At 48.2% G+C, this 71,313-nt stretch overlaps 1 protein-coding gene across 2 annotated transcripts; it reads left to right on the plus strand.

The window, feature by feature from the left end:
- The first annotated feature begins 1,316 nt into the window (after window positions 1-1,316).
- Window positions 1,317-37,467, plus strand: NT5M (5',3'-nucleotidase, mitochondrial). Of its 2 annotated transcripts, none has more exons than XM_032320723.1 (5): window positions 1,317-1,760; window positions 4,910-5,010; window positions 16,824-16,884; window positions 34,920-35,052; window positions 36,640-37,467. In XM_032320723.1, the coding sequence occupies exons 1-5, from the start codon at window positions 1,491-1,493 to the stop codon at window positions 36,780-36,782; spliced, it is 708 nt and encodes a 235-aa protein (XP_032176614.1). In that variant the 5' UTR covers window positions 1,317-1,490; the 3' UTR covers window positions 36,783-37,467. The 2 variants fall into 2 exon arrangements, with proteins under 2 accessions (XP_032176614.1, XP_032176615.1); XM_032320724.1 differs by having other exon boundaries at window positions 1,318-1,760; window positions 34,920-35,034.
- Window positions 37,468-71,313: the final 33,846 nt, after the last annotated feature.

The following is a 71,313-nucleotide window of genomic DNA, read 5'->3' on the forward strand; positions in this document are numbered from 1 at the left end:
AATCACACTTGGTCTCTTCCCTTGAATCCAGTTGGTTCCATGAGAGTAACCATTGTGTGAGGGTGCTGAGGACCTACTGTGTGCTTCAGCTGGAGCATGGGTCCGTGGGACACCACAGCTTAAATACTTTTCTTAAAAAAAAAAAAGATTTTATTTATTTATTTGACAGACAGAGATCACAAGTAGGCAGAGGCAGGCAGAGAGAGGAGGAAGCAGGCCCCCTGCTGAGCAGAGAGCCCGATGTGGGGCTGGATCCCAGGACCCTGGAATCATGACCTGAGCTGAAGGCAGAGGCTTAACCCACTGAGCCACCCAGGCATCCCCAAATACTTCTCAAACTGTGCTGCGCTGCTTCTTGTGGCCTTCATTATCTCTCTGGCCTGAGAGTGCACCTCCCTACCCTTCCTTCACCATAGTTTCAGACAGATCCAAAACTATCCCTCCGTGAGGGTGGGGACTTTGTTCACCGCTTGATATCCACCACGGAGCACATAGGAGATGTTCAGCAAGTCTGCGCCAAAGAAATATAAGAATGAAAATTGTGGTTTCATTGGCCTCTCCACTCTCTGAGGCCTTGGGGCTTGCTGCTCAAGCTGTCTGGACCCCTAGGTCTCTCTGGTTCTTGCATCCTCTTTTCTCACCATTTCCGTCTTCGCTCCAGCATCCTCTCCTGCAAGAGGCCTTCCCTGAGCGTCCTGCCTGTCTCCCCACCTCTCCAACGTCATGTCATCCTGCTTTTTGTTTTTTTTTTCTTTTCTGTTAAAAAAAGAAGAAGAAGAAGGCACTCAAAGCAATCAATACCAGGGTACCAAACAATATGTTTATAGATTTATTTGAAAATCACCAGTTTTATTGAGGCTTCATGATGTTTGCAAGGTATTTATTTGTCCTACTAGTATCAGTCTCTCCCCAGATGTTCACTATAAAGCAGGGAGGCTCTCCGAGTGAACCTCGTCCTTGTTTTCGTTCCTTCATACTACTGTCATCTTTTTTGCCTGTTTTGTACGCTTGGTTGCTTCCCGCCTGTCTCTTCTTCTAAGAGGGACGTTCCAGGATGGCAGGAACTTGTCCGTTTTGTCCGCAGCCCCATACGGTAAGTGCTCAGCGACACAGCCTTGCTCCATCAGCGGGCACAGCTCCCGCAGCCTCGCTGCTGCAGTGGGAGGAGGGAGCCCAGGTCCACGGTCCAGGCAGAAGATGCTAGTGGAGAGTCTGGGACTGTGGACAGTCCCCAAAGCCACGCCCCCGAGCCCCGCCTCCGCCCGGGCGCGTGCCGCAGCCTCGATCTGGTGCCAGAGCCTGCGCGCTCGCGCTCCGAGCGCCCCGCGCCCCGCGCCCCGCGCCCCCCCGCGCTCCTCGCGTTCCCCGCGCGCCCCGGCCGGCGGGGGTTTCTTCCCTTCCTACCCCACCGCTGTCATGTCTCCGGGCCCGCCGCGGCGGGGTGGCGCGGCCCAGGCCCCGGCGCCCGCGTCGAGCGACCGCCTGGGGCCATGATCCGGCTCGGCGGCTGGTGTGCGCGGCGGCCCCGCAGCGCGGCGTGCCCGGCGGGGCAGCGCTGGGGGTCAGGCGGACCGGCGGGCCTGGCGGGCGGCCGCGCCCTGCGGGTGCTGGTGGACATGGACGGCGTCCTGGCCGACTTCGAGGGCGGCTTCCTCAGGAAGTTCCGCGCGCGCTTCCCCGACCAGCCTTTCATCGCGCTGGAGGACCGGCGCGGCTTCTGGTTGTCCGAGCAGTACGGCCGCCTGCAGCCCGGCCTGAGCGTGAGCATCCCCCGCCCTGGCCCCGCTCGTCGCCCGCCGCGGGGCCGCCGTTCTCGCTCCGGGGCCCCGAGCCCAGCCGAGCCCGGCGGGACTGCGGCCCTCCTTCCCGGTCCTGGACCGGGAGCCCGCGTGACCTTGGGTGGGTCACCTCCCCGAGCCTCGGGAGTGGTCCTCTCGTAAGACAGGGGGGCCTGGGGAGGGGTCCGGGGAGGACCCAGGGCGCCGCGCCCCGCGCAGCCCCACGCGCGGGAACTGTTGGCTGTCATCGAGGGCTTCTCAAAAGTCAGGAGAATGCGAAGCGTAAAATACGAACTCTGTCTTTAGCTGACTTTTTAATTTTTGGCCGCAAGTCCTGAAATTCTTTAAATGAAATAAACGTTACAAGTAAAGTCCTCTTTGACCCCGGCCACAGTCACTAGCCCGTTTCTTCATCCTCACGAATTTGATGAGTGTCTTTGCTGTTCTTTTTTGTCCTTTTTCCGTGAATGCATAGCTCCCAGTGGTATTTGAGGCCCAGAGACGTTGAATGACTTTCTGGACATCACACAATGAGTCAGTAGTCAGGATGGGGAGGGTTCAACTCCTTGGTTTACCCCCTTGCTTGGGTGGCCCTGCTGAACCTGAGCCCATCACATCCCCCTGACTCCAGCTGTGCTTTGCTCTCCAAGTCCAGGATGGATGGAGGGGAAATATCCAGGCTTGTTTCTAGACAGATGGCTTAGTTTTTTAGTTGAAACTATTTCGGGAAAGGAACGGAATTTTGCCTTGCACAAACTTAAAGAGGCGGGGTGTTTTCCGGCATCTTTTGCTTGCCTACCCAGGGTCACCACCAGAAATTTGATGATGATGATATTCGAGCCTAATTTGTACCACAGGTTGACTGCATTGTCTCCCATGTGAGGCAGACATTGTTATCTTCATTATGCAGATGAGGAAACTAGTCCCAAGCCCCGTAGCTAGGATTCCAACCCATCTGCCTGCCTGCCCAAGCACATTTAGCCTTCCCCACCCGCAAAGTCCTCTTCTCTGTCCTGCTCTAACAAGTGGCATTTCTTTTGACTTAAAAAAGGTAACTTAACCATAATTGGCAGGTGTGAAACAGAAAATCAAGTGCCACAGCTCTTCCTCACCACCAGGTACTTGAGGAAGGTGACTTTCCCAGAGCTCTGCATGCTTGCTTCTCCCAACTCTAACACCCAATTACCAACTTCAAGCTGGAGAGAATACCCTCGTGGTTTCTGTAGCCTCAGTAACAGACTCCCCTGCTCCGTGTGGGTGTTGGTATATAGACAGTACACAGTGCCGACAGTCTGGGCACCTCATTCCCTCCCAGGAGTATACTGAGGTGAGGACATAAAGCCCACCCCAACTCTGAAAAGGACAGAAGTCTTTGTAGTCCTTTGTACAGACATGCAGGCTCCACATCTAAGGAGATCAGTTCACTATTTTCTAAGGGCGAGGCAAAGGAAAGGGGCTCCTGGGACACGAAGGAGGCAGTTCTGCTCCTGCAAGATTTTCATAGATGAACACATCCCCTTGGTTCCCAGCAAAGCTCCCAGCAGATGTCCCTGGGTCTCCCCTTGGCTGAGCTGGCCCAGCACTTAGAGTTAAAAACAGCTGATGCGCCAACCCACCTTAATTATGAAGGCATTTCTGCTTTACAAAATACCACTCTATTGGTATCCCCTTTGATCTTCTCAGGGCTCGGAAAGGTAAAGAGAGCGGAGATGGAAGGCAAAGCTTATTTTAACCGACTTAGAATCCCGCAGTGTTAAGACAGTTGAGGAATTCAGCCCAGAGGGAGGAAGTGCCTTAAGCAGGGTTTCAGAGCCAAGTTAGTGATAGAGGGAGTGAGGGGATGCTGGGACACCGATTACTGAGGAAAGGCGGTGAGGCCAAGGTCATGCAGCTGGGGCCATGCAGTACCCGACTTAATCCTGCATCATGTACGCTTTCCCCTGAGTCCCACTGCCTCCCTGTGAGTCAGAAGCCCTGAGTCAAGTTCTGATAGTATCACTGGTAAGCGGCCTTGTAAACAATCCTCTGTAAGCCTCTTTCCTTATCAGTAAACTGGGATAGTGATTCTTGCCCCTTGCGGGAGGTGACGGCCTAACAAGAGAGACCGTCTATTAGCAATCACTGCTCATTTGCTTCAGCCCACATAGTTCGCAGGCATAATGCCAGTGTGATCTCAGGGCACTCCGCCTCTAAGGGGGACATGGTGGTGGTGCTTGTTCCAGAGTGTGCAGTTTCTGGCCTGGCAGAGACACCCCCAGCTGCCCACATGGGATTTAGGTCCCGTTCCTCGGAGTCTGGAGGGTCTGTCTTCCCTCCCCTTGTCCTGGGCCTGGAAAAGTGTAACATTCTGCAAACTCAATTTTAGCCCAGTGACATAAGGCAGAACCTTGTAGCTTCGTAGCTGGGAGATGGTGTTCAGCTCTAAGCAACGTTTTGCCGTGTGGCCTTGAGTAAATCCCTTCCCCATTCAGAGCCTTGATTTTCTCATACGAACAATGAGGGCCTGGGTTTTTGGCTTTCAGACTTTAAAAGCAGTAGAATGCTTTTTAAACAAAGTACTTAATGATATACCAATGCGGAAGACAGATATAAGAGCTGTTCCAGTTGATGTGGGGGAGGAGCCTAGAGTTCTGCTCATCTGGCCTGCCACTCGGCCCCGGGCCACCCTTACTCCACACGGCACAACGGGGCTCTTAAGAATCTCTGAGTTTCTCCAGCTCTTGAACTTAAGGACTCTAGAGCCATGGCAAGACCTGGTCTACCTCAGAGGCCCTGAGTGAGATGCCTCTAGCCGTTAGAATCAAGCAAGCACACAATTCACGATGACTTGCCTTTGGTCCCAGACAGCTCTAGCCATGCCTAAAGGAGAGCAGGCTTTGGAATCCATAGCTCCTGATCCCTTACCTGGTCTCTGCTGGATCCTTGCAGAAGTCAGACCCCCTGGAGAGGGGCTGGAACACACAGGTGCTCCCCCCAGGATACGACCTTGGGTGTGTGTGTGTTTGCAGGGGGGGAATGTGGAAGGCTCACACTCTTCTTGTCAACAGCTCTTCCCAGCTGTGACATCGTCTCTGTGGTGAGGCAATGTGCGGAATCCCCTGAGGTCACCCACTTCTCTCTCGTCTTCTTAGGAGAAGGCCATTAGCATATGGGAATCAGAAAATTTTTTTCTTGACCTGGAGCCTCTCCCAGGGGCTGTGGAAGCTGTGAAGCAGATGGCCAACCTAGAAAAGTAAGTTTGTCTTCCTGCCTGTGCATTTGTGCCTTCCTCTTGTCAGCGCCTACCCTAGTCTTCTGCTTCTTGCCCCCCCCCCCATCCACCGCATCTCTTGCTCCTCTCTCTTCACCCCTGCACAGGTCCATGCTTGTTCCTTTGGTGCTCAACCTGGTAAAACCCTGAGTGAAACGGACTCAGCTGGTAAGCAAGTGAGGCGTTTTGATCTGGTAACAGGAGAAAATATTGAGTCTAACTGGACCTGGTTGACTGGGTGCCATACATGCATTTATTCATCAAATAACTGAGAACCGACTGTTAGATGCTATAGGACATAAGTGATTCAGAGATTACCAAAGTGGTCCTGCCCTCATGGAGCTCACAGAGCAGATATTAAACAAAGAATCTCACAAGCAAAGATAAGCACGGATTGTGATAAGTGCTGAAAAGGAACAGAGGAAGGAGTACAATGAGGTCTAACAGAAGACCTAACAACACATGGTGAGGATGCAGCTGAAGGAGCAGTGTGTGAGGTATTTCTGTTTCGTTCTAGTGAAGTCGCTGCTTCTGGGAGCTGAAGCCCCAGTTCCATAACTGTTCACTAAAACCCATTAGCAGTTACAGATGATGTGCTTCCCGGAGGACGACATAAAAAACAACAGCCATATTGAGATATAATTCATATACCCTCCACCCATTTAAAGTGTACAATTCAGTGATTTTTAAGTCTGTGCCCAGAGTTGTAGTCGATTTCCAAAAACTTTCAACAGCCCCAAAAGAAACCCTGTACCCATGAGCAGTCACTACCTCTTCCCCCTCCTTCCCCTGCTGCCATAGGCAGCTGCTGTCTTCTTTAGAGCTCTGTAGATTTGCCTGCGCTGAACATATTGTGTATATTTCACGTACATTTCACATAGTACTCTATGTGGTCTTTTGTGATTGACTTCTTTTTTGCAACATTGTGTTTTCTGGGTCATCTCTTTTATAGCACAAATCTGTACTTCATTCCCTTTCATGGCTGAGTAATATTCTGCTGTATGGCCATGACACATTTTTGTCTATCTGTTCATCAGTTGGTAGACACTGTGTTTATTTCTGCTTCTTAGGTATTAAGAATAATACTGCTGTAAGCACTCATGTATGAGTCTTTTTTATGAATGTCTGTTGTCATGTATAGGTTGTATAAACCTAGGAGAAGGATCACTGGGTCATGTGGTAAATTCCTGTTTAACATTTTGGGGACTGCCAAGCTGTTTTCCAAAGTGACAGTACCATCTGACATTCTAATTAGCAATGTGTGAGGTTCCAACTTCACACCCTTGCCAACACTTGTGGTCTTTTTTATTCTAGCCATCCTAGTGGGTGTGAAGGGGTATCTCATCATGGTTTTGATCTGCATTTCTCTGATGGGTAATGATGTGAGCATCTTCTGTGTTTTTGGCCATTGTTTTTGTTTTTTGGAGAATTATCTTTTTTTTTGCTATTTTTTTCAATTGGTTTATTTATCTTTTTATTGCTAATTTTTAAGAGCTCTTTATATATTTTATTTTTTTAAGAAGGTTTGTTTATTTGAGAGAGAGAGAATGAGTAGGGGGAGGGGCAGAGGGAGAGGGCAGACTCTTTGGGAAGCAGGGAGCCTGATGAAGTACTTGATCCCAGGACCCCCAGGTCATGACCTGAACTGAAGGCAGACACCTAACTGACTGAGCCACCCATGCACACGAAGAATTCTTTACATATTTTAGATGATAAGTCCCTTATCAGATATATGACTTGCAAATATATTCTCTCATTCTGTGGATTGTTGTTTTAATCTCTTTGTGGTATCCTTTGAAACCCAAAGTTTTCATGTGGATGTTAAATTTACATGATTTTTTTTCTTTTTTAAAGATTTTATTTATTACATAGAGAGAAAAAACATGGGGGGGTAGTGTTAGAGGGAGAAGCAGACTCCCTGCTGAGCAGGGAGCCCGATGTGGGACTCAATCCCAGGACCCTGGGGTCATGACCTGAGCAGAAAGCAGATGCTTACCAACTGAGCCACGCAGGCATTCTCTTCTTTCTTTCTTTCTTTTCTTTCTTTCTTTTTTTTTTTTTTTTGAAGATTTTATTTATTTATTTGAGAAAGAGAGCATGAGCAATGAGCAGGGGCAGAGGCAGAGGGAGAGGGAGAAACAGACTCCCCACTGAGCAAGGAGCCTGCCACGGGGCATGATTCTAGGACCTTGGGATCATGACCTGAGCCAAAGGCAGACTCTGAACTGACTGAGCCACCCAGGGGCCCCTGTGTTTGTTTTTTTTTCCTTGGGTCATTTGTATTATTGGTTTCATATCTAAGGATTGTTTGCCTAATCCAAAGTCACAAAGACTTGCTCCTATGTTTTCTTGTACGAGTTTTATGGTTTTAGCTCTTACATTCAGGTCTTTGAACCGTTTTGAGTTAATTTTTCAATATGGTGTGAGGAAGGCATCCTACCTCATTCTTTTGCATGTAGAGACCCACTTTTTGGTACCATTTCTTGAAAAGACTCTTCCCCACCCCCACCCCACCCACTGAATTGTTTTGGTTTCCTTGGCAAACATGGACTGCCCATCAATGTTAGAATTTATTTTTAGGTCTGTATATACTTTTATTGGTCACAGTTTTGCTTGAATTTACCAATCTGAAACACCAATGAAATATAAGGTATGGCTTGGTCTTTATTGTGTCATATAAATGCCTCCAAAAATCATCAGCGTTCAAAGTTCTGACCTGATAAATTGGCATCAGTGGGACACAAAATGCTTAGAGTTTGAGTTGAATTGTGGACTTGTTCAGCAATTTATTTTTTAGACTTGAGTCAGGCCGTGTGGAGTAGTCTGTTTCATTCTGGTTTAGGATTCGAACTTGATTTATAGTGGAGTATTTTTGTATAACATTTTGCAGCTGCAGGAAGAGCCCAGAGAGGCAAATCAGTGTATTTGCACTGCAGTTTTTCAAAACCCTATTTGTGTCTGGATTAGCATTTCCTGGACCACATTCAGCCAACTGTATCCTGAGGCGCTAGATGGCATAGTGGTAGAGGTTATGTCCTAACTGGAGTGAGACTGCCCAGGCTCGAGCCTGGGATTTTCTAGAACCTAATCCTCAGACGTTGGGCACATTATTAAGTTTTCTGGGCCTCAGTTTCTTCAACTGTGAAATGAGGGGAACAAAAAAAGCCTCACTATAGCGCCTGGCACATAGTAGGTGCTCAGTAAACATTAGCTGCAGTTGTTAGTATTCTGCAAGATTTAATAGGTCTGCAACAAAAAAGCGTTCTTTAAGTATAACAGTGTGAGGGACATTGGATTAGAAGGTTTCTTTACCACAGGACTTCGAAGGGCTTCAGGTTTGCTAGTATGCATTGTGATTCTTCACAAGCAGAGGATGAAGCTTTTCTTCACATGTTTTAGTTCTAGTTCTAGTCCAGAACTCTCTTTCCCATAGCTTCCCTGTGAACCCTTTTGTGAAAATGCAAGTCTAGACCATACCAGCGGTCTGTTACCTCCATTTTGGCTCTTAACGGGGTGGCTTCCCAAGGTCAGTTCACGCCCAAAGTGTGGACAGAGACAGAGGTCTAGTCTGTAACTAAGTGGATAGCTTTGTGTCTGGTGCTGATGTAGTCAGAAACCAAGATTTAAAATGTTACTGAAGGCATATTTGTAAGGCAGCTGCTATGGGCAGGACCCTCTACCAGATGCCGCAGATACAGAAGTAGGTAAGACGCAGTTCTGGCCTTCGAGGAGTTCGCTAGGAAACCAAGGAATAGAACATAGATACAAAAGCGATGTGGTAGATGTATGCGGATGGAGACAGGCAGGGCAGCTCCCCAAGGCGGGGGGAAGGCAGGGACCTTGGAGCCCTTGGAGATCTGCCAGGTGGAGAAGGCAAAGGGGTTCCCGGTAGGAGGGGAACAGTGAGCAAACACCTTATCTGCCCGCTGTCCTAGAACCGCCTCCCTGGAAGGCTGTGGACCGGCTCGTGGAGCACTCAGTGCAAGGCTGCGTCTCCCTGGGCCTCATCTAATGTCCAAGAGCTTCCTTGGAACATCTTCAGGGGCGACTACCCTTTATTCAGTATATACGAGTGTATTCATATGAAACACTCCAACAGTAGGAACATACGTGAAAAAATGTGAGTTGCCCATTTTGTCCCTCTCTCCCCATGCACATCTCCCCCCATCCTGCTCTTCCTGTCCTGGTGAGCAATGCAGGGCACGTGCTTCTAGACCTTCTCAAATGCATTTACATAGGTATTTGTATGTAGGTTTGTAAACTTATCCATTCTATCCGGCAGCCAGAGCGGTATTTCTAAACGGAATTCTGCTGATGTGTGTCCCCTCTTAAAACTCTCTCTTGGCTTCTTTTTTACACTCCAATAAAACCCGAACTCAGCCAGGCTTGCAAGGTGGTCTGCGACCTGGCCGTGCTACCCTCTGACCTCTCTGCACCTGTTCCAACCACGCTGGCTGAGTTTCTGCCTGTGGATGCGCCAGGCTCGTTTCTGATCTCACAACCTTTGCTCCTGACACACCCTCCTGGAATGTTTCTCCCCGAGTACTTGGCACGTTGCCACATTGTTTTTAATCCTTCCGCTCTGAACACCTTGTGTGTCACCATCTCAGAGAGGCCATCCTGCCGTAGCTAAAGGCGCTGCTGTCCCCAGCTAGTCATTCTGCCGCACTCCCCGTAACCAACCAACACCCCCCGCCCCCGGCTAAGCCAAAGTTGTGTGTGTGTGTGTGTTTGTCCCTTCCTCTGTCAAATGTCAGCTCCCTGAGGGATCATCTTGGTCCCTAGAGTGCTGCCTGGCATGTGGCACACACTCAGGCATCTGCTGAAGAGACATTCACATCACAGCATCATAGTTGTTGCTTATAAAATAGGATTGCTCTCGTCTATAGGACGACACTGCTTTCTCTCTTTTAGTTAACAATATGTGTTCGCTATCCTTCCATAACAGCACTATCGAATTATTTCATTCTTTGTAACTACTGCGTAGCATCTTATTGTATACCGTGTACTGTGTAAGGTAATGATTTCCGCAGAGACACTGAAGTTAGTTCTTCCTCCTTCCTGTGCATCAGAGCTGCAGGGAGCGTGGACGTATGTGTGCAAGTGTTTCTGTGCAACACTGGGCTGGCTGAATCAAAGGCCTATGCATTTAAAAATAATTTTTGTCTAGGTATAATTAACACATGAGTTCTCTTAGTTTCAGGTGGGCCATATAGTCCACAATTGTATACGTTACTCAGGCTCATTCCCATAAGTGTAGTCTTTTATTTTAAATATTTATTTATTTGAGAGTGAGCGAGCACGTGCACACGAGTGGGGGAAGGGACCAAGGGAGAGACTCCCCAAGCAGACTCCCGGCTGATCAGAGCCTGATGAGGGCATTGATCTCATGACCCTGAGGTCATGACTCTGAAATCATGACACCGGAAAGCGAGAGGTGGACGCTTAACTGACTGAGCCCCCTGGGTGCCCTGAGCAAGTACTTTGGCGCTGGGGACTCCATACAGTTTACTAGTTTCATTCAGGGTAACACTGACGGGGAATCAGGTGGCTGAGGATCCTGGGTTGTGCTGTTGTTCTCTGCAAAGTCCTGATCTTAAGCCACAGATTTTATAGAGCAAGGGGATGTACAGAGCGGATCGTGGAGTCAAACATTTGACAGATCTCATGGTGCCATCTGTGTGCTGAAAGAGGGTGGGGAAGAAACTATGTTACCTCTTCTAGTTATCTAAACAACTTTAGGGAGATCAGAAAAAGCCTTCCCGCGTTCCGGTCAGGGCACATGTTAACCTCCCAGAGGCCTGGAACACGTACCCCTAAGGGAGGTCATTATGTGGACAGGAACAAGATGGAGTCAGTGTTGTCAGCCCGCCTACAGGAGCCTGGTGTAGCAGGCGATGTATTCATTCACCCTGTTTTGTGTCACTTACTATGTCCCTGCCACTGTGCTAGTCCTGGGGATCTATTTGTAAATAAGAGACCCAACCTAAGGTCTCAGGTCTTGAGGAGTTTTCACTGAAGTGGGGGGGGGGGCTGGCAAGTAAGAAGAAAGATAATTTTAGTTTGCAGCAAGCTTCATGAAAGAAATAGGCGATGTGTTTGAAACTAAATGGGGGAAAGGGCTACTTTGGGCGGGGTGGAAAGGTGTCTCTGAGGATGTGACAGGGGACTTCAGAACTTAATGTTAAGATGAACTAGTTATTAAGAAGCCAGGGTGCAGAGGTCCTTACATGGGCAAGGATTTTGCTTACTTGAGTAATATTTTGGAGGAGACCAGTATGGCTAGAGTTCAGTGAGCTTGACAGGGATGGGACGGACAGAGACAATGATGTGATTTAACTTAGTTCTTTTTTTTTTTTTTAAGATTTTATTTATTAATTTGACATAGAGAGACACAGTGAGAGAGGGAACACAAGCAGGGAATGTGGGAGAGGGAGAAGCAGGCTTCTCACTGAGCAGGAGCCGGATGTGGGTCTCAATCCCAGGAGCTTGAGATCATGACCTGAGCCGAAGGCAGACGCTTAACGACTGAGCCACCCAGGCGCCCCTTAACTTAGGTTTTAAAAACAATATGGGCTTGGGGTGATAAGTTTGGACAGGTATTTCTCCAAAAAAGATAACCAATGGCCAATGAATGCATGAAAATTGGCCCGAATATCATTAGTCTGTTGTGAAATGCAAATCAAAACCACAATGAGATACCACTTCACACCCACTAGAATGACAATAATGAAAAAAAAAAAAAAGAGGGGGCACCTGGGTGGCTCAGTCAATTAGGCATCTGCTTTTGGCTCAGGTCATGATCCTGGGGTCCTAGGATCCAGTCCCACATCGGGCTCCCTGCTCACGACCCTCCCCCCTCTCATACTTTCTCTTTGTCTCTAATAAATAAATAAGATCTTTAAGGTGGGGGGGTAGGCACTTGGGTGGCTCAGTCATTAACAGCCTGCCTTTGGCTCAGGTCATGATCCCGGGGTCCTGGGATCAAGCCCCACATCGGGCTCCCAGCTCCACGGGAAGCCTGCTTCTCCCTCTCCCACTCCCCCTGCCTGTGTTCCCTCTCTCGCTGTCTCTCTCTCCCTGTCAAATAAATAAAATCTTAAAAAAAAAAAAAAAAGACAATCGTGTTACCAAGGATGGAGAACATTTGGACTCCTTATCATCACTGATGGGATTGGAAAAATGGTGCGGCTGCTCTGGCAAACACTTGGGAAAACATTTCCTCCAAATGGTAAATACGGAGTTACCATATGAGCCCGCAGTCGCACTCCTGGGCGTATGCTTGAGAGAAATGAAAACATGCGTCCACACAAAAACTTGTGCATGAATGTTGCTAGCAGCATTGTTCGTAATAGCCAAAATGTAAAAACAACCCACATGCCCATCAGCTGATACATGTGTGAACAAATGAGGTCCATCCGTCCCCACGCACTGGGATATTACTCAGCAGTTAAAAGGCGTGAAGCCCGGGTACGTTCTACAGTGTGGGTCACCCTTGGAAACCTTTTCCTGAATGAAGGAGGCCAGCAGCAAAGATCGTGCACTATCGGATTCCATGTATGTGAAATATCCGGAATAGAGATAGGAAGTAGGTTGGTGTTCTCCTAAGGCCAAGGGCAGAACGCAGAGTAACTGCTAGTGGACGCAAGGTTCCTTTTGGGGCCGTGGAAATGTTCTGGTGATTGTTGTCAAAGTCTGCAAATGTAGTAATATCCATTGGATTACAAACTGAAAATGGGCGGCTGTTAAGATTTAGGAATTAAATCTCCATGAAGTTGTTTTTTCTTACTTTTTTTCCAACTTTAAAAAAAAAATATTTTTATTTATTTATTTGATAGAGAGAGAGTACAAGTAGGCAGAGAGGCAGGCAGAGAGAGAGGGGGAAGCAGGCTCCCCGCTGAGCAGAGAGTCTGATGTGGGTTTGGATCCCAGGACCCTGAGATCACGACCCGAACCAAAGGCAGAGGCTTAACCCACTGAGCCACCCATGTGCCCCTGTTTTTTACTTTTTATTTATCTTTTAAAGATTTTATTTATTTATTTGACACAGAGAAAAAACAAGAGAGAGAGACAGAGACAGAGAGCGAGCACAAGCAGGGAGAGCTGCAGGCAAGGGAGAAGCAGGCTCCCCACTGAGCAAGGAGCCTGACTCGGGGCTCGATCCCAGGATCCTGGGACCACGACCCGAGCTGAAGGCAGCCACTTAACTGATTGAGCCACCCAGGTGCCCCTATGAAGCTGGTTTTTTTTTTTTTTTAACAAGTCTCCCCAAAAATGAAAGAAAACAAAAACAACCAATTTTGGATGAATTTAATAACATGAGTGAGTCCCAGAAATACCTTTACACTCCGGAAGAAGCCAGACAAAAAGAGCATATACTCTGTGTTTCCGTTTATATAAGATTCTAGAACATACAGTCTGATCTGTGGTGACAGAGAGCGGTTCAGTGGTTCCCTGGGGCCTGGGGCCGGGGTAGGGACAAGGAGGAGCAGGTGGAGAGAATACAGGAGGGGGCCCGGAAAATTTAGGGGACTATTTATTATCTCGATTGTGGAGATCTGTGTTTCCCATGCAACTTACCACATTCTACCTGTGTAGTTTACTGCATGTTAATCACACCTCAGAGAAGCTGTTTAAAAATAATCCGTCCAGGGGCCCCGGGTGGCTCAGTCAGTTGAGCGTCTGACTCTTGGTTTTGGCTCAGGGCATGGTCTCAGGGTTGTGAGATCAAGCCCTGCTTTGGACTCTGCTCTGCACTGAGTCTGCTTCAGATTCTCTCTCTTTCTGCCTCCCCCTCTGCCTCCCTCCATCTCCGCTCACACAGTCGCTCTCTCTCTCTCTCGAATAAATAAAAAGAAAATCTCAAAAAAAAAAAATCATCAGTCTGGATGCTGGGTGGAGAAAGGCTTGGCGGGGGCAGAATTGGAAGGAGAGGAACCATGAGAGGGGGCAGTCCTTAAGACTGGGGTGGTGACCACGGAAGGAAGTGGATGGAATGAAACACACGTTGAGGAAGAACCCATAGATCTGGCGATGGATACTGAGAGTTGGGGGAAGGGTAAGAAAAGCGGTGATCTTTGGGTTTTTCCTTGAGCAGCTGGCTCTATGTAATAGTGCCATCAACGGGGGAAGGAGCAGGTTTGGGGAGTAAGGGAGAACGTCGTGTGCCATTTTGGAAAAAACAAGTGTTGGTGAGGTGCCCAAGCAGAGATATTCGGCAGGATATTAAGGACATAAGGCTGGCCCTTGGGTACAGGGCTGAATGGTGAAGGTAAAGTTGAGGGGGGGCGCCTTGTGTAAAGCCTTGGATGACATCACGGAGCAGGGAGTGTAGATGAAGAACCCCTGAGTGGTTCTTCAGAATCACCAGGGAGGCCAGGAGATCATGCTGAGGTGGCTAACGACGGGCAGGCAGGTGTGCCGGGATAGGAGCTCCCACAGAGGAGGGCAGGGCGACTTGAGTGCTGGTGGGCCAGAGAAGGATAGGGCAGTGTGCGTTGGCTACAGTAACGTGAGGGTCCTTGGTGACAACAGGCACTTTTTGGGGAGTGGAGGGGATGGACCCCAGGTTGTGGTGGATCGAAGCACACACAGGAGGTGAGGAAGTGGGGTCAGCAGGTGCAGGGCGCTTGGTAGATGTCTTGGGAGCAGAGAGATGGGAGGTCAAGGGAGCGGGTATGAGGTCAAGGTCGTGTGTGTGTGTGTGTGTGTGTATGTTTTGAGATGCAAGAGAGCAGCACATGTTTGAATGAGTTGTGGGGAAGAGCAGTCCCGGAAAAAGGAATATGGATGGGTAGCTCCTCCTTGTGAAGAGGGGGGGATGGAATCCAGCGCACAAATGAAGGGCTTGCCTTGACAGCCGGGAGGGATGGCTGTTCCTCCGTGCAGCGGAAAGGTAGAAGGAAGATCAGACATGGACGTGGTTCTAGATTCCACCATGAGAAGCCAGGGAGTCTCAGAACCGAGAAGGTGGCGGTCACGGGTGTGGTGCGTGGCGGCTGTGCTGGAGACGAGTAAGGCGATCACATGCCAGGGCCCTGGGGACAGGCTGCCTGGCGATGGCACCCTTGCCTTGGGGTTGTGGTTATGAATTTAAGGTGAAAATGCCCAAACCTGATGATGTGATCGTTTTGTTTTGTTTTGGTTTTGGTTTTTACCCCCCAGCATCATGTGGTTGCTTGGGTGCAGGTCGAAGAAGCTGGAAAGTCAGGTTCTTTCCGTTCCCAGTGGAGGAAGAGGAAAAGCAGCAGGGGGATGACAGTGGGGCTCCAGGGGCCCCAGGGAGGATGGAGGCACGCTGAGCCTTAGCGGAGGACGGCAGGTGGCAGGGTGGTGACAGCAGGGGGAATGGCCACACGCAGAGGGGGAGGGAGGAGGAGCCCCCTCCTCTCGGCCAGGCTCAGCCCACGTAGTCACGGGGCACGGGCTTCACCGAGTCAGGGATTTTGAAGGACTTGCTGGATGGACTGGGGGGCCGGGGTGACCCGACCAAACAATGTCGCTGGACGCTCTTGGTCTCCTCTGGAGAAAGGCTTCATAGACTATGGTTATGTAGCATGATGAAGGAATGATGCTTTGTCAGCCGTCTGGAGCCTGTCTGGTTGGATCCGATCTCTCGTGGTTTTGTTTTGGAGTACTGCCCGGACAGGCCTCTGACTTTCCTCCTAGTTGACCATGTCGTCTTCTCGGCCGGCCTCCAGGCATCCCATTAAGTCCTAACTGACCACCCACTCTAACGGGAGGAATGGTCTGGAAGTGACAAGGGAGGGCGAGGGAGACCCTCCACACCTTGTGTGTCTCTAGCAGGTGGGGCATGGGGGGAAACACAGCTTCGTCTCCAATGCGCACAGGGGAGGCGGCTTCCTCGTGTGGGGCCAGCTTTCAGCATGGGCAGGAGGCAAGAGAACAGGGAGGAGAGGCCGAGGACCTAGGGGACCGGCCACGGGAGGGGACAGTGAGGTTGGCAGAGGCCGAGAGAACCGAGTCTCGGGGTAACTAGGAGGCCCGTGCTCTCCGCCGAGGGACCTGGCAGTCTGATGTAGGCAGGACTCTCAGGGGACTAATTTGCCAAAGAGCAAAGGAGCTTGGAAAATCTAGCCTTCCACAGGCTGAGTGTGCGGAGCCGTCCGTGGCGGCTTTCTGTGGGTGTTGGGGACCAGAGGGCTCTGTTGGTGAGGTTCTGGGGCCTGGGGCCCTCGCAGTCAGCAACCCCTCTGTCACCAGACTGTGGGAGGGGGTGGTCCTCAGCAGACCCCTTGCCCATTGCGAGGGAGCTGAGCCTGGCCGAGAGGAGGGGGCTCCTCCTCCCTCCCCCTCTGCCAGCGGGCTTAGCGGGCACACTTGACCAGAAGACTGTCCCTCACGGGGTTCTTTGCTTTGCAATGCACGAGGCCCACAAGTGACTTGCTGTGCACCCCTTTCATGCCTCTCTTACGGCAGATGCTCCTTTCTCTCCATATTTCTCTGTTCAGATTCCAGAGAGCACGGGTGCTTCGCCCAGTTAAGCTCGGGCTCCGGCCATGCAGAATTGCCGTGCATGGACGCCCATGCCCGAGCTGCTTGCTGGGCCAGAGGAGAGGTCACACGCGGCTGCTCAGGGCTGGGGGACAGGATGTGTCTGGCTGGGAGAGCAGTGTGGGGCAGTGGGTTTTCCTGTTCCAGTAATGGGCGCACACCCGGAGGGCCTGACGCCCGCAGAGCAGGGGGGCAGGGGGGCAGGGGAGCAGGGGAGCAGGGGTGGCGAAGGCTGAGCAGACGTGGGGGCTCAGTCTGACTCTCCTTCCTCTCTCTCACAGCACCGATGTCTTCATCTGTACGAGCCCCATGAGGACATACAAGTATTGTCCCTATGAAAAGGTAAGATGTGCAGCCTCCTCTCACCTTGACCCCATGGATTGCGGGTAAAGGGTGCTGACACTCAGCACGCCCTGGGGGGAGAGGTGCAGACCCTCACAGCACCGCCTGCAGCAGCTGGGGTGGCTTCATTGCTGCCTCTTTTCCCGTCTGTCCCTTCTGTCTGTGCCCGGCTCTCTTCTCCCAAAGACCTTCGCTAGCACCAGTCTGACATTCCAGCATGTTCTCTGCAGGGAGCCTGGCGAGGATGCCAGGTTCTCTGGAAGGTGTCCACGCCCACGGTAGTGAGGGATCATCTGCGAAGGGCGAGGCAAGGAGAGAAAATGTGTGGCGGGAGGCGCTGGAAGCCACCCAAAGCCAAACCCAGACATTATGCATGAATTTATTTATGCAAAAGTCTTAACAAAGGTGAAATGGTTATGTTGCATTTTGCTCCACACTCATGCCCTCATCTTCATTGAAAAGAAATAGAATTACGTAAAACTGAGGCTTTTATGGAAATTGGGAATCAATTCCATAAATTCCTTGGTTGCCAAGCCCACAGGAAAGGTGTGTTGTCCAGGAGATGGGCATTTGCACCAGAGGTGGGTTCAAGGGAAGTGGGAGCAGCCTTCCCAGTCCAGGAAGGCAGGACTGGGGGCCCCACAACCCCTCTGCTCTGGAGAGGGTCTCAGGGTCCCAGTCTCTCGAGGCTGGGAGACTGGGGCAGAGCTCTCTCAGCACAGACCTCTAGGCATGAGTTTTCTCAAGTGCGTTCATATGATCTCTCTCTCTCCAACTCCACAAAATGCACACAGTCCGCCAATGTTTAATGCCTTTGGTTTGCGTTGACTGGAATGGGGACTCCCCCTCACTCAGTAGTTAAAAGCGGAGAGTTTGGAGAGGTGCTTGGCGGCCACTGAGTCATCTCATGCTCCCATGCCCATTTCCTGTGTCTTGTCACAGGAGTTAGCTAAACTCAGGGGAGTTAACGACTTACCATCAGTAAGTGTGGAGTGGGGACTGAGGCCTGGTCCTCCCTGGTCCTAGTTTTCTACTAGAGCAGTGATCTGAACTCAGGTCCCCAGACCAGTGGGATCCACGTCCCCCAGACACTTGATAGAAATGGACGTTCTCTAGACCCTCCTGGGAACGTCTGAGCTGCGAGGTGTGTTTTAACAAGTCCCGCAGGTGCACCTTTGAGTGTAAGTGTTTGTCGAGCTGGAGCACCTGCTTCTGCTGTGGTTGTAGTGGGGCCCATGCTTGTTGAGGGAAGAGGGACACGCTGGTTGTCATCCAGGCATTTCTGTGGATCCAGGTTCCATCTTTCTGCCCATGATCCCACATGTGCAGTTCAGCCCAGGGCTGCTCTCTGAGCTCTGGACAACTCGAACCCGATGCGTCTGTCCCTGGGCTCCTGATGTCCCGTCCCATGTCCGTCCCTCCCCTCTCGGTAGACTGACATTGTCCATCAGCCTCTGAGGCTGAAAGCCAGGGAGCCATCCTGGTGACACCCTTCCTACCCCTCACACCCAGTGCATCAGCAAGTTGTGTGTCCTGCTCAGAGTACCTGGTGTCTGCCTACTTTCTCTCCATCACACCACCTTTGCGTTTCTTCCCAGAACCATTAAGAGAGCCTTCTACACTGCTTGATCATTTCATTCCCACCCAGAGCCAGTGAAGGTCTTTCCTAAAGTAGATCATGTCAGCCCCCTACTAGAAAACCTTTTAACAGTTCCCCACTGCACTTAAAATGGAATTTAAAAACATATACATATACACACACACAAACTCCTCACCAAAACCTGCAAGGCCTCTCCTAGCCACCTCTCGCATCACCGGAGTTCCTGATTCTGCCTTCATGATGTTCCATGTTCCTGTTTCTTGAACATGCTTTGTACCCCTAAACCTGTGGGAACCTCTGTGTACCTCCTTCCTCCTCATCCCTCGGGCCTCACTCAGCTGCCCCAGCCCCATTTCCTGACCGTATCTTAAAGCTTACAGCCTTGCTGTTCCAGCCATCAGCCCTTGTATCCTGTATAAACACTTGAAATGGGTTTGCATCTCTGTCTCTGTCCTGTTACCTATCTGTCTCCCCAGTGGACTGCAACCCCCATGAAGGCAGCGAGCATGTCTGTCTTGTTGGTCCTGGTGCCTGGCATGCTGTCAAATGAATAGATTAATTAGCTCAACAGACACTTATCAAACATATCTTAGTAAGAATGTTTGCCATTTATCCAATGCCTTCGATGTGCCAAGCTTTATACTTTTCTTTCTTTTTATTTTTTTTAGATTTTATTTATTTATTGACAGACGGAGATCACAAGTAGGCAGAGAAGCAGGCAGAGAGAGAGGAGGAAGCAGGCTCCCTGCTGAGCATAGAGCCGGATGCGGGGCTTGATCCCAGGACCATGGGATCATGACCTGAGCTGAAGGCAGAGGCTTTAACCAACTGAGCCACCCAGGCGCCCCGCTTTATACTTTTCCCTGTGAAACAGTACCCCTCTGGTCTGATGGAGGAGGAAGGAGGCCCTGAGGGGCAATGCAGCTGGTCTCCTGGGTCTAGTGATCTACAGGTGGCGGGGTTTCGTCCTGACCCATGCATCCCCGAGCCTGCGCCCTGAGCCCCTCCCACGAGCTGCGCATGCTCACTGCCAAGAGTTTGGAGTCCAGTGAACACGTGGGAAGAGGATTTCACTTGGGACCCCTAAGATGCAGCAACAGGAATGGCATTCCGCCAACTTGAACAAAAGTAGAGATTATGAGGACGCTGTTGGCTTGCTCAGAGAATCACAGAATCTGAGGGAGCAGCCCCTTGACAAGGAGGTTGGGAGCCAGAGCCGGTAGGCGGTCTCCCCAAGCATACGTGCTCGCAGAAGACCGCAGACTGGTTCATTCTCTATCTTCGGGTGTCTCTGCCTGGGATTCACGTTCCCAGGAGGGAAGCTTACCAGCTGAGCTCAGGTCACACTCCCAGCCCTTGGCCAGGGGAGGGTGGGCATCCTGACTGATGTCCCATTAAGGACAGGGATCTTTGCAGAGAAAAATCAAGGTGCTGAGATCGGAGGAAGGGGCACAGTGATCGTGGATGGTGAATGCCCTGACCGAACGTGGGGCGTGGGGGGGACAACAAAACCCCAGCTACAGACCTACCACTTAGCATTAGAAACGCTGTTGGCATTTTGAGGTGTTTCTTTCTAGTTTTTCTTTGATGCATATTAAATATAATGCATACATTTTAACAAAACTTGAAACTCATGTAGCTTAGCACCCATTTTCTCCTTAATGGAGTTTTAGTCTTTTTTCTGTCCCCAAATATTCTTCAAAAACTTGATTGCTAAGAGCTGAAGTCATCTTGTACCAACATCTTCGTGCGATTATGTCCATAGGACAGATTCCAGGAGATTCTGAGCCAGATTCCTGGCTCCCACAAGGAAGGCACATCGTGACACTGCAGGGAGGTGCATATACTGTTGTCGCTGTGCTGGTGGCCGGCCGAGCACCCTCCCCACCCAGGGGCCAGACCGGCCACCAGGTCCGTCAGTGGAGGAAGTGGGACATCAAACAAAGACATGAAGACAGCAAAATGCGGAGTATGTTTGAGGAACTTTGGGTGAATTGTGTTGGCCTTAGAGCCTGTGGAGTTGGGATCAGGTTGGGTTGCAAGTGTCTCTCCCAGCCATGTTTTCACCTCCCCCGACCCACATACACTGGAACTAATTCAGTGGAGAAGACAGAGGGAGGGTGTCTTGTGAAGAGATGAAAATAGCCCCAGCCACATCCTCTCCCACCATCCATGCACCCTCCCATCCCTAGTAGACCTTGTGTCCTTGGCTAGTTGGGGCTGGGCGTAGATGGGGGCTGAGGATTGTTTTGCCTGGTACTTGTGGTGGGGGAGTATTGGGCTGGTTCTCAGGACATCAGCTGAAGATGGATGTTTGCTCTCATGGTGGTCTCAGTGGGGGCACAAGACCAGACCTCTCACAGAGTTCTTCCCTCCGCTCCTGCCCCCCAGAGCAGCATCAGCCTTGGGCAGCCGAAGTGGGAGTTTTTCTCCTTAGTTGATTCCTCTTGAGACGCAGTCAAAGGAGGGAATCCTAATTGCTAAGAGTTCAGCTTCTTTATTACACCCAAGAAGTCAGACTTAAGTGCTATTTGGTTTATCAGAACCTTCTTTCTGGCTGGAGCTTACTGACATTTTAAAGCCAAACCGGCTCGGTAGTAGCTAACTCATGAGTTAGTAATATATGCAACGGCTTCACCTGTATTGATCCATTAGCCTTCATAATAGCCCTTTGAAGTAGGTGCTATTATTATCCTCATTCTACAGATAAGGGAACTGAGGCACAGAGAAGTTAAGTCACTTACCCAAGGTTGGCAGCAAGACATGGTGAGTCAGGGTTGGGCAGTCTGGCTCCAGAGCTTGTGCTCTGCACCTCTGTGCTATGCTGACCCCCTTTTCTGATTCCACCTCAATCAGAACTTTGCATGATATTACTAGTTTATCCCCCCAAGAGATTTTTTTAAAATCCATGTTAAATTCTCCATACTTGAGCATGACATTTTACTGTTCCTTTCCCTGATTCCACAAGTGAGTGATCACAAGTGGGATTAAGTGAGATGCTTGGATGTAACAGTGGGACATGTTCTTTTCATTTGAAATCTGGTCTCCTGATGATGTATTCCAGATGATGTGTTTGGATTGAAGAATAAATGTTAAGCATTTCCACCACATCATCAAGCCTCTCCACTTAAACTCAAGTAAAAAAAAATGTAGATAATGAATTAAATTTCATCATACATTTCACACCAACTTGTCCATCTCCTCCCAGAACTTGAACCTTCTTTTAAGAGTTACACTAAAATGTGCATCACTTTCTCTTGCCACCAGCAGAAACTATAGATTCTTTTAGGAGCAGTGAGAGCCACACTCCAGCCTTCCAGGAACTTCCTCTGGTGGTACCTCCCACTTTGTGTGCTACCCAGTGTCTAAAACTGGGGCTCATGCTATGTTTTGGCTCAAACTACTATTTATAAAATAATTCGCAGTTCATGGTAATCGGCATAGGGTTTTTTTGTAAGATGATGGAAACTTTTGGGGATTAGATAGGCAATCGTTGTACAACATAGAGGATTACTTAAAAAAAACACTGAAATGTGCACTCTAAGTTGCTGAATTTTATGGTATGTAAATTATATATAAAAATGACTATAAAGTGAAATAAAAGGAAACAGCCTTTTATAGTATAGAAAAGTGATACACTAAAAAAAAAGAGGTCTCAAATAAAACCAGAAATGAGAGAGTTAATGCAACAGTGGTTGATACCACAGGAATACAAAGGATCATAAGAGGCTACTAAGAATAATTATATGCCAACAAATTGGACATTGTAGAAGAAATGGATACATCCTAGAAACATAACCTTCTAGGACTGAATCATGGTGAAATAGAAGATCTGAACAGACCAGTTACTACCTAGGATATGGAGTCAGGAATCAAAAACTTCCCAACAAATAAAAATCTATAACCAGATTACTTCACTGGTGAATCCTGCCAAACATTCAAAGAAGAATTAATCCCCTTCCTCCTCAAACTCTTCCAAAAAAATAGAAGGGGGCTGGAGGGACTCTTCCAAACACATTTATGAAGCATTACCATGATACCCAAACCAGACAAGAATGCCACAAAAAAGAAAATTCAAGGCCAATATCCCTGATAAACAAAGATGCAAAATTCCTGAACTAAATATTAGCAAAGTGAATTCAGCAATACTTTAAAAGGATCATACACCATAATCAGTGGGATTTGTTCCAGGAATGCAAGGATGGTTCAACACCTGCAAATCAATCAATGTGATAAATTACATTAACAAAACAGATTAAATTATATGATCATTTCAATAGGTGCAGAAAAAGCATTTGACAAAGTTCAACATCCATTTTGTTATTTATTTATTTGTTTGTTTATATTAAAAGATTTTATTTATTTATTTTGAAGCAGAGAGTGTGAGCAGGGGGACAGGCAAAAGAAGATGGAGAGAAAACCTCAAGAAGGCTCCAGATTGAGTTCAGAATCCTACATGGAGGTCAGTCCCACAGTCTTGAGATCGTGACCTGATCCGAAACCCAGGAGTCAGTCGCTCAAGCAACTGAGCCACCCAGGTGCCCCTGAACATCCATTTTAATTTTTAAAAACTCTCAACAAAGCAGATATAGAGGAAATGTACCTCAACTTAATAAAGGTCATACATGATAAATGCACAACTAATATTATATTTAATGGTGAACAGCTGAAAGCTTTTCCTCTAAGATCAGGAATAAGACACTTTTAGTCAATATAATATTGGATATTCTAGTCATAGCAGTTAGGCAAGAAAAAAAATAAAAGCATCCAAATTGGAAAGGAAGGAGTAAAACTAGCACTATTTGTAGATGACATAATATTATATATAGAAAAACCTAATGACTCCATCAAGAAACTATTAGAACTAATAAATTCAGTAAAGTTACAGGATACAAAACCATACACAAAAATCTGTTGTATTTATTTACATTAATAATGAACTGTGAGAGAAATTAAGAAAATAATTCCATTCATAATTGCATCAAAAAGGATAAGATATTGAGGAATAAATTTACCCAAGGAGGTGAAAGACCTGTATATTAGAAATTATCAGACATTAATGAAAGAAATTAAAGAAGACAGAAATAAACATAAACATGTTTTGTACTTGTGGATTCATATTGTTAAAATATTCATACTACCCAAAAACAATCCACAGATTCAGTGCAATCACTATGAAAATTTCAGTAGTAACTTTTACAGACCTAGAGCAGGCAATCCTAAAATTTGGAACCACAAAAGACCCCAATAGCCTAAGTAATTTTGAGAAAGAAGAATAAAGCTGGAGATGTCACACTCCCTGATTTCAAACTATATTACAAAGCTGTGGTAATCAAAACAGTATAGTATTGGCATAAAACAGACACATAGATCAATGGAACTAAGAGAGTCCAGAAACAAACCCCTGTATCTATGGTCAGTTTACAACAAAGGAGCCAAGAATATACAATGGAGAATAGACATTCTCTTCAAGAAATGATGATGGGAAAATTGGACAGCTACATGCAGAAGAATGAAACCTCTACCTTATACCATGCACAAAATTAACTTGAAATGGATTAAAGACTTGAATATAAGACCTGAAACCATAAAACTCCTAGAAGAAAAATAGGTGGTAAGCTCCTTGGCATAGCTCTTGGCAGTGGTTTGAACCTGACACCAAAACAAAAGCAACAAAAGCAAAAACAAACTAATGGGACTACATCAAATTAAAATCTTCTGCACAGCAAAGGAAACCATCAACAAAATTAAAAGGCAACCTCCTCAGTGAGAGAAAATAATTACATACCCTATATCTGATAAAGGGCTTATATCCAAAATACATAAAGAACTCACACAACTCAGTAGCAAAAACCACACAACCCCAAAACCAAACAATCTGAGTAAAACTTGGGCAAAGGATCTGAATAAACATTTTCCAAAGAAGGTATACAGAGGCCCACAGGTACATGAAAAGAAACTCAACATCACTAATTATCAGGGGAATGCAAATCAAAACCACAATGAGGTGCCACCTCATGCCTGTTAGTTTGGCTGTTATCAGAAAGGCAAGCAGTAACAAGTGCTGGTGAGGATAAGGAGAAAAAGGAACTATTGTGCACTGTTGGTGGGAATATAAGTTGATGTAGCCACTGTGGTGGAAAACAGAATGAAGGTTCCTCAACTGACTAAAAATAAAACTACCATATGATCCTGCAATTTTACTACTGAGTATTTTTTCAAAGAAAACAAAAACACTAATTTGAAAAGATATATGCACCTCTATGTGTACTGCAGCATTATCTACAATAGCCAAGCTATGGAAACAACCTAAGAATCCTTTGATGGATGTATGGATAAAGAAATTTTGTTACTATATGCAGAGGAATGTGATTTCATCCATAAAAAAGAATGGAATCTTGCCATTTGTGACAACATGGATGGACCTCGAGGGTATTATGCTGAGTGAAATGACAAACGGAGAAAGGCAAATACTGTATGATGTCTTATATGTGGAATCTGAAAACAAACCAACAAACGGGTTCCTGGGTGGCTCGGATGGTTAAACATCTGCCTTCAGCTTGGGTCATGATCTCCAGGTCCTAGGATCAAACCCCATGCTGGGCTCTCAGCTCAGTGGGGAGACTGCTTCTCCCACTCCCTCTGTCTCTCTCCGGCCTGTGCTCTCTCTGTCTCTCTCTCAAATGAACAAATAAAATCTTTAAAAAAAAAGATAATAAAAACAAACAAACAATAAAACAAAAGAAAAAAAAAACCCAAACTTATAAATGCAGAGAACAGATTGGCAGTTGTTGGAGGTTGGAGGTGAGGGGTGGGAGAAATGGGTGAACTGTTTGTTTTATTTTAATTAAATAAAAATTTAAAAATAGGGGCACCTGGGTGGCTCAGTGGGTTAGGCCTCTGCCTTCGGCTCAGGTCATGATCCCAGTGTCCTGGGATCGAGCCCCGCATCGGGCTCTCTGCTCAGCAGTGAGCCTGCTTCCTCCTCTCTCTGCCTGCTTCTCTGCCTACTTGTGATCTCTGTCTGTCCGATGAATAAATAAAATATTAAAAAAATTAAAATATAATAGAACTGCAAAGGGAAATAGATAAATTCATAATTCTTATAGAGACTTTAATATGTCTGTTTTTATAAGTGATAGAGTATGTAGACATCCCCCACCCCAAAAAAATCAGTCGGGATGTAGAAGCCTTGAACAAGCATTGGCAACCAGCTGGACCAAGTTGGCATTTATATAACACCTCACACAACAACAGTAGATACCTGTTCTAGTCCAGTGCACACAGAACATTTAGCAAGATAAGCCATGTTTTGGTATAGCGGATATGCTAAAGCCCTTGAATTGTATACTTTAAATAAGTAGATTTTATGGCATATGAATTATATCTAAAGAAATTTGGCCATTCAAATGGCTGATAGTTCCAAAACCAACTCTATTCTTCTGTTTAGATGTGGTTATTTTATCATCTTAATTAGGTTTGTGGACAGAAGTGCAGGATCCTGGGTCAAGCCAATTTCCCTGAAAATCTTGGGCTTAATGGCAACATTTTTCACATCTTCCACTAAATGAAGTAGACTGGTAATGATGACACCTGTCATTGGGTAATGGCATGTACCCACCATCTCTCAAGATTTGCATCCCTTCCCTCATTTGAGGCTTGTCCTGGGATCTGCTCATTTGAGCAGAGGAGGACTTTGGGGGAAGTCCACCCAACATTTGAAGAGCAAGGACCATGTCTTACTTTCATATCTTCATTTCTGAGCCATGTGGACCCACATGGCTCTGAGAGGGCTTTGAGGAGGTGTCATGGAGCTGCTCCAGGTCCTGTCACTGCCCTGGATGTTCTGCCCCCTGTCCTTTCTCAGCACCAGCCTCGTCACCACCCATGCACCCCCCTTTATCATCTTCACACTGAATTCTTCACTCCTGCAGTGGCCAGTTTTATGAGCCTGCTGCTCATAACCTATGTCTTGAGAGATCCTTCTGGTGTTTCTTTTGCTAACATGTAGTTTGGATTCAGTTTCAGTCATTTTGACAGATTCTGATTTAGGAATGGCAACACAGTTTTATACTTGGATACCTCTACATTCCTCTGGGCCGAAATATTTTATCCCCCAAGTATTTTTAGGAACTGAAGTTGTGATCAGGTGACTAGTGAATAATGCCTTTCTTCCACAACAGCAGCTAGTAAACGTAATGAAAGACGCTTGCCCAAGCCTTGACTTATCCTTAAAGGTGCCCCTCAGACACCTGACCCTGCCGAACCCTGGCTGAACCTGAGCATCACACTGTCACTTTTGGGTCTGTGGACCTACCTGTGAACTTCTCAACTCACCTCTCTGGGACTTGGCTTCTTTGTCAGCACAGTTGTAGTAATACCTTCATGGGCATTTTTAAAGAAAATTGACTGGAAATCAAATTGCATTATATAAATATATCAAGTCAATACATTATACACTTTAAACTTGTACAGTGTTACATGCCAATCATATCTCAATAAATATAAATTAAAAAAACAAAGCCGAAGAAGAAATTTGCACAAGCCACCTAGCACTATGCTTGATAGCAGTAGGTGTCGTCCCCTTGTTTCTGTCTGTCCCCAAATGCTCCTGCCCAGCAGTAAAGAAAGAATGAACTTCAACATACATTTCTCAAACCAGAAAGTCAAACAATTTTATGGTTGATTAGTTTTTCTGCATTCTTGGCTCCAAGTTCTGTATATAGTTGTCTGTTGTCTATATAGTTTGATTACAGCTGTGTTTTAAAAACAATAAATAATAAGAAGGAAGGAAGTACAGCCAGCTATAGATGTTTCTCTCTCTAACGTTTCTTGATTTTCCAAATTTTTTTTTGATAAGCCATTATTTTTGCAATAAAAAAAATGTAAATGCTTTTTTGGTTGGCATTCATTCAGCAAACATTTACTGAGCAATCTGCTACAGTGCTTACAAAATGCTCCGTCTCTGCTTTAGGAAGATAGGTGGTTATCACTGCGTCACAGGTTCTGTGGTCATCCAAGAGGAGGAGGCTAGGCTCAGCTTCTTGGGGAAAAGAAGAATTGAGTTGAGTCATGGAGATAAGAAGACAAAGAAGTGGGAGAGCGAGCTCTGAGTGGTGGGAACAACACGCACAAAGGCAAAGAGGAATTCCAGGGATCTTGGTGTGGGTATGGGGTGTGCAGGGCTAAGGACAGAGAGGCATGGGAAGGAGATGGTGCTGGCAGGGGTGAGCAGTTGGGTTGAGAGGGGAGAGGCTAGAGATGAGACTAAGAGTCAGGGCCTTTGGTAATCAAGAGTTTGTACTTCAGGCCACAGGATCTGAGAGGCTTTTGAAGGATATTTATGCAAAGCTGTTGTAATGGGTGTCTTTGAACACTCACTGCAGTGGTATAGGGGATTCATCGGTGAAGCCACATAGAGCTTGCTGCAGTAACCCAGATGGGCTATAAGGAAGACCCAAGCTAAGACAGTGACAACGACCCACACAGACTTAACTGTTACCATGGGGATGACTTGAGAGGCTTCTTACACCCATAGAGAAAAATGAACAGTGAACACCCTAGAGACAAATGGGCTGTGGAGGTGAATAGAAAGCAAAAACCTACAGTGAACTTACACACAGAGCCCTTAACTTTATTAAGAAAGAAATTACACTTCAAGCGTTTTTTTGTTTGTTTGTTTGTTTGTTTGTTTGCTATTAGGGATAATTGTTTAAAAATTATAATAACTAGTATTAGGTAAATGTTTGCATTTTCAGATATGGCTGATGGAAATAAATATAAAACCTTTCTGGGTGGCAATTTAGCAGAGATCTCAATTGCCTTAAAATTTGCCTTTATTGCTGTATTTTTTGCATTTGTTTATTTTATTTTATTTTTTAAAGATTTTATTTATTTATTTGCCAGAGACAGAGGGAGAGAGAGCGAGCGAGCACAGGGAGACAAAGAGGCAGGCAGAGGCAGAGGGAGAAGCAGGTTCCCTGCCGAGCAAGGAGCCCGATGTGGGACTCGAACCGAGGACCCTGGGATCATGACCTGAGCTGAAGGCAGCAGCTTAACCCACTGAGCCACCCAGGCGCCCTGGAAACCTAATTTTAAAGGTATAAACTAGTGGCATCTGGCTGGCTCCATCGGTAGAACATGTGATTCTTGCTCTCAGGGTTATGAGGTCAAGCCCCATGTTGGGTGTCCAGATTACTTAAAAATAAAATCCTTAAAAATAAATAAATAGGGGCACCTGGGTGGCTCAGTGGGTTAAAGCCTCTGTCTCCGGCTCAGGTCATGATCCCAGGGTCCTGGGATCGAGCCCCGCATCGGGCTCTCTGCTCCGCAGGGAGCCTGCTTCCTCCTCTCTCTCTGCCTGCCTCTCTGCCTACTTGTGATCTCTGTCTGTCAAATAAAAAATAAAATCTTAAAAAAAAAAAAAAACCAAGACCCACATTTATGCTGTCTACAAGAAACACAGTCTAAATATATAGACATAGACAGATTGAAACTATAGAGATAGTGAAAGAGATATGCTAACACTGTCAAAAGAAAGTGAGAGGGGTGCCTGGGTGGCTCAGTGGGTTAAAGCCTCTGCCTTCAGCTCAGGTCATGATCTCAGGGTCCTGGGATCGAGTCCCGCATCGGGCTCTCTGCTCGGCAGGGAGCCTGCTTCCTCCTCTCTCTGCCTTCCTCTCTGCCTACTTCTGATCTGTCTCTGTCAAAGGAATAAATAAAATCTTAAAAAAAAAAAAAAGAAAGTGAGAGTAGCTATATGAACTTAGGACAGAACAGAGTTCAGGCCAAAGAAAATTATCATGGATAAATAAAGGCATTATATAATGATAAAGGTGTTAATTCTCCAAGAAGACATGCTAATCCTTAAAGTGTAAAGTGTATCCACTTAACAACAGTGTCAAAATATGTGAGGCAAAAACTGATAGAACTTCAGGAGAATTCGATGGATTTACTATTACAGTTGTAGACTTCAACATCCCTTTATCAGAAATGGACAGATCCAGAAGGTAGAAAATCAGTAAAGATATGGTTGGATTCAATAATGCCATCAATCAACTAGATATGATTGACATTTATAGACTACTTTATCTAACAACAGCAGAATACATTGTCTTCTCAAGCTCACATGGCACCATCATTCATCAAGGTTGACCACATTCTGAGCCACAAAACACACCTTACAAATATAAATAATAGAAATCATACATGTTCTCAAACGAGACAGTAATAGAAAGATAATAGAAAGATAGCTGGAAAATCCAAAAATTCCTGGAGATTAAACAACACACTTAAAAATAACATATGTTCAAAGAAGGAGCTCAATAGAAGATAAGACAAATATCTAGAACTAAGTGAAAATGAAAACAACTTATCAAAGTTTGTGAGGTGCAGTGAAAGCAGTGCTTAGTGGACAATGTATAGCAAAGTCTGGATGACCTTTGACATGATGATGGCTTTTTAGATACAACACCAAAGGAACAAGTTATGAAAGAAATCATCGATAAGCTGAGCTTCATTAAAATGAAAAAACTTCTGCTTTGCCAAATATGATGTCAAGAGAATGAGAAGACAGGTCACAGACTGGGAGAAAATATTGGCAAGAGACAACTGACAGGCAACTGTTACCTAAGATATACAAAGCGTTCTGAAAACTCAACGACAAGGCAATGGACAGCCTGATGAAAAGGTGGTCATAAGACCTAAACAGTCACCTTACCCAAGAGGATTTACAGATGATAAAGAAGCACACACAACAGTGTTCAATATCCTATGTCAGGTAATTGCAAATTAAAACAGCAGTGAGATGCTGCTGTGCACTTATTAGAATGGCCAAAATCTAGGACACTGACAACACCAAATGCTGGAGAGGATGTGGAACAACAGGAACTGTCCCTCATTGCTGGTGGGAATGCAAAATGGTGGAGCCACTTGGGAAGATAGTTTGGCACATCCTAGCAAGACTAAACCTGCTCTTAACTGTATGATCTGCTAATCACACCCCTTGGTATTTATCCAGTTAAGTTGAAAATGTATGTCCACTCAAAACCCTGTATACAGGGGCGCCTGGGTGGCTCAGTGGGTTAAAGTCTCTGCCTTCGTCTCAGGTCCTGGGGTCCTGGGATCGAGCCCTGCATCGGGCTCTCTGCACAGCAGGGAGCCTGCTTCCTACTTCTCTCTCTCTCTGCCTGCCTCTCAGCCTACTTGTAATCTCTGTCTGTCAAATAAATAAATAAAATCTTTAAAAAACAAAACAAAACAAAAAAACTCTCTATACAGATGTGTATAGAAGCTTTATCCATGATAGCCAAGACTTGGAAGCAACCAAGATGTCCTGCATGGGTAAATAAACTGTGTTACGCCCAGGTAGTGAACTATTTTCAACACTAAAAAGAAATGCACCCTCAAGCCATTAAAAGACATGGAGGAACCTAAATGTATATTACTAAATGAAAGAAGCCCATCTGAAGAAGCTATAATACTGTATGATTCCAGTTATAAGACATTCTGGAAAATGCAAAACTATGGAGGCAGTAAAAAGATCAGTGGTTGCCAGAGACTAGTGGGGAGGGAGGGATGAATAAATGGAGAGCAGAAGATTTTCCAATTAGTGAAATTATTCATGGTGGATGCATGTCCTTTTACCTCTGTCCAAACCCAAAGAATGTACAACACTGAGAGGGAACCCCCATATGAATTATGGACTTTGGGTGATAACAATGTGTCAGTGTAGGTTCCTTGAGCGGAACAAATGCCCCACCCTGTTGTTGGATGTCAGTAAGGGGGAAGTTGTATATATTTGGGGATAAGAATTATATGGGAACTCTCTGTACTTTGTGCTCAGTTGCTGTGAACCTGAAACCGCTCTAAAAAATAAAATTAAAAAAATAAAGTGCGTTTGTGTCTTTTTCAATCAGCCTTTTTCCCTGTGCTTTCCCTCTCTGGGTATTGTTGGTATGAATGAGCTACTGATGTATTCTCCATTGCTACAGTTTTGCCTTTTACACAGTGTCATATAGTATGGACTCATACAGTCTGCCCCTGGCTTTCATTTAAAGACATAATATTTTTGAGATTCATTCATTGTTGCTGCAAATATCAGTAGCACATTCCTTTTTATTGCTGAATATAATTCTACTGTATGACTGTAGCATCATTTGTTTATCTGCTAATGGATGGACATTTGGGGGTGTTCCCTGATTTTGGCTTTTATGAATAAAGTTCTTATAAACATTCAGGTCCACATCTTTGGGTGGATGTATGCTTTCATTTCTCTAGGGCAGATAGTGAGAGTGGGATTGGCTGGCTTGTATGATAGATGTGTGTTTAGCTTTTAAAGTAACTGTCAAGCTGTTTTAAAAGCAACTGTCCCATCTTGCATGCCCACCAGCAGTGCATGGGATGTCTAGCTGCTTCACATTTTTTAAAAAAGATTTTATTTATTTATTTGACTGATAGCATAAGTAGGTAGAGCAGCAGGCAGAGGGAGAGGGAGAAGCGGGCTCTCTGCCAAGAAGGGAGCCCGATGCGGGACTCGATCCCTGATGCTGGGATCATGACCATGACCTCAGCTGCTTAACTGACTAAGCCACTCAGGCACCTGCTACTTCACATTCTTATGTGCACTTAGTATTTTCAGTCTTCTTTACTGCAGCTGTTTTAGTGGGTTCCTCATGATATTTCACTGTGGTTTTGATTTGTGTTTCCCTAAAGACTAGCAATGTTGATCATCTCTTATGGGCTTATTTGTCCTTTTGACTGATTTTTGACTGATTTTTTCACTGGGCTGTTTGTCTTAGTTTGAGTGTGGGGGGGGAATCTTTATTCTAGATACAAGTCCTTTGTCAGATAATGGTTTTTTTTGTGGCTTATCTTTTTATTTTCTTAACCATGGCCTTTGAAGAGCAGCATTTATAATTTTGGGTTTTATATTTAGGTTACGGTCCATTTTGAGTTACGTTTTATACATGGTAGGAGTTAAAAATAGATGTTTTAATGTGTGTGGTTTTATGTTTTATTTTTTTGGCCCAAGGGTACCCAGCTGTTCTTCTGTTGGAAAGCCTTCCCTTTCTCTGTTGAATTACCTTGACATCTTTGGGTCTGTTTCTTAAATATATTCTGTTCCTTTGATCTAAATGCCTATCCTTTTGTGAGACCCACTCTTTCTAGGTTATTGTAGTTTTATAGTGACTTTCTAAAAAGATTTTACTTATTTATTTGAGAGAGAGTGATAGACAGCAGAAGCAGGGGGAGGGGCAGAGGGAGATAGAGAAGCAGACTCTTGCTGAGCAGAGAGCCAGATTCCCAAGCTTGATCCTGGAACTCCAGGACCTGACCTGAGCCAAAGGCAGATGCTTACCTGACTGAGCCACCCAGGTGCCCCTTTATAGCGACTCTTAAAAACAGTGTGAATTCTCCAGCTTTATTCTTCATTTTAAAAATTGTCAGGGCACCTACGTGGCTCAGTCGGTTAAGCATCCAACTCTTGGTTTCAGCTCAGATCATGATCTCAGGGTCAGGGGATCCAGCTCCACATCAGGCTCCGCACTCATCCCAGAGTGTGCAGGAAATTATCTCCCTCTCCCTCTCCCTCTGCTCCTCCCCCTGCTCACACTCTCTTTCTCTCTACAATAAATAAATAAAATCTCCAAAAAAACCCCACAAATGTTTGATGATTGTGGCAAAGTGCATATAACATGGAATGTATCATCTGAACTATTTCTAAGTGTGTAATCATCCTATTTCATATTTTTGGTGCTATTATAAAAGGTATTATTTCCTTCATTTCAATATCCAAATGCATAGAAATACAAGTAGTTATTGTGTGTTGACATTGTATCCAGCCACACACACACACACACACACACACACACACACCCTGTATCTTCTTTTTCCATTCATCTGTTGATAAACATCTGGACTCTTTCCATATTTTAGCTCTTGTGGACATCACTGCTATAAACATTGGGGTGCAAGTGCCCCCTTGGATCACTATGCTTGCATCCTTTGGATAAATACCTAGTCGTGCAATTTCTGGGTCGTAGGGTAGCTCTATTTTTAACCTTTTGAGGAACCTCCTCCATATGGTTTTCCAGAGTGGCTGCACCAGCTTGCATTCCCACCAGCAGTGTAGGAGGGTTCCCCTTTCTCCACATCCTCGCCAGCATCTGTCATTTCCTGACTTGTTTATTTTAGCCATTCTGACTGGTGTGAGGTGTTATCTCATTGTGGTTTTGATTTGTATTTCCCTGATCGAGTGATGTGAAACATTCTCTTATGTGCTTGTTGACCTACTTGTGTGTCTTCTTTGAAGAAAAGACCTTATCAAAGTCAGCATCCCAAAAAACAAAAAGTCCAATCAAGAAATGGGCAGAAGACATGGGTTTCATATCTCACAGACAAAGGGGTCCACAAGAAATTGGGAATTAAGAAAACAGCCAGTCCTCGGCCATAGGCAGTTTGTGAAACGGAGCTCTAATAGATAACCTGGCAGACTTAGAACAAGGGGTCTCTCTCCACAGGTCCTGCGAGGCCCCACGGGACCTGGCCTGCCCCCCCTCCCCCCGCCTCTCTCTTTCCTCCTGCTGCTCTCCAGCCACTCAGATAAACATCAAAGTATGTTCCTGCCCTGCACCGTTTGCATTTGTTGTTCTCTCTTTATGGAACTTTCTAGACCTTTAATACCCAGTCTCCACCGTGTCATGCCTAGTCAATGGCAGGTGTCCCTTCTCAGAGAGGCCTCCTGTCGCCTCCCTCTGTCAGAGCTCCTGGCTGTATTCCTTTGGAGCCCTCATCCCACCTGAACTTGGTTGTCTGTTTCTGTGCCGTGTCTCCTGCATTTAGAGTGCGGACTGTGTGAGAGCATCTCTCCCACACACCATGGGCTCCCACGTCCAAGTGGATGCCCAGTAGGCACTAGTGCATAAGGACGGAATGCAGAGAGCGCTGCCTGCTGTATTGGCTGTGTGAGGCTTAGATACGGTGATGGGAGGTGAGTTTGTGGAGTAGGTATGCTGGAAACACGGACCCCAGGCCATGACTGCCTCCCACCATGCTGCCCCACACTGCTGGGCGGCAGTCTCCGTTGTGTCATCTAATGAAATGCTTCAATGTATCTTCAAGCTCTGTCCCACCTTGTCTCTGTCCCTGGAGCTCAACAGAGTGCATACACATGGGGAATGGAGGAGGCACTCCTGGCATGAGTGTTGGATTGTGTAGACCAGGCCTGGGCAGATGGTGCTGTGTAGGACTGGAACTGTGGGGCCATGGACAAGTCACAGCATCTCCGGAGTGTCCGTTTGCTCTGCTGCCAGTGGGATCATCACAGATCCTAGACAGCGGCCCTTCTTCCTGGAGAAAGCCTGGCTGGGCCCCCGCTCCCTCTGCGTCCAGGTCTGATGGCATTCTCTTCTCCCCCTACCTGTTTGTGTTCCAGTATGCCTGGGTGGAGAAGCACTTTGGCCCTGACTTTCTGGATCACGTCGTGCTGGCCGCAGACAAGACTGTGGTCTCTGCCGACCTTCTCATAGATGACCGGCCAGACATCACAGGCAAGTGGCCTGCGGCAGGTGAGGAGTGAGCGTGGAGCTGAGAGCCGCCGGGACAAACAGCACATGGGGCTGGCCTCACGGCCCCTGTCCTGGGTGGTCCCCACTTGGCTACCAGCAGTGTAGTGGGCCTCCAGCCTCCAGCCCAGCACTGACCACCTTCCCTACCAGGAAGATAAGGCTGTTCTCAGCATCCAGCCTTGGAAGGGGTGCTCCTAGGAGTCAGGAAAAGCAGGTCCTAGCTCCTGGGGTAACTCATTGGGTGGCTTAGGATGAGTTCCCTTTATATCTCTAGGCCTTGCCTTTCTTATGTAAAATGAGGGCCAGACTGGCTTCCAAACATTTGGTTTTAGCCTCAAAGCCATTTCCCCCCCAAGAGCAATTTGGAGTGAACCTACTGTATAAAATGGAAATGCAAAGCATCATTTAAAAATTTTTTTAAAAAGATTTTATTTATTTATTTGACAGAGGTCACAAGTAGGCAGAGAGGTAGGCAGAGGTAGGCAGAGAGAGAGGAAGGGAAGCAGGCTCCCTGCTGAGCAGAGAACCCGATGCGGGGCTTGATCCCAGGACCCTGGGCTCATGACCTGAGCCCAAGGCAGAAGCTTAACCCACTGAGGGGTTAACCCACTTTGGGGCCACCCAGGCGCCCCCAAAGCCTCATTTCTTTAGTTGAAGGTGGTTTTGGAATTGTATTTATCCCTTATAGGTGACTCCTTCCCAACAAACAAACAAACAAACAAAACTTAAACTGACTTAGAAAGGAGAAGGGAAAGTTATCAGCGCACCTACCTGGCAAGGTGAGGTAGGAAGGCTTTGGGTACGATGAATCTAGGAGCTCAAACAACATCAGTCTAAATTCAGTTTCTTTGTCTCCCAACTCTGCTCTGCTTTCTTTGTACGCAGGCCAGCTCTCTCCTCCCGGCAGCCATTAGCAGTTTGGGGGATAAATCCTATTCTTTTGGACACCTCAGTGGAAGATTCCAGAATATTGCTTCCCTAATGGCTTTTGGAAGCATGTCCATCTCTGCACTAGTCACAGTGTCCAGAGGGGATAATTCATGGGTGTGCCCACTCGTGACCTCCCAAACCACGTGGTTTCACAAGGAGAGTCAGAGCACATGGGGCGCACAGCGCCCTGAGCCGCTTCTATGTGCAGCCATGGGGAGTGGGATGGGGGTGGGGATGGGGGCGGGGGGTCAGGTCAGAACGAGAGGAGCAGGAGCAGCACCGGCTTGCCAGTGTAGACAGGTGGATATGAGGGATGGGAGCTTAGGGGGGCTCGTGGGGCTCATGACCAAGAGCAGGGAAGCTGCGGGAGCTGGCCCTGGCCGGGGCAGGAAGGCTGAGCCTGCCAGAGGGGACGGGCCGGGCATCAGCGGGGCTCAGCCTCTGATGCTGGCCGCCGTGGTGGCTGGCGCAGAAGTCCCCGTGTGCTGTGCCTCCGCTGGGTACAGCCCTCCCCGAGCCCCCTGCTTCCCGTGGGCCAGCTCCCATACTCCGGGCCACCTGCCACAAGACAGGTGCGAGCTCAGTCACCACTTTCATGATGGGGAAGAGGACACTTTTTGTACTCGGGGGACTGAAGCGCTGCTTTCCTGCCCACAGGGGCCGAGCCAAACCCCAGCTGGGAGCACATCCTCTTCACGGCCTGCCACAACCGGCACGTGCAGCTGCAGCCCCCCGGCCGCAGGCTGCACTCGTGGGCAGACGACTGGAAGGCCGTTCTGGACAGCAAGCGGCCCCGCTGAGCTGCACTGTGCTCTGGGCTTCTCCAGGGGGCCCTGGACCTCAGGGCTCCCAGCTCAGGGCCCCAGTGGGGGTGGGGGGCGCCGAGAACTCTGGACCCTGGGTGGCGGGGGGCTCCCTCTCACATGGCCCAGGCCCTGCATGTCTCCCCGCTCTCCCCAGCCCTGCCAGGCCTTAAACTGATCTCGGGGCAGGGCTGGCTCGCCCAAGGTCCCTGGACAGGACACATCCAGCCAGGCAGCTCAGGCCGACCTCAGGCCATGGCCAGGCTGGGACTAGGGGCTCCAGACCTCAAGGAGCGGAGGGCCGGTAGGCCTCTTCCCGTCCCTCAGGGAAGTCCCCCCATCTGTGGCCCCTCGGCCAGGGAGCCAGCAGTGAGGTGCTTCCGGGGTGAGAGGGCTACAAGCAGGAGCGGATGGGATGAGCCCTCACATTCTGGGCCGCGGCCCCTTCCTCCCCTGCCCTCCCACCCGGTCTCCGTTCCCCGCGGGGGCCCACCATGGATTCAGCAAACACTCCTTGAGTTCCAGGGCATGCCAGGCTCTGTGCTGGCACCACAGGCTGCCCTGCCTTGGACCTGCTCAGAAGTTTCTCGTACCCCTGTCCCGGGGGCCCTGCTCTGGGCCCAGCAGTCAGCAGCCTTGTACATTTGTCGAAAGCTGGCAAAATAAATGGGTTTCAAGTGTTGCCCCATAATGTGGCCCCCTCTAGTCCCTGCCCTGACATCTGGACCCCGGGCACTGCGCTGCACATCTTGTAAGTGCTTGGGTGGCCCCCTGCACTCCTGAGGGGGCTGAGCAGGGTGCGGCCTCACCGCCCACTTCGCCACGGGTGCTGCGGGGGACCAAGGAGGAAGCGGCAGAAGGAGGAGCTGGTGGCCATGGTGGTCCCCTGGGTAGGCCCCCCACCACGCTGACCTGTCTCCCCACCACGCTGACCTGTTCCCCCACCAACATGCCTCCTTCCCATGCATGCCCCGCCCTCCAGCCTCCAGCTCCCCTGCCCTACCCGGTTCAGAGCAGGGCCCCCTCTCTCTGTTCCCCTCCCATACCAAGTTCCTCCTGAGATCCCAAGAGCTGTGTGGGGAGGGTCTGGGTGATGTTATTCTCTTCCTTTTGTTCTTTCCAGCCTCTCTTCTCAGCCCACTGGGAAGTGGCAACTTGAACCCATCCTCACCTGCCCAGGCTTTCAGGCCTTCGCCCTGCCACCCCCCTGCTGCTCCCTTGCTATCCTCCCCATCACTGCCCTGCAGAGAACCCCTAACTGTCCCATCACGGGCACACTTGGGCTGCCCCAGCGGGTGGCGTCTCTGGTGACATCAAGAGAAAGTCTCCGAGTCTCGGGCTGGCTGACCGTCTTGGCTCCGTGGCTCTTGGGCCAGCCTGGCCATCCTGATGAGGAGGAAGCACAGTCTGCTGGGTCAAAGGCAGTCTTCCGTGGCACGGCCTCACCTTGACCCCACGTCGGCTGTATCCTTCCGGCAGTGGCGAGCGGCTCTACAGGTCCCCACCTATGAGGAGTGTATTCAGGGTTGCGTCACCTGACCAAGCTGGGCAGCGTCTGGGGCGGGTGGGCAGGTCTTGGCCAGCCTGAGGCTCTGGGAAGAACTTAGACCCGGAAGGCTGGCTCCCAGCTGCTCCCCGGAGACCCTCCGTTGCTGCCCACTCGAGGACCAGGCCACTGTCTAAGAGCCGTGAGACGATGTCACCTGCATGATGTACTTTCTGCCTGTGTCTGGGGCTTGTGGCCTCCAGCCCCAGTCGCAGGCAGAGGCCTGCCCACTGAGCCTTCATGCCCTCTCCTAAGATCCTCCCCAACTTGGTGGTCGGGCAGGGACCCCCTGGGGTTCCACGGCCCGGGACTGGAAAGGCATCACAGCTGCTGGCTTGGCAAGAACCACCGTCTCCCTGGACTTGACCTTCTGGCTGGGAGGAGGACCCGCAGAGCACCTGCCGCTCGTGGGGTTGGGCTAGCTCAAGGCTACTGCAGCGGACCAGACCCAGCCAGCCCAGTGCCCTCAAAACAAAAAAGCCACTTGCTCATTTCTGTCCTGGGGCTTTGTTTTGCTGAGGACGGAAACATAACCCCATCAGGCTTTTCTCAACCACATCTGAGATTCTCTGGGGAGTGGCCCCAGTATGGAGTGGTGGGCATGTTTGGATGTGGGGGCACTTTTCTCGGTGTAGTGGTGGCAGCAGTGAAGGGAACCCCCTCCTCATCCTCGTTCTGGTGTCAATGGACCCATGGGTGCTGGTGCTGGCATCGCCTGTCTCCCCGAAGTCAGCTTTAGGGCCCCGTGTCTGGGGGATGGGCCATCTCGGTCACAGGGAAACAGTTGCCCCGACTGTACCCTGCTGGGGGCAGGGAGACCCCTTTGCCTGCTCACCTCCTGCAGCTTTTCCTCCCCCTGCTCCTGGCTCCTAGAGAGAGATCTAGGGCCATGGGCTTGAGGAGGGGTGGGGTTGGAGGCCCGGTCACAGCCTCCTCTCAGGGTCTCCCTCCCCTGCATCTGCCAGCCCCTGCTGTCCGCTCCCAGCCTGTGGGAGGCCTGATTCTAGGTCTGCTCCTCATGGAGCTACGGCAAGAGCGCAGAGCTCTGAGTCTTCCAGAGCCTTCCCTTTTCAGCTGATGGGCACCAGGAGCGTTAAAGGCCAGTCCAAAAACTCCAGAGCTACACATGGCTGAATCCATTCTTGGCTCCTCAAGGCGCACTCGCCCTGAGGTAACACTCACCACTTCAGATGCCTCGTTCGTTTAAAGGAGAAAAAATAATTGCGGGGCAAAGTTGCTGTAGTCAGTGCTTGGGAAAGTTCCCCCCACCCCCAGGCCATCCAGAGCTCACTGTAATTAGTGCCAGCGGTCCAGGAGAGGCCTGGGCATCGCGCGGGGTCAAGCAGAGTGGGACCCTGGTCTGCCTGATGTCCTGGAGAGGCCCCTTTCGGCAGGGGGCACTGCTGGGGTCTGGGTAGCTGAGGTTAGAGCCCTCTGGCCTGAGGGAAGGCCGTGCAGAGGTCCTGGGGCTGGAGAGTGTGGCCAAAGAGCAGGAGTGAGTACAGGAGGGAGGAATCCGCAGAACGGGGAGCTGGAGAAGATAAAGGGGAGGTGGGAGGTGGAACCTGGGCTGAAACCAGCACGGATGGCTGCCCACCCGGTGGCTCTCATTCTGCCAAGGCGCTGGCCGCCGCCATCATGATGCTAGGAGGGGCGGGGGACACCTGCAATAGCCAATGACAGACACCAGGACTGCATGGCGTTGTGATTTTGTTCTTGCTGCCGAACGGAGACGCACAACTGGGATGAAGGTGACTTTCTTAGAAGCCTGAGAGGCATATGTTTTGCTTTTGAACCACTGCATGGCCTACAAGGAAGGAAGTCCGCCCTCCCAGTAGGAAAGCCAGCTTGTCCTGCCCTGAGATGAGGTGGCCCTGGTCAGAAGTGGAGATTTACCCCTTTGAAAATATTGGAAATGGTCTGGGTCCTAGGACTAGAGCCCCTGGAAGGAGTGACGACCTCTGGGTCAGCCAGGGGTTTTAGGCAAAAAAAAACTCAGTACAGTTCCTTCACTCTTCTGGGTCACACTATCCCCACTGGGACACATTCCACTATCATAACTGTCGTAATGATCATTTCCTCAGCACTGACCCTGTTCCAGAAGCTGATGGGCATATTCTGTGGCCTCATAACCCTTAGGGTCACTCCCACTTGACTGACGGGGCTGTGGTCTCAGCAGAGTCCGGGATCCCAACCGAGGCTGTGTAGAGTCATTGGTGCTGCCAGGATTGTAGCCCAGGTGACTGTGCCCTGGGGATTGTGACCTCTACATAACACCATACTCCAATCCAGAATTCTCTAAGGGCTCAGGTGTCCGTGGGAAAGCCGTGTCTGTGGTCCAGGGATGGGCCTCTATCTGAAGGTGAGTAGACCTGATGGGAGGTGGGAAAGGATCAGGCCAGGCCTGTGCATTGCCTAGAAGTCAGAAGAGTTGGCCAAGTTGGCCCTCAGTCACAAGCCCAAGGAAAGGGGTGCTGGGGAGGGGAGAAGAGGAAGAGGTAGAAAGAAAAGGAGAAAGAGGAAGGGGAGGGTGGAGGGGGAGCTCACTGATCCCCCTGCAAGCCAGGCAGAAGAACGAATAACATAGCATGTGTGACACTTGGTACATGACCTGTGGGCCTGATTTGCCTGTGGTCCCCCTCTACATCCTGGCATTCAGGCAATGCCTGGAGTCCCACTGTCCCAAGGGAAGTCAGGCACAGGTTGTCTAGATCAGAAAACGCATGATGTGAGCAAGGAGGAGATGGCCTGGGTCAGTCCCCACTAGAGAGAAAGTGACCTGCTGGAGAAAGTGACCACAGATAGAGCAAAGATGAGCAGGGTTCCTGGAAAGGGACCCCCCCCCCCACCCTCTAGCAAATGTGTGTCAGGTGTGGGAGAGACATGATAGCAATTCCAGCAGCCAACCCAGCTGGTTGAGGAGGCTAGTCTCACAAGCAGGGGAGCCATTGAGCTGGTGAGGCCAAGGTGGCCCCCAAGATCCTGGCTCTCCCTGTGGCCCAGGAAGGAATGAATTCAGGGTCCCCGCATGCCTATACAGAAGATGGAGGAGGACCCTGGCTGGGAGCTCATTAGGCAGCCACCAAGGAGGGACCAAGTGGCCCCAGGGCTGAGGGCTGCAGGGGGACCCCCCCATCTGGCTGGGGCCCAGAGCAGACCCTCATTACCCCTGAAGGAGGGACTCAGGAAGGCCGAAAGGTAGGGTAAGGCTCATGACCTGAAACCAGGAGACATGAGACCTCACCTTTGCCCCACACAGAAGCCAGCTCCTGGATCCAGACGTCCTCTTGGCTAGGACAGAAATGAGGGAGACCCTCTGAAAAGCCACGGGGGATTTCAGCCCCTCCGAGGAATGAGGACTTTGAGTTAGATGACACCAAAGAAGGCCATTTTAGGTGGAAAGAGGCTGAGTTAGTTCTAGTTGGCAATTAAAAAAATGGTTATCAGTTATAGTTAATAACAAATATGTGTCTGCTTATCTATAGAGTTTTAGCTCTATAGATATTTGGTTTAATTGGTTTTTCCCACAATCTGCCCAGAAAGCAGGGTTCAGAGAGGCTAATTGATAAGCCCTGGGCCAGCCAGTGGGCGGAGATGGGCTCTGAAGGCAGCTCCCAGAGCCTGCAGGAAAGAGCCAGAGGGCAGCCTGGCAGCAGGAGGGCCTGGGAACAGGGAATCTGGAGCGTGGATTTGCTACCCACTTGCTGTGGGAGCTCTGCAAAGCCACGTCTCTCTCAAACTGTTCCAGAGTTGGTCAACTTCCATGATGGCATGAGAAAGGGTTGTAGGGAATAGGGACGTTTATTCCACGATGCTTCTGGTCCCTGGAGGAAACTGACTTGCTCCGTGAAACAAGGTAGTGGGTAGCGGGGAGCGCACCTTGGGGCGGAGGTGTGAGCTCTGGACACTGAATGGGATCCAGGGGCGCGTATCCTGGCTTGACCACCAGGTGGCAGCACAGCCCACTCTTGGAATTGTTGGGGGTTCGGTGGCGGGGCAGGGACGGGTTGCTAGCGATTAGTGAGTACTCAGGCCATTGCGAGGCGGGGGGCGTGGGGGGAAGGAAGGGCCAGATTCCCTAAACTCCCTGATCCCTCCTGGACCAGCTCTTCTTGCCCCTTCCTCCTGGGCTGTTGTGGACAAGGTGGAGCCCTGGGTGTCAGGCCGAGGACCCTTGTCCAGCCTGCCTGGTAGGCAGGATACCCTCAGGCCACAAACCTCAAACACTAACCACCCTCAAGAACTTCAGGGGGCCCAAAGAGAAAAGTCATCTTGCTTCCGAGTCAGGAGCTTGTGCAGATCCCAAGTCAGCCTTGGCTCCCTGAGGGTACGGGGGAGACTCCTTGGAGCTCAAGAAAGACCCCTCCTCACCTGCCTCTGCCTGCATCTCCCAGATACATGGACCCCTGCAGCTCCTGGAATGCATCTTATCTGTGTCTTCATACGTGCTGTTTGCTGCCCTTTGCTGGAGGGTTTCTGGGCCAACCCTGACCTCTGACCTCATGGTGGGGAGGCAGACTGCCATCTCTCCCAGCCCTGCACCATCTGCAGGAATGAAGGGTTGGATTGAGCTGGTGGCTGCAGTTGCAGGGGTGTGTGTGTGTGTGAGAGAGAGAGAGAGAGAGAGGGGGCGGGGGGAACTGTGAGCAGTGGGCAGAGGGCGAGGGAGAGCAAGAGTATTAAGCAGGCTCCATGCTCATTGTGGAGCCTAAAGCGGGGCTCGATCTCATGAGTTCTCATGAACCTGAGTTCATGACCTGAGTGGAAATCAAGGGTCAGATGCTTAACTGACTGAGCCACCAAGGCACCCCCCACCACATTTGCAGGTCTTTACCCAAAGCTGCCCAGGCCCTGGGGGCCAGGCCTTGGAGACGAAGGTGTCAGCCCAAGCCCCAGAGTGGCAGCCATCCAAGGATGAGGTTGAGACTGACAAAATGACTCTTTAGGATAGAAATTCATAGAAATAGGAACCAAATCACCTGTCCAGCAAACACCTCAGCCCTATTGGCAATTTGGATAAATTTTTTTAAATCCTGGGTTAAATTCCACGAAGCTGGTTCAGAAGCATAGGATGGAGTCTAAAAAAGGGCAGACATCATCAGGGTACTTAAAATTTAGAGGCCAGGGGAGAAGCGGGACTGAGGTGACCAAGCCTGTGATGCATTCAGTGTTCTACCCGATTCTGCAGCGTCCTCCTTGGCTGAGATCCTCTAGGGCTCAGACCGGCTGGAGAGCGGGAGTTGCAGTTCACACAGATGGCCACAGGATGGAGCCAGAGGACCAGCTCCGACAGCTCCGTGCCTCCCTGGGATCCCAAGAGAGACATTGGCCTCCTGGACCAGACTTTCCCATATTCTGGTCCCATACTGGTGTTCCCAACCACCAGCCTCTCTTTCTGAACCCCTGTACGCTCTGGAAACTCCTGTGGGCTGAGCCTGGGCTGTGCACGGAGGGGACCTCAGCTACTGATTACTGAGTAGATGGGTCAATGGCATCTGCTCTAACCTTGACCTAAGAGAGTAGAGTCAGTGGCAGCAGTTCAAGCTCCAGGGAGAGAGCAGGTGGGAGACTGTAGTCCTGGGCAGGCCTGGCTAGGGGAGAATGCAGGTGCTGAGAGACCTTATGGGCCTTTCTTCCCACGGAGATGGCATTGCTGCGGGATCCCATCCTAGCTTGCTGCATTCTCTCCTTCACAAGGTGCCCCACACAAACCTGAGGCACAGTCTGGAGTCTTGAGGCACGTGCTATTGGCTAACGGTGTTTTTTTCAGGGGAGCTTTTATACCCTCCCACTCAAGTGCCCCAAGCCTGACCAGGGACAGCTGGCGACTGTCCTGGTTGGGCAGTGCTGGGCAGAGATGATGGATGAACGGGCTCATGCCTGTGTGCCCTGGAGGATTTGTCTCCACTCCCTCCATGACCCACCCAGGCCTGTCCACACATTTGAGTCATCTCCTGGCCCCTGGTGGCAGTTGAGCCCCTGGCCTCTGACCCTAAAAAGGCTTACCATTGTTTGCCCAACATGCCCACTCTTGACCTTGTCCTGTTCCCCCCCACCCCCACAGCCTGCAACTCCCCCCCTTTTCCTCTCCACTCAGTTCACCCCTGCTTGTCTCTGCCACCCCCCCGCCAGAAAGTTCTCACAGACTGCCCTAGCCCTGCAGGGACATCGCCCTCTTCTGACCTCTTCAGCACTAACCGCCTGAACCACAAGCTTCAAACTTAAGCTCTAGGGAGGCGTTTCCTGTCTAGCAGATGAAAGAGTCGGGAGGAGGGAAAGGACCCCACATTTACTGAGTGTACTCCAGACGCTTTATCACGTCATTAATCTTCCCACATGACTACGAAGTCAGACCAGGATAATCTGGTTTTAATTTTGTGAAAATTGAAGCTGCGAAAGTGGAGCCTGGGTTCTGTCCAACTCCGAAGGCCATACCATTCCTGCTATCCAGAGCCGCTGCTCTGAGTAGAAAGGAAAACACCCACAGGCACACACCAGTGGAGAGTCAAGTGGCAGCTGACTCACACCGAAGCCTCCCAGCATGGTCCCAAATCCCAACGATGTGAAAAACAAGAGTGGTGCTGCTGGTGAAACAGACATGCCTAACACCTCAAAGGTGGAAGGTAGCTGGGCCTTGTGGAAGGAGGGAGCCTTGGAAGAGGGGTGGCCAGAGGTCCTGGAGGGGGGATATGCAGGCTCAAGAGGGCCCTGTGCTCCTGGCAGAATAACTATTTAACTGTTTAGGGTACCTCAGTGGGAGCCACCAGGTGAGTTGAACCCTCTTCCCTACTACCCACATGCTTGTCTCTCTCTCTCTTTCTCTCTCTCTCTCACACACACACGCACACACACACACATGCACACATGCACACAACTGGGCCAAACAGAGAACTCCAGTATCTGGGTTTTGGGGAAGTGTGGAGGAGCAAGTGTGGGTGCTGCAGCTGAAGAGTTAGGCGTGTCCCAGAAAGCTGGTAACATCCAGGGTGAATGGAGACCCCCCAACGCAGAACACTAGGGATCGCATAATGGTACATTCTGTTCCCCCCAAATGAGTGAAGGCAGGCTGTGGGAAGTCGATGTGGTGCCTCAGCTAGAGTGAAATATAGATACAAAGATGAGTCCATGAATGATGGCATCACACTCCTCAACAAGAGAATTGAGACCCAAGGAAGGAGAGTTATGTAGCCAGAACAACAATTTGGAACAGGTGTGGTCAATGTCCTTAGAGAGATGTTGTAGAATACTGGACCCTCAAAAAGATAAATTAATGAATTTAGAAATCTAAAATCTAGTCATGGGAAAAAACCTCAATAAATAGGTTGAATAGCAGAGTGGACATCGCAGAATAGCAAATAGTGAGTTGGGAGATTAAGCTGAGGACTCTTACAATGCAACACTAAAAGGACAAAGAGACGGAAGGTATAAAATAAAAGGAGATACAAAGAATGAGATTATGTTTCCTAGTCCAAAAGAAGACAAGAATGTGGGGGAGAAATTGTCCAGGGTTGAGGCTTGACAGTGTCCTAGAATTCTAAGTAAAATAGGTCACCAGTGCCAGGAAGGATGAATGAAAGAGATTGACTATTGGACAGAGTATTGAAATTTTAGAACACTGAGGATAACATATTCTAAATATTTCTGGATAAAAACCAGGCTACATGTAAGCAACATAATGTTAGAAAAAAGAAGAAAATGAAGTAATTATCTTCAAAATCTAAGGGAAAATAATTTCAAACTCAGAATTCTATACCCAGCTAAATGTAAGAAAAAACTCCCTTTTATTAAAAAGAATGCTAATTGATGTGCTCTAGCAAGAAGAAAAATTAATCCAAGAAATTAAGTACAAGAAACAATGATTAACCAAGAACCAATAAAAGTTATTAAATTTAAGTAAGTGTTGATTGTGTAAGAATTAATCACAATCTGGAGCTAAGATCACGATATTAGCAACTGAGAGAAAAAAAAACATAACTAGAAAACAATATCAGGAATAATTTCAAACATTTCAATATTTGCAATAAATGTGAATGGATTAAAATTTGAAGAAGAATCTCCACATAAAAAATACAATCCTGGGTAGGGAGAGGGTGGTTGAGTTATGGACATTGGGGAGGGTATGTGCTATGGTGAGTCCTGTGAAGTGTGTAAGCCTGACAATTCACAGAGCTGTACCCCTGGGGCTAATAATACATTACATGTTAATAAAACTCTTTTTTTTTAACTCTAAAAAAAATACAATCCTGCCTTCAATAGACACATATAAATGGTAATGACCAGGAAGTTTCTGCATAGGATAATAGACATACTGCATGAGTCCTAACAAAGTGTTATTGGTGAGTGTACATCAATATCAGATGAAACAAAATTCAAAGAAGAACATTAAAAGGGGACAAAGTTGGATTCATGTTGCTAAAAGAGACAATCTACCAGAAATTGGAAATTTCACAATCAGAGCAGGAAACTTGAATTCACTTTTCTCAGAAACTGACAAATCAAAGAGGCAAAAATATATGTATATTACACATACATTTATATAGAGAATTCAAAAAAGAAATTACACTATTTTCAAATATATATGGAATGGCTGGGAATGAAATTGAAGTCTTGAAAAAGAAGACATAAAGCAAATTATTTTTTAGACAATATTTTTTAGACAATATTTCTTCTTAGAAAAGGGAGAAAGACCCAATGGCAGAGTTGTTGGATTGTAAGACCACATGCGAGAACCATTGATTCCCTGGCAGTGGGAAAGGGAAAAAGCAGGACAATTATGAGGGATGACATTTGGAAAGCAGGGAAAGGGGCCTAGGAGGGCGAGGACAAGAGGACAAAGGGAAGCCTTTTCTGGCTGAAGAGGTGAGAGCTGGAAGGGATTGTCTCCCAAGTGAAGGGAAGGCGCAGAGCAGATGAATCTGGGCTTGCCAATGGTTAGTGAGTGCCAAGCATCTCCCAAGTGATATATATGAATTATCTAATCTTTAGGTGGGTACTATTAATACATCCATTTTGCAGATGGAAACCCCAGGATGTACACAGGGATAGTGAATCATAGTAGGGTTGGGATTTGGACTTGGTCCATCTTATACCGACACTGCTCTTAATCTCTAAACCATATGAAGAATATAAATCCCATAAACAGGTGCTTTTAACCATGCTCTGTGTACCCTTCTAGGGATAGTGTCTGTTGGGTTTATCTGACTTTCAAAGAAGTCTATGATCCAGGAAATATTGAGAATCCCCGATTCCCATGTTGGGCTACTTTCCAGAATTTGAAAGGAGGAACTCTGAGAGCCTGGCAGGGGGAGGGTGTTGGCCTCACAGCCCTTGGGGCCACTATAAGCCTGGGCAAGAGGTCCTGGGATAGACTGTGCTGCCTGTTCTCATGCTCTCATGGGTCAGGACAGAACATATGGTTCCATTTAAGCTCTCAGAGAAAGGAGAGACAGACTCTCTGACAGTCTCTTTCTAGTCCAACCCTGCCATCACAGGTAAGGCCTCTGAAGCTCAGAGAAGGTGCCCCAGTCACCAGTTGTCCTATAGCTGGTTAGTGGCTGATGGTCACAGCAGCTGAGTAGTCAACACCCTTCCATCTCACTGCCATGATCTCAATGGCCCAGCCTCTCCTCCGATGATGTGATATCCAGGGCTGAAGGAAGAATCCAGTTCTACAGGGAACCTGTGAGGCAGCAAAGGGACCAGAAGAATAGGTCATCCTGCTGCCAAATGGGTTGGTTTTTTAAAATTGTGGTAAAATACATATAACATAAAATTTACCATTTTAACCATTAAAAAATGCACAATTCTGTAGCATTAAGTACATTTGCCATGCTGTGCAGCCAGCACCACCATCTAGTTCCAGAACTTTCTCATCACTCCAAACCCATTTGCTGTCACTGTTCATGCTTCCCTCCCTCAGCCCCTGGACCACCAACCTATTTTCTGTATGCTCATTTGCCTATTCTGGAGATTTCATGTGAATAGAATCCGACAACGGCCTTCCATGTCTGTCTTCTTTCACTTAGCATATTTCCAAGGTTCATCCGTGCTATGCCACGCACCGGGACTTCATTCCGTTTTATGACCTAATAATATTCCATTGTGTGGATAGATTACATTTTAATGTTTACCATTCTTCTCTTGAAGGACACCTGGGTTGTTTCCATCTTCTGGTGATGGTGACTAGTGCTGTTATGAACACTGATGTACAAGTTTTTGTTTGAACACCTGTTCTTTTGGGCGTATACCTGGGAGCAAAATTCCTGAGTCATAAGGTAACTCTATGCTTAACTTGTTGAGGAACCACCAAACTGAAGTCCACAACAGACCAGATTTTTCCTGGCCCTTCCTCTCTGCGTTCAGCACCCTCTTCCTGGACAGTACCCCCCCTCCCCGCCCCCCGCCTCCAGCAGCCCCACCTGCTCTCCTGGGCTCCAGACCCACCTCTGGGGCCTGCATGACCCCTCGGACCTCCCAAATGCATTGTCTTTCTCAAATCTGCTCCAACTGTGCTTGCCTCTTTTCTCCGACATTCAGTGTTGCTACAGCATGGGTCCCAGCAGGTGACAAGCCCCCGCCTCAGGCTGGCACCTGGGCCACAGGTCATGAGGGTAAGGATGGTAACCTACTGTGTGCTGCTGGTCTAACTATGCATATTGTCCCACTTATCGTCACAGCAAGGCTTGATGCAGGTACTAGTATTGTCTCCATTTGTGAATGTGGAAACCAAGGCTCAAAGAGGTTCGGCCACTTGCCCAAGACCACACAGCTAGTAAGGGGTGGAGTGTGGGCTTGAAACAAGCAGTCTGTCTCCTCAGGAGTTAAGACAGATCACTGAGCTCCTGGGAACAACAGAAAATCCCTCTTTCAGAAAAAAAGGTCAGAGATTAGGACCTGGGCAGATATTGGAGAGATGAGGGCTTTTGAGAGAAGTGTCTCTCTCTGGGTGGGTGGGAGTAGTGAGGTCAGAGTGAGGGTCCTCTCAGGCCAGCTGTCATCAGATCCCATATTTCCTGGCTACTATGGCCCTCAAGGGTCTGCTGAGCCTGGGGGGAATTGAGAGATAGCTGAGATTATGATTTTTCTCCAGTGTGACTGGGACACAACATGTGACTTCTTGGTGAGATGGTTTGTATCCCTACTGGCAGGCTGTGAGTGAAAGGATACACCCCAACAGCCCCATCAAGGACCCAGGTAGTGCATGGAGGTGGGAGAGGGTGCCTACGTGCCTACATGTCCATGTGCCCGGGCCTGAACACAACACGAACACCCAGCTGGTGGCCGTTCCACAAGCCCTTCCTCCAGATGAAGAACCAGCCTCCAGGGGCAGTGACTGGCCTCTTGGTGGGCCTCCTCCTCTTCCTTGGTAGGAAGGCTTGGCGTTCGTCTGTGGCTGCATTAGACTTGAGCCAGGACTCATGCTCTCTTCTCAGCCTGGGCTCTGGTTCAGGTTCCAGCTGATCCCTGTAGGCGGAAGGCAAAAAAGAGGTCTTCAGTATGCTGAGCCCTGTCCTAGGTGCAGGATCATGTAGGAAGACAGACCCCAACCCTGCCTTCCTGAGCATAGGCCACACAAGCAAAGGAGAAGGTGGTGGTTGGCCATGAGGAGCCCCACTCTCTCCCCTGTATGGATTCCGAGTAGGGGTGGACATCAAGGATGCTCAAGAGGCCCCAGAGCCCCAGGGCAAATATGCCAGCACTGAGTGGACATCAGGACCTTGAACCTGAGCCATCCAGTTGGCTGGGGGACCTCGGCTCTCCTGTGGTTATAGTGGTCTCCCAGGTTCCAGGCCCCGGAAACTCCTCCCCACTGGAGCCTCTGGAAAATGGTTTCTGGATCCGAGAACCTGAAGATCAAGTTCCTGATGGTGGAGAGATTGATGGGCACCCACTGTTTGGTGGGTTCCGTGAGAGGGAACGAGGGCCAACGGGAGGGAGGGACAGACATATGAACTGGGACAAGAAGGAGGAGAAGGAGTTATCTCGGCAGAGGAGGTGGTCATGGGGATGGGAAAGGGATGATGTGTGAAGACGCCGGGGCAGGAGGGACATGACCTTGGTGGGTGGGGCCCTGAAACAAGGCCCGTATAGCGACTAGTGTAGACAGGGACAGGAAACAGGTGGGGGAAGAGGCAGGGGTAGGCAGAGCCTCCGCTGTGTCCCTACTTGGTCCCTAGCTTGTTATGGCACCTTTAGCTATCAGCCAGCTTATTACAGTGACCCGCCCACACCCTATCCCCCTGGGTGACTGTAAGTGTCTTCCAGGTCAGCCTGCCCTTCTTAGCCTCATCTGTACCCGACACGGGGACTGGTTGGCGCCTGGTGATTTCTACAGGACCCATAAATAAATAGATGTTCGAAGGAACCATCCAATCTCACAGAGAGATAAAAACCAGGATTAGGTGAGGTTGAGGGAACCGTGTCCCTGCTATAACCCTGAATTCCTGGAATGGATAGGGCAGCCCCCTGGTTGGAGCTTCCAGACGCCAAAGAGAGTGTTTAAAGGAGTCAGACGGGGGTGCCTGGGTGCCTCCATTGGTTAAGCAACTGCCTTCGGCTCAGGTCATTATCCCAGAGTCCTGGGATCAAGTCCCGCATCGAGCTCCCAGCTGCATGGGGAGTCTGCTTCTCCCTCTGACCTCCCCTCTCTTGCTCTCTCACTCTGTCTGTCTGTCTGTCTCTCTCTTTCCCAAATAAATAAATAAAATCTTTAAAAATGAATGAATGAAGGAAGGAAGGAAGGAAGGAGCCAGATAGGGAGAAAGAGAAATCAGGTTTCATAAGAAACACCTTGAAAACTTGGAGGGTCCCTGGAGGAGACGATCCCAATGTAGCTGGCTCCTCTTGCCCCACTGGGCTTCTGACCCACTCTCCCTTGAACCCAGAGACCCAGCCCATTCGCTTTCTGGCAGGGACTCCTCTCCTCTGGTCTGTGGCCTGGGAGGGAGCAACAGGAAGTGGGAACAAGGCAGTCGCCTTGCTCAGGGACACTGGTTAATTCATCAGGCTTTGCCGCTTTCTGAAGCTCTGCACCCCTTAGTTGAATATTCAGGCTGGCTCCTGGCTCAGCCCTGCCTGCGTCTGTGCAGCTCTATTTTTACAGTCCTGGGGATGGCTGACGAAAACATTTAAAGAGACACAAAAATTAAAAAATTTAGAAATCAGGTTGCCAGCTGTTCTATTTGGAAAGCAGGATGACATCTGTGTTCTGTCTCACGGGAGGGGACACTATCCCTGCCCCCAACCCCCACCCTAAGAGCCCAGGGGCTTCAGAAACCTGGTTCAAACACCTACTTTGCCATGCACCCTCTGTGTGACCTTAGCCAAGCCCCTTCCTGTCCTGTACCTCAGTTTCCATTATGTAATAAAAAGAAGTTTGGACAAGTTGATTCTTGTTTAAATTTGGGTGATTCAAGAAGTTTTTCCCTGCGGGAGACAGATGTGATGGGGAGGCAGCTTCCTTTCTCTGTTTCAACATCCCCTCCTTCTCCATCCCGTTGACTAATTCCCCTAAAAAAACTTCACTTTTTACCCTGGAAGCGAGGTCCTGCCAAGACCCTTGTGGTGGGTTGGGAGGCTGGGGGACAGAGATCGGCACTCCCAAGTCCTAATACTGACCTTGCAAACTTTTGGGTCTGTTTCCATATCTGTCCTAAGGGGGGGGGGAATAACAGTGCCTACTCTGCTTACCTTACATAGTAGTGGTGGGACTCCAGTGTCACAAAAAATGTATGTAGTTGATGAGACTGAGGGTCCCTTCAATGCCACCAAATTTCATGTACTCTAGTTCAGATACCAACGGAGCACTTCAGGTACCGAAAAATTCGTGAGAGTTGACACTCGGGGTGGGGGCAGCTACCTGGGCAAGGTGATTTCTGAGGTCATCCTGGTGAGGAGGAGTGGTTCCTCTCAGTTCCCCTTGTGGGGGTGGAGTCGCCAGGATGGGGTAAGGGCTCACCCCGATGACCTCTTCCTTTGCAGGATGTGGTGGCCACAGCAATATCTCTCTCCTACATCTTCTCTGCAAAGTGACCTCAACTTTCCCCTTGAATCTGGGTGAACGTGAACTCGCTTAGGGGCAATAGAATGTGCAAAGCAATCTGAAGCTTAGGACAAAAAAGGCAATGAGTTTTCTAATTCCTTGGTGGCTTTGACATTGGGTAGCTGTGGACCCCTTGCTGAACTGGCTTCTCTGGGGCTCCGGGAGCCTCTTCGATCAAGGGAGTGATGGCAAGATGGTGGTTGTGATCAGCTTTACTGGTGCTCACCCGAACTTTCCTCCCTCCCCCCTACCTCGCTCCCTGGAGGAGGGATGGCCACGTGACTTGACCAGGGAAACCAAAGCAAAAGTGACAGCTGACACATCCTTGAGGAAACGCCCACGTGTGGTCCTCCATGGCCTCCGACTTGGACTCATGTCACGAAGATGGTGTCACAAGACACCAAACACCTCTTACTCTGTGAAGTTCTGTAAGGAGAGAGACCCTTCCCACTAAGCCCAGCCTCTGTGGTATGAAGCCATTGAGATGTGGGGGTGGTTTGTTACTGAATCATGAAGTAACTATCTTGACTGATGCACTGATAAAAACCAACAGTAATAAAGGTTTCTCACGGTATTGTTGAGAGTCTGAGTCATTGTGGGCATTCAATTAAATGCTAGTTCTTACTAAAATACCAGTTGCCTATCTTGGGACATGCTGGGACAAAGATCTGAATGCAAGAAGTGTATCTGGAAAGTGATTCCAAGGAGCATGGATATGGGAGTGGAAATGAGATGGGAAAGAAAGGGGGGTTCAGTTATAGTGTGTAGGCACTAGCCAGTTACTGCTGTGTGCAGTTGGGGTTCAGTTCTCCCCGGACCTCTGGGAGACCGCTCAGCGTGCATCAAGTTGTCCCAACCCCGAAGGGAGGGAGCTGGGGATTTGCCCCTCAGCACTCATTGTTCTTTAGCTGAGGGCTGCTGGGTGGTGGGGGGCCTAGGGCCCAGGGGCTAGAGTGGAGAAGCAGAATGCGGGTGCAGGGGAAGCATCTTCTTTCACAGCCAGGAGGTGGGGCTCCAGAGGTGGGTGCTGCAGACCGGAGCTCAACCCCAACCCCCTAAGTTCTGGACTGGCCTGGATCGTCTGCCCTCCAGGTGGGAGAAGTGCACACCAGGACAGGCCTCGGGGGCCAGCACGGAAAGCTGGGCGGGAAGGGACTGTCTGGCATGCACCTGCCAGAGTGACTGTGACCGTGTGCCATGTGAGTGAGCCCCTTGCACATCGGCTGGGCCCCAGTCACCGAGCCTCACTCCTGCCCGGTGCCAGCATCCATGACACCTTTCATCTTTCTGCCTCTCTGCTGCCCGTCGCCCACGGGCACCTGACTAAACCAGACTGGGCCATTGGGCACTTGGAGACTGGGAGAACTGGAGGCCACCAGGCATTCAGTGCGGCCTTAGCATGGGGTGATGGAGAAACCTTCACCTGAGAGTCAGGACCTGCCCATGGTCCTGGAGCACCAAGTTCTTGTTTGTTCTGCACGTCTGGGAGTGAAGAGATCCCAACATTAATTGGTTCTGACTTCCTCTTATCTATGGGCAACTCACAGCTGAAATAGGATTTAAAATGACTTTGAAGAGGTATGGATGTAAACGAAAGCACAACGGACCAAAACTTGTGGGATGCAGCAAAAGCAAGACTAATTGGGAAGTTTATAGTGGTAAATGACTACCTTAAAAAACAAGGAAGAGCTCAAATCATCAACAGAACTTCACAACTTAAGGAACTAGAAAAAGAATAAACTAAGCCCAAAGCTAGCAGAAAGAAGGAAACATGATTAGATATAAATAAATAAAACAGATAGATGAATAAAGTAGAAAATAAAATAGAAATAGATAAATAAAATAGAAATAAGAAATAAGAAAAAAGGGAGAAAATAAGTAAAACCAAACTGGGTTCTTTAAAACATAAGAAATTTTTAAAAATTGACAAGACTTTAGCTAAGTGGACTGAGAGAGACCAAGTGGGGGGGACTCAAGTTATTAAAATCAGAAACGAAAGTGAGGACATTAGTATGATTCTAGGGAAATAAAACTGATCATAAGAGAGTACTGTGAACCATGAAAAACTTTACAATAATGAATTGGATAACCCCGATGAAATGGATAAATTTCTAGAAACATGCAACCTATTAGTACTGAATCACAAAGAGATAGAAAATCTGAATAGGTGATTGAATCAGTAATCAAAAACCTCCTGTCAGAGGCTCCTGGGTGGCTGAGTCATTAAGTGTCTGCCTTTGGCTCAGGTCATGTTCACAGGGTCCTGGGTTCGAGCCCTGCCTCGGGCTCCCTGCTTGTGTTCCCTCTTGCTGTGTCTCTCTCTGTCAAATAAATAAATAAAATCTTTAAAAAACCCCCAAACCCTCCCGTCAAAGAGAAGCCCTGAACCTGATGGCCTCACTGGTGAATACTACCAAACATTTAAAGAACCAGCACCAACCTTCCTTGAATATTTCCAAAAAATTGGAGAGAAGGGAACTCATTCTATGAGGCCAGCATTACCCTGAAACCAAAGCCAGGCAAAGAAACTATAAGGAAAGAAAAGAAAAGCTACAAGAAAAGAAAGCTACAGACCAATATCCTTGATGAATATTGATGCAAGAATCCTTAGAAAAATACTAACAAACTGTATTCAGCAGCATATTGAAAGGATTATATACCATGACCAAATGGGATCTATCCCAGGAATACAAGGATGGTTTAATATACAAACATCTGTCAAAATAATATAACACATTCACAGAACAAAGGGAAAAAAAACCCACAAGAATTACATGCAGGCACGCAGACAGGTTTTTGTACACAGAGGCATTATTCACAATAGCCAAAATGTGGGAATGATGCAAGTGTCCATTGATAGAGAAATGAATAAACAAAATAGGACCTACAATCCAATGGTATATTATTCAGCCTTAAAAAAAGGAAGAAATTCTGACACCTGCTACAGCATGACTGAACCTTGAAGACATTATACTGAGTAAAAAAAAAAAAAAAAAAGAAAGAAAGAAAGAAACAAATACTGTGTGATTCCACTTACCTGAGACACCTGAAACAAAAAGTAAAATAGTGGGGGCTGCCTGGGTGGCTCAGTGGGTTAAGCTTCTGCCTTCAGCTCAGGTCATGATCTCAGGGTCCTGGGATCGAGTTCCACATCGGGCTCTTGGCTAGGCGGGGAGCCTGCTTCCTCCTCCCTCTTTCCCTCTCTCTCTCTGCTTGCCTCTCTGCCTACTTGTGATCTCTCTCTGTCAAATAAATAAAATCTTTAAAAAAAAAAAAAGTTAAATAGTGGTTGCCAGGGGCTAGAGAAAATGGGAGGAAGAGTTAGTTTTTAATGGAGACAGAGTTTCAGTTTGGGAAGGTACAAAAACTTCTGGTGATGGGTGATAAAGATGGTTGCACAAAAATGTGAATGTGCTTAACTCTACTAAACTATACACTTAAAATTAGTTAAGCCGGGCCCAGTGCTGCAAACCTGTAGTCCCAGCAATCCGAGAGGCTGGGGCAGGAGGGTTTGAGTCCAGAAGCCATAGGTTGTGCAAGGAGAGCTGAATCTACCCAGGTCAGAAATGGAACAGGTGAAAAATGTTAAAATAGTAAAATATTTATGTGTATTTTACCATAGTGAAAATGTATATGTAAAATTCACAAGACAAAAATAACAAGGTAACATATGAGCCCATGGTGTTGTGGAAAAACCTACACGTGTGACACATTTAAAATATAATGTATCGATGAATGTGGTCTTAGGAGAGGTTGAACAAAATGTCATAGGAAGCCAGAGTGGGGAGTAAATACTTGCACAGAGGAACTGAAGACTTCTTTTGAGCCGGACCTCCCAGGAGGGCAGGGTGGAGAGGGGTTTACAGGCAGTGGCATTGCAGAGACAAAGCCTGGAGGGGAGTGAGGGCTGTCCTGGGGTGGTGTGCTATGACTGGTAGCAGGACCCAGGAGAAGGGCAATCCAGGGGAAAGCAGGCTTCCCTTATCACTTGTGGGGCTTGGGGCCCTGGTGACCCACCCCTGGAGGGGAAGGATTAATCCAGGCTTCTTAACTTCACATGGGAGGAAATGGGAGTCCCAAGTGGGGTGAAGTTCTAGGAGATAATTCAATAAGGACACAACTGCTAAAAGTCTAACGTGACCATAGCTAGGTATTCTAGGTATTTTACCTCTATCAAAGAAGTTGGTGGGGCTGCTGTGTCTGTTATGTTACTTTCAAGTAAAAAGAAAGGGAATTCATTGTCTCAACTATCTTGAAAGAAAATACCGAACAGTGTTGTTTCAGGTAGGGCATGCTCCAAGCTCAGTGAGGTCTCTGAGGTCCTACTCCCTGTCTCTCTGTCCTCCTTTCTGTGTGGAGACCTGTTCTAGGGAGGAGGAGGAGCTCCTCCTGGCCCTATGATGGGCGCTGACTGTTCCCATGCTCAGTTTCAGAAGGACTGTTCCCAGGAAGAAGTGATTTCAGGTGGACTAGCTTGACACTGGCTGGGGATGGAATGTTCTAATTAGCATAGATGGAGTCCTATAATTAGTTTTACCCTAGGATCCAGGTGTGGAGCCAGAACCATATGCATCCCAATTGCAACCGGGGATTATTGGAGAGGAAGGGAAGGGAAATGGAATTTGAGATCAATTCTGAGTGCTGAATTTTAAGAGATATCACAACAAATGAAAAAAAAATGGTATAGTTGTTAGAAATGTTTTTGGCTGCCAATCACAGAAAATGCAACCAACAGTGAATAAAATAGACAGAAGCCTAGGATCTCCCAGTGGCTGGCACAATTGAACTGTCCAGCAACGTTCCCCCAAGGAGCCGGGCTCCATCTGTACTCTTGCGTCTCCACTCTTGGTGTGCTTACCTTTATTCTTTCATTGCTTGATGACTGTCATAGCCCCAGAAATAATACCTATGTTCAAGCAGGGGGATGGGGTACAGATCAAACCTGCAGACTCCCTTCCCACACCATCCTTCTTATTGGGTGCAGGAGACTTTCCAGACGCTTCTGAAGAAATTTCATTTAGGTCTTGGTCCAGAACTGGGTTATATGGGTCCTTGAACTTGTAGGTAGGTTGACAAACCATCTCAGTTTGCCTGGGACTGAGGGAGATCCAGGGACTTTTGGTGTTAAGACTGGACAAGCCCGGGAAAATGAGATAAGATGATCACATTAACTGGAAGGAAGACTGGGGAAGTGACCTGGGGGCTTCCCAGGCTCTGTTGTAGGAAGTTGCAAAGAAAGAGGGGCTGCTGGTGGGTTTTGGCATAGCCATCAGCAGTGTCTACACAACCAGGTTGGTGAAGGGATTCAAAATCAAGACATACACAGAATAGACAAAGGGACTTAAAAATTAGCCTAGGGGTGCCTGGGTGGCTCAGTTGGTTGGGTGACTGCTTTCAACTCAGGTCATGATCCTGGAGTCCCAGGACCAAATCCCACATCAGGCTCCAAGCTCCATGGGGAGTCTTCTTCTCCCTCTGACCTTCTTTCCTCTCATGCTCTCTCTCACTCTCTCAAATAAATAAATACAATACTTTAAAAAATTAGCCTAAAAATGGGATATGTTATATATTCTGGATATGAGTTGCAGTATATTCTTCCAGGCTATGGGTCGCCATTTTATTCTCAGAATAGTGCCTTTGATCAACAAACATTCTTAATTTAGCTTAGTTCAATTTATCACTTTTCTCTTTATGGTTAGCACTTTCGGTGTCCTAAGAAACCACTACCTTCTCCAAGACCATGAAAATACTCTCCCTTGAAAAAATTTTTTATTTTTATTTTTTTAAGATTTTATTTATTTGAGAGAGAGAGAGAGAGGGTGGGGAGAACACAGAAGGAGAGCGAAAGGGAGAAGCAGACTTCCTGTTGAGCAAGAAGCCTGATGTGGGGCTTGATCCCAGCACACTGAGACCATGACCTGAGGCAAAGACAGATGCTTAAGCAACTGAGCCACCCAGGTACCCCTAAAAAAGTTGGCTTTATTGAGAAATAGTTCACATACCATACAATCCATCCATCTAAAGTGTATAATTCAGTGACTTGTAAGATATTCCCAGAGTAGTGCAACTGTCATGACAGTCCATTTAAGATTGGCATTACCTGAAAAAGAAATCCTAAATCCTTAAACTATCACACCATTATCCTCATCCCTCCCTCACTCTCAGGCCTAAGTGGCCGTTCTACTTCCTGTCTCAATAGAGTTCCCTATTTTGCACGTTTCATGTAAATGGAATCTTACAATATGTGAGCTTTTGTATCTGGCTTCTTTCACTTCATATAATGTCTTCAGTGTTCATCGATGTGATAATGCGAGTCAGAATTTCATTCGTTTTTGTTGCCAAATAATATTCCATTGCATGCGTATGCCACATTTTGTTTACCCATTCATCTTTCGATGGACACTTGGGTTGCTTTCACATTTTGTCTACTATAAATAGGGCTGGTTTGAACATTTATGTAAAAATTCCCGCATGGGCATATGTTTCCCATGGTTTCTTTTTAAAGGTTTAATGTTTTACTTTCTGTCTGTATCTGTAGTCCATCTGGAGCCTGTCTTTCGAATCTGGTATGAGGTCAGAGTCAAGATAATATTTCTTCTATAAGGATATCCGATTGACTTAGCACCATTTATTGAAAAGACCACCTTTTCCCATCACACTTTATCACAACCTAGGGAACCTGTATGTGTACTTGTTTCTGGCTCAATTCTTTTTTGTTGTTGTTGTTTGTTTTGGTTTTTGGACTCAATTCTATTCTTTCAGTGTATTTGGCCATCCTTGTGTCAAGCCCACACGATCTCACTGAATAGAAATTTACAGCAAGTCCTTTTTTAATTTTTAATTTAAATTCAATTAATTAACATATACTGTATTATTAGTTTCAGAGGTAGAGGTCAGTGATGCATCAGTCTTATATAATACCCAGTGCTCATTACATCACGTACCCTCCTTAATGTCCATTACCCAGTTACCCATCTTGTTTGTTTCCTATGATTAAGAGTCTCTAATGGTTTGTCTCCCTTTCTGATTTTGTCTTGTTTTATTTTTTCCTCTCTTCCCCTATGATCCTCTGTTTTGTTTCTTAAATTCCACATACGAGTGGGATCATATGACATTTGTCTTTCTCTGATTGACTTATTTCACTTAAGATAATAATCTCTAGTTCCAGCCACATCCTTGCAAGTAGCAAGATTTCTTTTTTATAGCTGAGTAGTGTTCCAATGACCTGAGCAGAAGGCAGAGGCTTAACCCACTGAGCCACCCAGGCGCCCCTCTTCTGCCCATTTCTTGATTGGGTTATTTGTTCTTTGGGTTTTGAGTTTGATAAGTTCTTAATAGATTTTGGATACATCCCTTTATCTGATTTTTCATTTGCAAATATCTTTTCCCATTTGACCATTGTCTTTTTTTAATAAAGTTTTATTTATGTATTTGTCAGGGAGAGAGAGAGAGAGAACAAGCAGGAGAGTGGCAGGCAGAGGCAGAGGGAGAAGCAGGCTTCCCACTGGGTAAGGAGCCCAATGAAGGACTCAATCCCAGGACCCTGGGACCATGACTTAAGCCAAAGACAGATGCTTAACTGACTGAGCCACCCAAGCATCTCATGTCTTTTGGTTTTGTCGACTGTTTTCTTTGCTGTGCAAAAACTTTTTATCTTTATGAAATCCCAGTGTTCATTTTTGCCTTTGTTTTCCTTGCCGTTGGGTACGTGTCTGGCAAGAAGTTGCAGTGGCCAAGCTTACAGAGATTGTTGCCTCTACGATTTAGAAGAATTCCTGTCTCCCATTTAGGTCTTTCATTCATTTTGAGTCTATTTTTGTGGGTAGGTATGGTATAGGGAAATAGCCTGGTTTCAATCTTCTTCATGTGACTGTCCAATTTTCCCAATGCCGTTTGTTGAAGGGACTGTCTTTTTTCCATTGGATAGTCTTTCCTGCCTTTTTTTTTTTTTTTTAAGTAGGCTCCATACCCAGTGTGGATCTCAATGCAGACCTTGAACTCATGACCCTGGGATCAAGAATTGGACGTTTAATTGACTGAGCCTCCCAGGTGTTTTCCTGATTTGTCGAAGATTAGTTGACCATAGAGTTGAGGGACCATTTCTGTGTTCTCTATTCTGTACCATTATATGCATCTGTTTTTATGCCAGTACTATACTGTCTTGATGATTACAGCTTTGTGATAGAGCTTAAAGTCCAGAATTATGATGCCATAAGCTTTGGTTTTCTTTTTCAACATTCCTTTGGCTATTTGAGGTCTTTTCTGGTTCCATACAAATTTTAGGATTGTTTGTTCCAGCTCTGTAAAAAAAGTTGATGGTATTTTGATAGGGATTGCATTGAATATGTAGATTGTTCTAGGTAGCATAGACATTTTCACAATATTTGTTATTCTAAACCAAGAGCATGGGACATTTTTCCATTTCTTTGTGTCTTTTTCAATTTCCTTCATGAGTGTTCTATAGTTTTCTAGGTATAGATCTATTGCATCTTTGGTAAGATTTATTCATAGATTTCTTATGGGTTTTGGTGCAACTGTAAATGGGATCAACTTAATTTCTGTTTTTCCTGTCTCATTGTTTATATATAGAAATGCAACTGATTTCTGTGCATTGATTTTATATCCTGTCACTTTCCTGAATTCCTATATGAGTTCTAGCAATTTTGGGGTGGAGTCTTTTGGGTTTTCCACAGAGTATCACGTCATCTGTGACTTCTTGCAACTTCATCTTTACTTCTTTGCCAATTCAAACACATTTTATCTCTTTTTGTTGTCTGATTACTGATGTTAGGACTTCTAGTATTATATTGAACAACAGTGGTGAGAGTGGACATTCCTGCTATATTCCTGACCTTAGGGAATAAGGTCTCAGTTTTTCACCATTGTGAATGATATTTGCTGTCATAAATGATATAGATTTTTTTTTTTTAATTTGGATACTTCCCTGCAAATACCTGAAGAGTTTTTATGTGCAGCAGAGGGCTGGTCACTGATTTTCCCTGGTATGTACAGGTAGGGCCCAAGCCAAGTACTGTCCATATTTTCCCATTTGCTCCTCAGCAGCCCTTGGACATATGACTCTTTTCCCCATTTTACACTGAACCTCAAAGGTAGAGCCAGGTCTGAGGCAGGGGCTGACTAAGGACTGAGCTGTGCCACATTCTGCATTGATCCAGACCTGATGGGGGCAAACCTGTGCCTATGGGTGTAACCCTATGAAGTTCTTTCCAGATGAAAAATTCTATGACTCCCAAATTCAAATTCAAGATTCAAATTTGTCCAGCCCACCCTAAATGCAGATACTAGTGAATCTTGACATTTTTTAAAGTAAACAGACCAATATATCAATTAGGCCACAACTGAAAACACGATTTCTTAAATCCATAGATCTTGAGTATCGGCAACATTTTTTAACCATACCTGAGCAAGGGTTAAAACTCATCATGCGGGACGCCTGGGTGGCTCAGTTGGTTAAGCAGCTGCCTTCGGCTCAGGTCATGATCCCAGCGTTCTGGGATCGAGTCCCACATCGGGCTCCTTGCTCGGCAGGGAGCCTGCTTCTCCCTCTGCCTCTAGCCTGCCACTCTGTCTGCCTGTGCTTGCGCTCTGTATCTCTCTCTCTAACAAATAAATAAAATCTTTAAAAAAAAAAAAACTCATCATGCAATTTGTAAATAACACTTCAAGTTTGCTTAACATCTCTGAGGGGGAAAGTGGTTTAAATGACATGGTCCAGACCTCCCCATGAGCTCCAGCCAGAATTTGTAGCCAGAATTACTGATTCTTCCACTACATGTCTAACATGACCCAAACAGAACTCGCATCTGCCTGTGTCTGGTCAACAATGGTCATACTTTTTGGCTGACCAGCACTTTTGATATCCTTCTTAGGTTGGGAGAATATCCCATGTGGTAAGAGAGAAATGCGTTTCTCAGAGTTCCTTACAAACAGGCATCTACATGTGATCTGGGTTTGGCCAGTCACACAACCCTGTGTGAGGTGCTGCTGTAGATCCAGAAGCCACTTTAGTGATGGTGGCCACCAGGATGCCCAGGGTCTATTGTACCAGCTGTAATGTCCAGTGCAGCTCAGTATCTGGCCCTGGACACTGGTGCTATGTTCTTCAGGGTCGTCAATCTGGACAGAGCTTCTGGTTCTCCTGAAAAGCCTGCGAACTGGCTTTACACTTAAATAAATCTATCCCTGTATAATCTTGAATAAATTGCTCAGCATGGATTTTGTCGTTTGCAACTAAGAACCTTGCCTGATATGCACCCCTCCCTAAGCTTGCTCCCCACCATCCCCCCTTTTCAGTAGAAGGCAACAGATTCTCTCTACTTGCCCATGCCTTGAATCCAACAGGCACCCTGGCCTCCACCCTCCCCCTCCATCCCAGGGCCTGGGTCTTACTGATAATTCCACTTCTTGCATCGCTTGAGTCTGTCCAGTTCACCATTTCTGCGGCCAGCCTTCAAGCCCATGCCACCGCCACCTCACCTGTAGACTATTCCTTAAGCTCCCACCCTCACTCTGGAGTGATCTTCCTAGAATGCAGACTAGTTCAGGTAGCCTCTCACTGAGGCTTTCCAGTGCCTGTCCCCCTAGTTGATGAATTTTGCCAGGGAAACCTTTCCTGCGTGGCCTCCCTGAGCTCTCCCAAACCCCTGCTGGCCCCGCCCCTCTTCTTATCTGAATAATGATCATTTCTCCCGCCCTAGGGTTCTTGCTTGTGCACTTCTGCCTGTAGTTTTATTACACCCTTTTCTTCCCTCACGCCTACTTTGCCTTTAGTTCTCAGATCCTGGGGAAGTCATTTTTGATCTTTCCTCTTAGGGAGACCCTCTCTTTCTTGGATCTTTACAGTCCCCTATTCCTCTGGAAGCTCAGCATCATGCTTACCTACTCAGTCCTTGCCACTTATGAGCTGTGTGACCCCAGGCAAGTTACTGAATCTATCTGGGCCTTAGTTTCTGTTTCTTCATCTGCAAAATAAGGTTAATGAGGTATACTGCTCCAGGTTCAGCTTCTACTCTCCTCTGTTCTGTCTGCGGTCCTGGACGTTCATGCTTCAGGCTGCATTGCTGTGTTCTCTGGCTTCAGTGGCAGGTGCCAGTGCCATCAGAGATCAGAGGGAGAGAGCAGTCAGGTACTTGCTTTTTGGCTCCTTCCCCTTCCTTGGCTTGGGCCATGTGTCTTACAGAGGAGCAGTTCTAGGGATAGTAACAGCCTCTCACTGTGGCGGTCCTTTGGGGTCCTCTTGATTTTGCCTTAACTCTAAGGCACCATAGTCACCTTGTTAATATGTCTCCTTGGAGCCATGGGTGAATTCTGTTTCTACAGCCCAGAGCTGTTGAGAGGATTAAATGAGCATACTCATGATAATACCCTTAGCACAGCGCCTGACTGGCCTCATTTTAACTCATTACTTTTCCCAAGCATGCACCATCACCTTATTTCACAAGGGATGATTTTTTAGTCTGTTTCTGTCAACAGACTGGATCTGATATGCTAAAAACCTTTCTTAGCTGTATCCCCAGAGCTTAGCACAGAGCTCAACACACTTGATGAGGATTTGATGAGTTAATGGTCCCATTTGCCAGTGTGCAGTACTGTCCTGCTGCCAGGAAGAGAAGAGGTAGGAGTACCCATGGGTTCCCTTCTGCAGTTGTTCAGGGTGTGGACTGCAAAAGTTGCCTGGCTCAGGAAACCAAGGCTCAGATCAGCCTGTGCTCTCCCATCATGCTTGGTCTAACAGAGAGAGGTGTTCTTCCTAATTTGCTCAAAGGGGCTACATAAATTAGTGGTTCCTTGGGTTTCTACCTCTAAACCTAGTTTTTATTCATTCACACAGGAGACTCCATGCTCCTACCCATGTCCTGCCTCCCAGCCCCCTGAATACCTACCTTCCTTTTCATTAGTTCCTCTCTGCCTTCCAGGAGTCAGTAGCTCCCCAGGAAGTCCCTTAAGAGAGGCATGCAGAAACCAGCCAGGTCAGGGCTTCCAGGAAAGTTTCCAGTAAGCCTGAGCACCAGAGCCACTGATCTTCCTGATAGATGGGGGCAGACAACAGCAAGTGAGTGGTCAGGCCCAGGAGAAACCAGTCGTGGGCGGCTGCAGAAATAATGGCTTTGGCCTCCAACTGGACTAATAGGCAATTAGCACCAGAGGGTCCCCATCCAACCCCCAGCCCATTAAACACAGGGTGACTTCAACCAAATCCTGCCTTAAAGAGCTCTATTTAGAGGCAACTTAATATAAATTGTTCCATAAAGAGGGAAAAAAAAAATCCCACCGATGCAGGCAAGAGTACAGTTCTTAGTGGGAGTTTCTAATAAGTGGGTTGGAGAAGCAGCCGGGCCGTTGAAAAGCTCTGCAGGTAGGCCAGTGGAGGCCATCAGCTTTCAGTTCAGCCTGTTCTGTTTCCCTCTGTGCCAGGGCCTCTGCCTGGCCCCGGGTCTCTTTCATATTCAGAACGAGAAAGGCTGCACTATGCGCTGGGCAGCATTTCTGCTTGTGCACAGGGAGTCAGGCCTGCTCATCCCTCATCGCAGGAGGCCCAGGGTCCAGGTCCTGGATGGAGCATGAGTGTGAGACCCTGGTCACACCCCTGTGTCGTGCCTCCCTTTCCCCTTGCTCCCCCTCCCCCGTGAGGAGAGAGAACTGTTAATAAGGCCTCCCCTCCAGGCAGTACCTGAGCAAGGCACCTCTCAGGAATCACGAGGCAAGATTTCGGAATGCTGATGTCCAGGCTGCACCTGGAAAATCTGCTGTCCGTCTGCAGCAGTGCCTTACTGTGGGCACTTAGTATGGTGCCTCCATATGCAGGCTTGAGATCCACTAGTCCCTAAGGCCTGTCCTAGATCTGCTCTCTTGCATGGTTAGCCTCCTGTATGCAGCTGGGAGACATGCAGATACACCTCCCTAACCCCCGGAGCCGTGGGTTTCGGGTGGATTTTCTGGACCAGCAGCCTCAGCATCCCTTGGCAATGTGTTAGAAATTCACATTCTCAGGCCCAACCCTAGAGCTCTGGAATCAAACTCTTGGGGAGGGCCCAGCAATATATGCTTTAACAAGCCCTCCAGGGGATTCTGATGTGCTCTCATATCTGAGAATCCCTGCCCTAGAATAATGATAGAATTATCCTTATAGTTCAGTGCTCTTCAAACTTCACCGTGTACCGGACTCAAATTAAAAGGTGAATTCTGATGCAGCTGGGGGTCTGCATTTTGGACACCGTCCCCAGGCTGCCACTGGTCCGCAGACCATGCCAAGCAGCAAGGTTGTAGATTCGTTGACTGAGAGCTCACTGTGGGCATAGCAAGTGCTATGTTTGTGTCTTATTTCGTCTTCCAGAAGCACCAAGAGGTAGACGTTAATTATTATCTCCGAACAGCTTTATTGAGACATAATTCACATTCCATAGAATTCGTGCCCTGGAAATATACAAAGGCTTTTCATATATTCAGAGTCTCACCCCCATCACCACAGTCAATTTTAGAACATTCTCGTCCTTCTCGAAGGAGATGCGGCTCCTCTTAGCCATCACTGGTCCTTCTGTAGGCAAACGACCTTCTCTCTAGATGTGCCCCTTCTGGACATTTCATTTAATTTTTTGAAATCCTTTTATTTAAATTAAATTACTTAACATAGGGTGTATTATTAGGTTCAGAGGTAGAGGCAGGTGATTCGCCAGTCTTATATAACACCCAGTGCTTGTTACATCACATGCCCTCCTTAATGCCCGTCACCCGGCCACCCCATTCCTCTTACCCCTCTCCCCTCCAGCAGCCCTCAGTTTGTTTCCTGTGATTAAGAGTCTCTTATGGGTTGTCTCCCTTTCTGAATTCATTTTGTTTTCTTTTTCCCTCCTTCTCCTATGATCCTCTGTTTTGTTTCTTAAATTCCACGTTGTCAGTGAGATCATATAATTGTCTTTCTCCGATTGACTTATTTCACTAGTTCCTTATAGTTTCCTAATGGTCAGATTTTTTTTTGATGGCTGAGTATTATTTCATGATAGATAGATAGATAGATTCAGATATAGATAGAGATAAAGATATAGATTGTATCTATCTATCTACTGATCTATCTATTCTCCCATGACTTCTTCATCCATACATGTGTTGATGGACATCTAGGTTCTTTCCATTGTTTGGCTATTGTGGACATTTGCTGCTATAAACATTGGGGTGCATGTGCCCCTTCAGATCACTACATTTGTATCTTTGGGGTAAATACACAGTAGTGCAATTGCTGGGTCATTGGTTGGCTCTATTTTCAACTTTTTGAGGACTCTCCATACTGTTTTCCAGAATGGCTGCACTCACAATTTGCATTCCCACCAACAGGGTAAGAGGGTTCCCCTTTCTCCACATCCTCGCCAACATCTTAGACATTTCGTTTAAAAGGATCCATCCAACATGTAACCTTTTGTGACCAGCTCCTTTTAATCAGCATCATGTTTTCAAGGTTGGTCCACGTGACATTGTATGTCAGCCCTTCATACCTTTCTCTGGGTGAGAATGCCTTGCCATCATTGGATAGACCCCATTTTGCAGATCTGTTGGACTGTGGGTGACACTTGGCTTGTTTGCATTGCAGGGGGTGGGGAATCATGCATGGTTTGTGTCACTGTGGACACTGATACACAAGCAGTTCCATTTTACAGATGAAGACACTGAGGTTGATAGCCACGCAACCTGGGCAATGTCACTGACCATTTGGCAGGGAGGGCACTCTCTGCCTCCTTGCTGGCTGTCTCAGAGGCCAAGTGATACCACCGATCAAGAGGCGGGTGGGGGGGTGGTGTCTGTTTCCGGAGAAGGAGTGGGGGGCTTGGAGCCAGGGCTCCTGGATCTGTGTCTTGGTTTGAGTCCTTCCCAGGGAACCTTGGGCACCTTGTTTAAGTCTGAGCCTCAGTCTCCCCAGAGGACAAATAATGAGTCTGCTACGAAGCGCAGACAGAGGAGGGAATGAGGATGGGAACAGTGTTCTTGGTGTGGATGAGGCCCTCTGCCATGCTGGCCGGGCTGGAGTTTCTAGATCGGGGGCCAGAGGGGCCTCTAATGCCCCTTGCTGAAGCCTGTAATGTAGGATCCAGGGAGAGAGAGAGACAGAGAAAGAGAGAGACACAGAGGCAGGCAGCAGGGGTGCCCGGTGGGGCGGGGTGAGGCGGGCTGCCTGATTCAGAGCAATGAAGCTTTTCACCTCCTCCCACAGCCATTTATCCAGCCCTAGGGGTAATTGCCATCATTTCAAGGCTGGGTAATGCTAGGCAGATTAGGGAGGGAAAGGCTCCCTCGGGTTGAGCAGGAACATTAGGCACAGTTATAAATGTCAGCCGCTGACAAGAGCCTAAGCTGGAGGGCACAGGCTCCTCGCTGCCCGCCTGTCCCACCCCTTCTCCCCATTTTGGGGCCAGGGCAGGTCAGGCCCCAGCAGCTGCTTGTGCTACTGCACACCCCATACCTTACCCACCACCTTACCCACCACCCCCTCTGCCCTTCAGGTCCCTTCAGCACAGGGTTCACCCTGGTTCTATTGCTTTGTATGTGCTCTTGGGCAAGTGTGTGCCTCAACCTCTCTGAGTCGCATCTGCAAAACGGGTGCAACAGCAACACAGGCTCAAACAAGTGTCTGTGAGCATTTCCCACGGCCAGGCCCTATTTTATCCTCCCAGCAACACTATGAGGGAGACACGTCTGTTATCTCCAGGTATCGGAAGAGGACAGAGAGATGAGGCCCCATCGTGGGCCTCAGTTTCCCATCTGCAGAATGTGGATGTTTGACTAGAAGAGGAGACCTCAGCTGCCGCTGTCAGGCCCCACAATCCCTGATTGTCCCGAAGATGGAGGCAGAAATCCTGGGCTTCGAGCAGGGCGGTGGGAGGTTGAAGGAAGGCTTTTTCCAAAGTCAGGTGACACGCTTGGGTCCCGTCCTGCGTGACACCTAGGGATGGAGGAAGTCCGGTGTCTGGGCTCCCAGCTACAACACCGTCCTAGCTGATGGGCAGGAGAAGGGGACAGAAAGAGAGAGATCACAAGTAGGCAGAGAGGCAGACGGGGGGGGGGGGGGGGGGGGGGGGACCAGTCTTCCTGCCAAGCAGAGAGCCCGATGTAGGGCTCAATCCCAGGACCCTGGGATCATGACCTGAGCCAAAGGCAGAGGCTTTAACCCACTGAGCCACCCAGGTGCCCCTATTTTTTTATTTCAAAGGAAGTTGCAGAGGTCAGGACACTCTACCCCCTGACACTTTATACACCAGTCATTAACTGGAGGTCCGTATTTGCTAACGATTCTTCTGTATGTTTTTAAAGATTTTATTTATTTATTATAGAGAATGCGAGAGAAAGCATGAGCAGGGGGAGAGCCGGGGGCAAAGAAGCCTTTGTTGAGAAAACTAAAGACCCCGAGATCCCAGCCTGAGCTGAAGGCAGACTCTCAACTGCTCAGCCGACCCAGCCACGCAGGCACCCCCAACAGTTCTCTTGTGAAGGTGATGTTTACAGGCAGTGAAATGGACAAAGCTAAAATCTACCCTGAAAAGAAAGACATCAGTGAGTCTTGACAAATGCACACGCCGGTGTAGCTCGAGCTCCTTCAATACATAGGGCATTAGCATTGCCGGAAAGGTTTGCCCTCCTTCCTCCCCTTTTGCTCCCTGCTCCGAAAGCAGCCCCTGCTCCGATCTCTCCCACGGTTGCTGGCTGTTTCCTGCTCCAGGACTTGTGCAGTGTGTGTGTTTTGTTGCTGTGGTGGTGGAGGAGCTGGCTGCTTCTGCTGAGCGGGTTTATTTTGAGATCCAGGCATGTCGCCGCGTGGATTCAGGGGGCATTCTTTTTATCGCTGAATAGTACGCCACGGCGCCATAGCTTCCCTTTGCTTTACCCACTCTTCTGTCGTTCCTCTGAGATGTTCTCAGTTTGGGGCGAGTCTGAATGAAACTGCCGTGAACATTTGTGCACGAGCCTTCGTGTGGACATATGTTTGCATTTCTCTCGAGGAAATACGAGTAGAATTACTGACCGTCTTTCATGCAATCAAATTAAAAAAAAAAAAAAAAAAGTGCGGATACCCGGATTGCAGAAACTTCCCTTGATCACCATCCGCCTGTCAAAGAAGCTGCGCTTGGTTTCTTCTGTAAACTAGTACAAGGATAGCAGCAGCTAGAGGGATGTCGGGGAGCCCCCCGTCCCCAAGAGAAGAGATGTAAAATGCTCAGCTTCTTTCTTCCTTTCTTGAAGGAGGGAGGGAAAGCGCGCACGCATGCGTGCAGGGTGGGAGGGGAGGACGGCCGGGGTTGGGGAGGGGCAGAGGGAGAGAGAGAATCCTAAGCAGGCTCCAAGCCAAGCACGGAGCCAGACGAGGGGCTCAGTCTCACATCCCTGAGATCATGACCTGAGCCTAAACCAAGAGAGGGCCACTTAACCCACTGAGGCACCCAGCGGCGCCACTCTCCCCACAGGTTTAATTCCATTTGTCTTTCAAGATCCCGCGTCTTCTCCTTGAAGCCTTTCCAGAAAGTCCGTATAAACTGCAGTGACGGGGTGTGTGCTTCTTCCTTTCTTATTGGTGGGTAACTATCCGTCACATGGATGGATGGACCTCATTCTGTCCGTCTGTGCATCTACCAAGCACATCTGGCTTGTTCCCGCCTTCTGGCTCTGGCAATCAGCACCGCTAGGAAGATCTGTGGACACGCTTCTCTCAGAACACCTGGTCTGAATTCTTTTGGATCTCTCCCTAGGAGTGGAACGGCTGGTCATGCGGTAATTCAGTGTCTAACTTCTTGAGGAACTGCCAGCTCTTGGGGAGCTGTCATTGGGCACTCTTGGGTTGTAACCAAGGACGCAGATGATGGAATGGAGAATGGTTTTGCAATGCCCGGGGCACCTTATTGAATGGGACAGAGTGAAACAGCGTCACTGAACTTTCACAATCATCTCTGTGCCTTGCCAGGTCCCTTCCCACGCCAGGCATTTGGCAGAGCCAACTTGGGAAACCAAGCCTCCTTCCCCTTCCACTTCTGGTCCCTAGGGCACAACTTCCTCCCAGCAGGGCCATCCTCTGGCCCATCGGGGGTCCCCGCCAGAGATGGGGACACACACAGCCTGGCCGGCTGATTGGAAGCAGATAAGGGGTACTACTGGACCTCCCTGCACAGGTCCACACCCACCCAACCTCCCTGCCACTGGGAATGCAGCCAAAGGCCCATGGACCAGACCACACTGAGCGGAACTAGGGGAAGAAGGCCAGGGATGCCTCAGGCGGGGGGCCTGTGAGTTCAGTCATTCACTCAAGCAATGGGCCGTGTTTACCACATGCAAGTGTCCCGTGTGTCAGGGAGACAATGTTGGGCAAAACAGGCTCAGTCCCTGTGTCATCTTTGGGGCCCAGTGAGAAATGAGCCCATGGGGCCCCTTGCTCAAGATGGGGACAGCAGAGGCCCTTCTGACCGGATGCAGTTCACGGGCCCTGGAGGTGTGTGCTGGTCCCTACCCCCCAGTGCGTGCCTTTCTAGAGCCCCAGCGATACCTGGTGCTTGGAGAGTGCGGGGATGAGGTCTGCCCATGGAAATGGCGGCAAGAATGTGGGGCAACAAGAGACTTAGAAGAAAAAGTCCCATTCCCACTTGAGAGATGGAGAGACGGTGGTGGACAGAGGGGGGCCTTAAACCCGCCCTGGGGGGCTGTGTGGGGCCATGACTTCTTGTAGGAGGCTCGTGGCAGGGGTGTGAATGGGGCCCAGTGCGATCCTCTGCCCCTGAATGGATCTATACTACAAAGAAACCAGCAAGACTGGTCAGTCCTGCCAGTAACATGAGAAACAGATGACACGGGTCCCCGGGTCTCCAACAGCAGCCGCATGATTTGCTTCACATGCTTCAAAACAGCTTCTAGAACTGACACTCGGATCTGTCCGTGGCTTCCAAGCACACAAA

Source organism: Mustela erminea, chromosome 18 (genome assembly GCF_009829155.1).
Source record: "Mustela erminea isolate mMusErm1 chromosome 18, mMusErm1.Pri, whole genome shotgun sequence".
Taxonomy (NCBI): domain Eukaryota; kingdom Metazoa; phylum Chordata; class Mammalia; order Carnivora; family Mustelidae; genus Mustela; species Mustela erminea.

Coding starts and splice junctions, on each gene's coding strand:
- NT5M (XM_032320723.1), top strand. CDS start 1,491: ATGATCCGGCTCGGCGGCTGGTGTGCGCGGCGGCCCCGCAGCGCGGCG. Junction 1,761..4,909: donor GCCTGCAGCCCGGCCTGAGC/GTGAGCATCCCC, acceptor TCGTCTTCTTAG/GAGAAGGCCATTAGCATATG. Junction 5,011..16,823: donor CAGATGGCCAACCTAGAAAA/GTAAGTTTGTCT, acceptor TCTCTCTCACAG/CACCGATGTCTTCATCTGTA.